This window comes from Haliotis rubra, unplaced genomic scaffold (genome assembly GCF_003918875.1).
Source record: "Haliotis rubra isolate DU_JTF1 unplaced genomic scaffold, ASM391887v1 Scf3, whole genome shotgun sequence".
NCBI lineage: Eukaryota > Metazoa > Mollusca > Gastropoda > Lepetellida > Haliotidae > Haliotis > Haliotis rubra.
The window spans coordinates 752,184-824,272 of record NW_025766968.1 but is presented as its reverse complement, the minus strand read 5'-3'; the positions used below and the strand labels follow the sequence as shown (position 1 = coordinate 824,272).

The 72,089-nt window shown below is 41.4% G+C and overlaps 2 protein-coding genes across 2 annotated transcripts; one reads left to right on the top strand and one right to left on the bottom strand.

Annotated features, from left to right (window-relative positions):
* Positions 1–1,001: 1,001 nt before the first annotated feature.
* On the bottom strand, positions 1,002–24,004 carry LOC124282533 (cyclin-O-like). Its single transcript, XM_046718545.1, is given in 6 exon segments — positions 1,002–1,255; positions 1,258–1,391; positions 10,694–10,899; positions 11,504–11,689; positions 13,687–13,989; positions 23,818–24,004. Coding segments are annotated over 6 exon segments (1,083 nt in total). The 5' UTR covers positions 23,926–24,004; the 3' UTR covers positions 1,002–1,109.
* Positions 24,005–27,829: 3,825 nt separating this feature from the next.
* LOC124282398 (cartilage oligomeric matrix protein-like) lies at positions 27,830–71,813 on the top strand. Its single transcript, XM_046718376.1, has 24 exons — positions 27,830–28,094; positions 29,762–29,929; positions 37,755–37,969; positions 46,617–46,968; positions 48,695–48,774; positions 50,374–50,440; positions 51,003–51,179; positions 52,502–52,725; positions 54,036–54,176; positions 54,930–55,004; positions 57,212–57,367; positions 58,483–58,587; positions 59,164–59,271; positions 60,037–60,202; positions 60,318–60,436; positions 61,358–61,410; positions 62,768–62,853; positions 63,262–63,357; positions 64,392–64,570; positions 65,879–65,927; positions 67,169–67,440; positions 68,235–68,332; positions 70,448–70,587; positions 71,382–71,813. The coding sequence occupies exons 1-24, from the start codon at positions 28,013–28,015 to the stop codon at positions 71,438–71,440; spliced, it is 3,267 nt and encodes a 1,088-aa protein (XP_046574332.1). The 5' UTR covers positions 27,830–28,012; the 3' UTR covers positions 71,441–71,813.
* Positions 71,814–72,089: the final 276 nt, after the last annotated feature.

Genomic DNA, 72,089 nt, shown 5'->3' with positions numbered 1-72,089 from the left:
AACTCACAGAAACATTTATGTTTAACACGTACTCCATACATAGTTTATACAGTTGCGACAATGGATACAGCTTTGTAACACCATTTAACACCAATATATCCCAACTGGTTATACTTTCAGAACAGGAAGTTGTCTTATGACTGTCAACAGTATGAATCACAGAATTGCTAGCACTTTCACAAGGTCATCAGTCTAAGTAAACTTAGGCTCAGTATTATTCGTTACACTGCTATACTGAGTCTAACAAAACCTTGTGGAAGGTCGCGTCAGGTAACCTTTGCAATTGACCAATCAGAACATAGCTTACCAAATCGCGGAAGTGGACATTCGCACATACCTTTTGAACTTTTACCTCGAAAAAGTTTGTACCCGAACGATTCCGAATGCTATTTTCCGTACGATCGGTTCTTAGTGATGCACGCCACAGCAGTAAGTAAACATTCGCTGAAAATAGCGTTTTGTCAGTATTAAAGCATGTCAACTTGCGGAAATATTAGCTAATTATAACCATGTCAACAGAAACCCCAAAGCGTATATACTGCAGGTCAAATATCAGTGTTTTATGCGGATTTCCATTTGTTGGGAGATCAGTGTTGGCGACCGGGGACGAGAAAATACACTTTGTAAGTCCCGCCGAACCCTAAATAGTAGCCGTTGTCTGATTGGTTAAATCCGTTCGGCCGTCTCGCCTTTGATTGGACGGTCATAGGTCGCTGAAAGGTTACTGACGCGACCTTCCATAAGGTTTTGTTAGACTCAGTATAGCAGTGTAACGAATAATACTGAATCTAAGTTTACTTACACTGACAAGGTCTGTAATATCAACATATTTAACGTAAATAATTTCATTCCTGCAAATTAGCATCCGTGACAAATTTGACAAGGTATAATAAATATATTGTTCAAAGACAAAAATTGAGAACAAAGGAAAAACGTCTTGATAATGCAAATGCATAGCACAGTCATAATTTCATTTATACTTATTTCATAGCAATGCGTAAAATTTCATCCCACTGACTTGTCGGTCAGCCAGTCTAAACCGACATGTTCTTTGTAACAGCCTCAGCATGAAAGGTCCAGGCTCAAGTACGTTTGACAGTAAGATGGCATTAGTCCAAACCATTGAGATTCCGGAAGTTGTCACTGATGGAAGCGATGTCGGGGAAGCTGTATTGGAAGGTTTCTGTGAACGCACGGACTTCCTGAAGGCACCGATCAAAGCGTCCCCTGGTGCAATAGATCCCCGGGGGTAGTAGTTGTCGTCGCAGACCCCCAGAACACCGACAGCTGTTTTCCAAGCACAGAGAGCAAGCAGCGAGGGGCTATACTGGCAGAGCTGGTAGTCTTGTAGCGACATCTCTAGGATACATCGGGACATGGCGCGGCATTGCCTGCATACAGATTCACAACCGTTAGTTTCATGTTTATGGTGGGGAGTGAGTGAGTGAGTTTAGTTTTACGCCGCTTTTAGCAATATTCCAGCAATATCACAGCGGGGGCCACCAGAAATGGGCTTCACACATTGTGCCCATGTTGGGAATCGAACCCGGGTCTTAGGCGTGACGAGCGAACGCTTTAATCACTAGGCTACCCCACCGCCCCTTATGGTGGGGAAAGACGTTTTGTTTGTTGACATGTTTGTGTGCTGTTAATCACATTCAGCAATATTCCAGCTACGAGACAGTGGTTTGTTAACAGTCGAGTGAACACAAGACAATCAAGTGGTTAATATCATGAGCAACGATGAGCAACTGGGATTGTTTGTTTCAATCAGAAGTGTACGTTTTCAGAGACTCTGTCTTGTAACGACCCCGGATGAATATAATCAATATCAGTGTCTTTCAACAATCGTTATTGTTGCGTGAGTGAATATATTAAATATAAGAATACCTTAAAAGAGTCTTTAAAGGGAATTATGGGATCGAAGATGTTTTGCTCATACTCGCATTATTTTATCATCTATTTAGCATGCGCCACATTCCACTCACGAGTGAATATTCATGGCGCTACATTATTAGTACTTCGGTAGGTGGATCTATGTGCACTTGAATTATATTCTCAGCTCCCTGGGAAGTATACCAAACTCATCCTACCGGGTACCCTTTCGTTGTTTTATAAAAGACATTTCGAACAAAGTCACTTAACTAAAGAGACACCACGACATATTACATGTGTTACACTGATAGGCTGGACTGAATCTCCAGAAACTCTCATGGGTCAAGACTCCATCACCCACCCACGTACTCTCCTCCAGCCGCCCCGCTTAACGTCACCTGATTTGGGATATGTGCGTAGTTCTACGGACCAGGTAATACGCCAAATGGCAAGGTGACGAATCTTCATCAACGGACGAGATGGACTATTTCTGGGGAAAGTGCCACACAGGTAAACCGGGCTAATCATTCTTCCTGTAATACCTGCAGCAATGGAGATACACTTATTCCAGTGTATGAAATAAGGCCCGTCCTACCGCCCGAGACGGGTTAGATTTCAGACGGACGGTCTAGATTTACAGCTAGCCAGCCCGATGGTCTGGGAAAAACTTAGATAACGTTATATACATCGGAGTCTGGTGTCTGGTCTGGTTATATCCATTTTGGACTGGTAACATTTTGAAGTTACCAGCCTGATGTCTGGCTGGGGTTTTGGCTGATTTCATACACTGCTTATTCTCAGTGTAATCCCGACACCACTTCCGCGTGTAGTGTAATTTGAAAGTGAAATGAGTTCTTAACGTTACTAAAACACTCTCAATACAGATTGACTACGTGTCACACGAGATGTGACGTGAAAAGAAATAGGGTTTAATCTCCCGCTCATGACTATTACACAAACAAAGCGACGTGCATGTGTGGCTATTTGTACTACTCAGGATTTACATCGGTCCACTGTAATGTCCCACTGACACAGCATGTCGGGATTAAAAGGGATACCATACCCAGACACATTAAACTGCTTGTTGTATACCCCACATGTATGGCACCAGGCTGGGCAACAACAACTACAACACTTTGGTATGACACGGCCAAGGACTCGAACTAGCGACTGTTCACAGGGCAAACGCTCTTCCCACTGGATAAAAATCAGGCGGCAGTTGCATGACTGGAACTAATTCCAACATGGCGTCCCTCCAGTCCAGACCGAAGTGAATAGGTTTGTGACAAGGTTAATGAATCCCAAACTACAATAATCATGGAAGATGGCACACACATAACAATATTACAAAAGCTGTTACCACAGATCTAACATGTTCCTTATATCTGAAGGATGAACAAAATTATCGATTTCTCCAAAAGACCTGACTGTTAGTGAGAGAGTGAGACATTTGTGTTAGCTTTATGCGGGAGTGAAGTGCAAATTACGCAATTCGACGATATAAAGCATATTGGTGACCCCACGATCTGATGATAACAACAAACGGATCCTACCACCTCAACACACGGATCCTTCCACCTCAACACACGGATCCTCAAACCAAACGTAGCAAACACTGTGTGTAAAGGCTCCGTGAGGTAGCCTACCGGGTAAACCGGTCGCTCGTCACGCTGATGTCCTGGGTTCTATTCCTCTCATGGGCAGTATGTATAACGCTTATTTCTGGTGTCCCCGCTGTGGTATTTTTGGAATATTGCTAAAAGCGGAATAAAACCATATTGACTCACTAAGCTAGGAGGAACTTTCAATAATTTCGTGCTTGATAGGAAAGGTCATACATATGTGAACACTAAAAGGCAGAATTAATAGGGAGTTCAACACAACAGGCATGTGCATTACAACATTACACATTGATGAATGCATAACTGGCTCCATAAAGACAGAAAATACTCTTTCGACATGATTGCCAAGGCACTTTTAGCAGCCACAAGGACACACGGAGATCGATGGACACACGGAGATCAAAGGTTAGGGTTGTTTCAAGTATCACAGCAGTCAAACGTATGTAGCATGTGTTACTAGGTACGCCAGACACATACTGTTCATCAACTGTCATAGGGATAACTGAAATCAGGCTATGGGTAGAGATAAATTTTCAACTTGGTGATAATGACTGAGATGATTGGCCCAATGATTAGGCGGTAATTAAGTACCAAATGAAACAACACCTAAAAACAGTATGACAAGCCAGAAACATTAACACAATGACAAGCCAGGAACCTTCACATAGTGACAAGCCAGGAACCTTCACACAGTGACAAGCCAGGAACCTTCACACAGTGACACTGTTGAAGCAGAGATAACACACTGACAAGCCAGGAACCTTCACACAATGACAAGCCAGGAACCTTCACATAGTGACAAGCCAGGAACCTTCACATAGTGACACTGTTGGAACAGTGATAACACACTGACAAGCCAGGAACCTTCACACACTGACAAGCCAGGATCCTTCACACAGTGACACTGTTGGAACAGAGAAACAGAGATAACACACTGACAAGCCAGGAACCTTCACACAGTGACAAGCCAGGAACCTTCACATAGTGACACTGTTGGAACAGAGATAACACACTGACAAGCCAGGAACCTTCACACACTGACAAGCCAGGAACCTTCACACAGTGACACTGTTGGAACAGAGATAACACACTGACAAGCCAGGAACCTTCACACAATGACAAGCCAGGAACCTTCACATAGTGACACTGTTGGAACAGAGATAACACACTGACAAGCCAGGAACCTTCACACAGTGACACTGCTGGACATAGTGACAAGCCAGGAACCTTCACATAGTGTCACTGCTTGATCAGAGATAACACACTGACAAGCCAGGAACCTTCACATAGTGACACTGCTGGAACAGAGAAAACACAATGACAAGCCAGGAACCTGTACATAGTGACACGCAGAGATAACACAATGACAAACCAGGAACCTTTACATAGTGACACTGTTAGAGCAGATATAACACAATGACAAGCCAGGAACCTGTACATAGTGACACTGTTGGAGCAGAGATAACACAATGAGAAGCCAGGAACCTTCACATAGTGACACTGCTGGAACAGAGAAAACGCAATGACAAGCCAGAAAACGCAATGACAAGCCAGGAACCTGTACATAGTGACACTGTTGGAGCAGAGATAACACAATGACAAGCCAGGAACCTGTACATAGTGACACTGTTGGAGCAGAAATAACACACTGACAAGCCAGGAACCTGTATATAGTGACACTGTTGGAGCAGAGATAACACAATGACAAGCCAGGAACCTTCACATAGTGACACTGTTAGAGCAGAAATAACACAATGACAAGCCAGGAACCTTCATATAGTGACACTGCTGGAACAGATAAAACGCAATGACAAACCAGGAACCTTCACATAGTGAGACTGTTAGAGCAGAAATAACACAATGACAAGCCAGGAACCTTCACATAGTGACACTGCTGGAACAGAGATAACACACTGACAAGCCATGAACTTTCACATAGTGACACTGTTAGAGCAGAGATAACACAATGACAAGCCAAGAACCTTCACATAGTGACACTGTTGGAGCAGAGAAATTACAATGACAAGCCAGGAACCTTCACATAGTGACAATGAGGGAACAAAGATAGCACATCCAAGGAACTTTCACATGGGGGTACTGGTTGAACAGGGACAGCACTATGACTGTTGGAACAGAGGCAATGCAACGACAAGCCAGAAACCCATACGGGTGACACTGCTGGAACAGAGCCAAGACCCTTTCTGTTGCTTGAATTGAGGTGTCAATGATAAATGGACACGGGTCATCACGAATGAGGTAAGGTGATGCCCCAGGGATAGTTGTACTCGTATCTGTGCCACATAAAAGAAACAAGGAACAGACAAGTTGACTGAAATGTGGAACATGGCCGTGTTCAACCATGATTTGGAAGCTTAAGGAGTTGTATCGCTGACAGTACCAATACCCATCACGCACGTGACTGAATGCTGACAGAACAGACAACCGGACAGATAAACCACTGACAATATTAGCAATATGTACTCTATAGACATGAATCAGTCCCTTTAACCTACCTCGAGTTTTAGTCTCTTAAATGAAAGTTTTGGATCTTGAAATCTTTTTCAAAAACATTTACTGCACACGGTAATATTCAAGTTACATGGCAGGATCCTGTATATAATCGATCCTGGGGACAAGAGAATCGAGTGGCCGACATCATGAACATCGATCTTCGCAAATGGGATACGACGTCATCAATCAACCGAGCCTAAACACGCGATCCCGTTAGTCACCCCTAAGGCAAAGCATGATTCGCAGTATCAGAAACTAAAGAACTCTAGACTTACAAAGAATCGCATATTTGCTAGAGATACTTTGCACCCTACCCCGTCCGGATTTGTGAGGGGAATACCACTTCCACCTCCCCTCCCACAAGTCACCCATCCACACGAAGAGGGTCAAATGATCAAATTGGGCACTTGGATGACGTGTCATCATATAACAAAAGCCTGTATAGTCTTTTATGTTATGCACAATCACTTGCGGGCGAGTATACCAACCTACCTGAGTGATTATCTATGAGTATGACAACCGAGGGAAATAGAACGGCAATTTGGATAGGTGAATATGGGTAAGGTATGGGTGGGCCAACATCTTCTGATACAAAAGGATGGATGTAAGAGAGGACAATGGAGAGGACACTGAATGTATGAGAATACACACTGTTAATCCGGGGGATAATATCGGTCAATGTCAATCATCAACGCAATTTGTAGGCCTGACCTTAGATGAACGCGCAATACAGTTTTTAAAGCATTATATTTCACCTTTACAATTCCAGGCTACAACGTTAAATGAACTTTAATACACCCCAAAGATGCTTGTGCATAGGAGTTCCAATATGTTCACAACAGTTATTAAGCATATTATGTTCAGTATATACTTGTACAAAGTTCGGCCTGCCGGTGATACATACGTACATACACAAAATAGAGACAGAAGATAAAGTCACACCGCGTTTCACAAGAGACAATGACGAAACAAGTATAACATTTTTACACTCTTAGTAGGCATGGGGGGGGGGGAGGGAGCAAGGTGGTTAAAGCGTTGGCTCGTCACGCCGAAGACCCGGGTTCGAATCCCCACATGGGTACATTGTGTGAAGCCCATTTCTGGTGTCCCCCGCCGTGATGTTGCCGGAATATTGCTATAAGCGGCGTAAAACCAACTCAGTCAGTCAGTCAGTAGGCATGGGTTTGATATTTGTTTGGTGTTTTATATATCTCGCCCACAGATTCTTTTATAGAGACTAGTACATGAGTGGCCTATGTTTGACACTGCTTTGAAAGTTTGACTGTTTGTTTGTTTGTGTGTTGTTTAACGCCGTACTGCAGACCATATGACGGTCAATATATAATAAACCATCCAGTGGTTCATATCTTGAGCATTGATCTCAGCAATTCGGATACGATCGCGTTCAGTTATCTTCTTTGAGATGCATTTTAGTAGTTGTATTGGTGAAGGAAAACAAATTGTATGGAGAGTTAACTTCTTTATTGCAATGAGTGTTACGTTTCGGTGTAGGTACTAACACCGTTATCAAGCAAGTGATATCAATTATATCAATTTGAATCAGAACGAGGTAGGGAAGTAAAAGGTGCTTTAAGACGTTGAAAGTGTTTACTATTTTCACTTCTGTCACTTCGATTGTTAACTTTGTATGTTTAGGTTATTTCAAAAGTGAGGTATGTTGAATCTTAATCGACTTTTGTAAAGGTTTGGGAACTTAAAACCAAGAGGAAAAACCATCAAAACAAGAAAGCTGGAAGTGAGAGGTGTGAACAACATGTCATCCGTAAATATATTACCGTTCACGCATTCGCTAAATTCACATACACACCCTAACACTTTATTTTGGGATTAAGATTTAAGAATATTTATATCTTAACGGATATCGAGCCTTTAAGCTGCTCCCTTTATAGAAAAAGCCGGAAAATGTAAGGAGGGTATTATATATTAACGTTGTTTCATCCTCTTCCACAGACGTTATTCTTTACAGTCATTACTGAATCTTCAGCATTAAACATCCATCTCATGACTGTTTTTCACCCTCCTCCTTTCCACATTATATAAATAATGTCAATTTCATTCAAAGCGTCAAAATGTTAATAATTGAGAAAGTGACACTCTTTAACGAGGGGGCAAGAGTGCACTTTTGAAGTAGGCGAACGTTTATTTAGACATTTCAAGTGTGATTTCAAAACTAAATTTGTACTTTTTTCTCTAAACTAACGAAGCACATGCTTCAAGAGACGGTTACTAAATTAAAGCACTTGAAGTGGAGAAGGTGCTCACTCTGTTTGTATGCTACAAGGTCTGTGATTCAAGTGTCACACCAGAGCGACTCCATAACGCGAACAACCAAACTTAAATCAATTCATCCCCGTCGAACCAAGCCTTCCACACCATTAGACTTTCTAGCCTCTTAATAAGCATACAAGAGTTGCCTCAATCCATGTTGGCGACACAAAGACAGCAATAACTGGAGAATAATGGCTCAACACTCGTCCGGAGCCGCCAAGTAGAGGGGGGAGGGGCCGAGACGCTGCCACAAACACGATGTGTTAGACCTAGTCTTCTTCTCTTCAAATGTACAAATACAGCCAATAACCAGGCTGAATAACATCTGAACGGGCAAAAAGAAGCACTTGAGAAATTGTGTGCGCCGTAATCACGGCCCAGCAGAGAGGTAGTCAATTAGCAAAGGGGATTCAGATCTGTCAATGCGTGTCATCCGTCTTAGAAAACTTTGGATTTATTTTTTTCAAATTGTTCTAGAGCGAAATATGTACGTTATTTTCCTCCCGACTGCCTACCATTGTAAGCACGGACACGCTAATCATTGGACACACCAGGGGGCGCTGTGCCTGTGTTTAGCAGTGCCCCCTACCGGGTTACCTGGAGGCTATTTTCCAGACAACTCTTGTTTAGATGGGGCATCTCCAGTTACTAATACTTTAAAAATTACACGATAATTTACAATATTTTGTTCACTTACATAAGTGGCATTAGTACGATGGCCTGAAGCCAATGAACTAGCTCGTACCATAACGAACTCGGCCCCGCCTCTTTATCATCTCGGCCTCTTCCCCTTATTCATGCCTGAACTTAATGTGCACAAAAACATCCTTATAAAAGAGATTTCCTGTTTTCAATTCAACCACTTAGGACACAGTGGCTGGACTGTTACTGAGAAACGAACTTTAGAATTCGTCTATGAAATGCTGACTTCTTGAAGACAACGAGATCGTCGAGAGGTCCACAAGGCACACTTGAGTCGGTTAAGTTTGTATTGCTCGACAAATATTGAATACATAGGAATGCAAACATTATTTTAATATTTGTATGCTGTCATCAAGCAGTTCAATGTCAGTATTCATCTTGTAGATCATCACAAGACACTTGATCACTACACATGGGGCAAAGTATTCTCGGTTTCCAAAACACCTGTATCTACCTTCTTGGTGTAAGGGTACCCCCGCTGGTTGAAATTTCGTTGGACGTTTCAAGCATTTTCAACTGTAGTTTTCACGTATCACGAAACAATTTAGAAAATACACTAACATTTTTGTGCCATGAAAAGGTCAGCAATATAACAGCTAAGTTGATTATTGAAAAATGTCCCTGTTCGATTGCTTTGTAAACTGTACTCAACAAAATTTCAGCTATATTAAATCGGGCTGTCAATAATCGAGTATGGGCCAGTGGTTGATATAATGAGCACCGATTGCTGGATAGGAAGACCAAGTCAGCAATCCTGAGAGATGCGGGGATTTATACCCTCCCCAGGAATCTTTACAGAACAGTAGGGTGAAGGTTCCGTGGAGCATTGAAATTGATTACTGCAGCTTGAAGCTTTCCTGACAGCGCTCGCAAACCGCTGTCACATCTTGCTATGTCCATTCAATATAATGTACAGATTTCTTTTACTCTTTTATTTTTGACGAGTCTACACATCTAACTAAACATCTTTAATAGAATGGTTTAGTTTCACTGAGAAAATATCCAAAAACACGTAACACTATTTCGATTTGCGTAGCGATCCTTTGTTTACATAGGTTGTACGGCTCCACGTGCTGTCATCGAAGCTGATGGAGAGCAAACGATGCAGCCAGTTTGATATCTAAATATGTACTGTCATAGACCTTACTGTCGCAGTTGTGGAAGAATATATATGTAACAATGTAAAACATTATGAAGAGAGCGCCGAAAAGCTTTCGTGAGTCCAGACTCTTCTTTTTATAAATATGCGCGTTTGATTACAAACAAGAGAAAAGTCCGGTCACGTGATATGCAAATTAGCCTGTGGCAGTGATTTTATGTTAAAGTCATCGCTGTGCCGGAGTGTGTAGATTTTGCTGACAAGCAAAACAGATTTAGAGTTATCTCCCTTCCATCGATTTGCATTCGCAAGACATCGGTAATTTCCGTACATCATACGTGATTCAATGTTATTCGAGATAAAGAATTACTACCACGAAGTACCAAATGAGTTGCCATTGACAGCTGGTTACATTGAAATGTTACAAGCTTGAAAGCGGGTGCATTGAAAATAATAAAAGAGCGCTCAGCCAATCAGAAAGCGACATTTATGTGTGAGGTAAGATAAAAAGCTTTATACCCTCTACCAACTGACCCAAGCTAGCTGTCATCTGTATCCGACCGAGGCTGACCTAAGATCCCGTCCACCAACTCACCTGAGCGATTCTCCATGTTGCAGATCCACACAGCCGCTGAGGCAACATGCAGAAAAATATTCCAGGAAGAATCGGGATGTTGGCACCAGCAGGTCGAACCTCAAAGCCAGGAGCACCAGAGTCTCGAGCTTCTTCACTTGCTCTCTGTTGTACTTGGAGTTGCAGCAATCGAGCAAGTCGTTAATCTCCGGGGGAATAACCTCCTCCTGAAACCCGGTGTCTACTTGAGAAAATCATTAGTAATCTCCTACAATTGGAAGGACGAAGGCATTGTTTTACACCACTTTCAACAATAATCTAACAATGAAGGCAAAGGACGCCAGAACGCGAGGAGCCGAACCAAACCCTTCGACATTACGTCTTAAAACACTATGCCACCAGACCGCGCCCAGTTCGGCTGAAGGCCATGAAACTAACTTTCTGGAAGATTTAAAGTAGTAAGTGACCTGAAAACGTCACCTGTGAGTCATCACTGTTTAACGCCGTATTGATAAGTGAGGGGAAGTTTAGTTTTACGCCGCTTTTATCAATATTCCAGCTACATCAAGGCGGGGAACGACAAAAATGGACCACAAACATTGTGCCCATGAGGGAAATCGAACACGGGTCTTCGGCGTGACGAGCGAGCGCTTTAACCACTAAGCTAGGCGCCTCGTATGAATAAGTCATCTTGTTGCAATTCTCGACGTATCAAATACTAAAGTATTTGTATTCTACAAGTCACGGTTCAAAGGGTATGATACCTCCAATTAAAGGCTGAATTAAATTTCCTGTACGACACTGACCCATGGGAGGTAACTTTCGACTTACTATTTTAGCTGCGATCAGTAATGCAGTGATGCCAAGGAGCGGGAGACACGGAATGTCCACGTACATGGCCGCCATGGTGCGGTCGATGATGTTGACAGTAACGAAGAGGCTGTCTGGGTTGAGACAGTGGTCGCGGTGAACTTTGGTCACCCAGCTCACCATGACAGCTCGCATCCCTGGCGTTATCTGTGAGAGATGGACACAGACTGAATCTATCATACTCCATGGAAACTTACCCATAAACATAAGTACCACCTTATGAAACAAACCTAAATGTAACTGCCATAGTATCATTGTGTATTACATTTGTTTGTTTGGGTTGTTTGTTGTTGTTTTGGGGGTTTTTGGGGGTTTTTTGTTGTTGTTGTTTTCCTTCTTGTTGTTTTTTGGGGGGTGTTTGTTTTGTTTCGTGTTTTTTTTGTGTGTTTTTTTTAAATATTTTTATTATTATTATTATTATTATTTTAATTTTTTTTTTTATTTTTTTTTTTTTTTTTTATTTTTTTTTTTTGGGGCCTTATTCTCAATCCTTATTACAGTTGGGCCGAACTTTGAAAGGGTTGATTGAGGTGTGACTTCCTTACTTCAACATTTGCATACTAGATATGGTACAACGTGGTTTGTCGTGCACTTAGAGGACTGAACAATGGGATATATTTGGACAATTGCAAAATGTTTCAGATGTTATGATGCCAAACATGTAAATTATATTCATGTTAATGTCTTGATATTCCAATAAGGATATGTAGATGACTTTCTTTTTATATATGAACACCTTGGCTTCAAAACTTTTTACAAATTAAGGTTTTTTTACAATTCTTTCAAATTTGATTAATTTGAAAGAATACAAATTGAGTAAACATATATAGTTTGAGAACAGATGGCCATGCACACTCTTGAGTCACTACGGAATGATAACAATATATGGATGCACAATTTAAAACAGTGAGAGCGACGTTTGGTATAGGTTCTAACACTATCATCACTTGTTTGATAACGGTGTTAGAACCAACAACGAAACGTCACTCTCACTGTAATAAAGTTGTTCCTCGTGGTTTGGTAGACTGTCAGTTTTACCTGAAGTCATGGTGATTCATACTATATGATACTATAAATAAAAATGATCCCTAAAAGTACGATCTTGCTTGACAACGGTGTTAGAACCAACAACGAAATGTTTCATTGTAATTTAGAGGTTGTTCACCCATATGTTGTTATCCTTCCTTGCTGCTTAACTTCTAAATGAATTCAAAGAATTTGTTGAGTCACTGGTGAGTAACAAAACTAGTTGTGTGGAAAACACTTTGTGCACACATATGGACGATTCCTCTTGTCACTAACATCCGTTCAGTGTCGATAGACTTAAATTGAGGGTTTTATGTAGAAAATTGAATTTGTCATCGTATGTTTATCGCTGTACATTCAAAGAAATTTGTCATGATGTGGTCCTGGTACATTGACATTGTGCATGCAGGGCTCGATTTAGTGCTTTGTTACTTACACTGGTGCAACCCAATATTACAAAGTGCAACCTAGTTATTAGTCTTATTAATTTTTGAAAAATAAATCAACAATAAATCTAACATTATAGGTATAATTATGTCAGCTCATGTTTCTTCTAACCTTTTAATAATTTAATAGCATATTTCTTTCTTGACATATTGCCCAAAAAGCAGTGCAACTGGAATTTGGCTGGTGCAACTAGGTTTTTATCTCAGGTTGCATCTGGTGCAAGTAGGTTAACCTATCTTAAATCGAGCCCTGGCATGGTAATGATATATTGTCATGTTTCATTTGTGGTTTGTCAGTGTTTGTGGTCATGGTAAATTGTCATGGTGAGTTGTCATGGTATATTGCCATGAAACGTTTTCATGGTACATTGTCCCAGCTTGTGTTTTTACATTGTCATGATAGATCGCAATGGTTCATGATCACAGTGCTTGGACTTGGTACATTGTTGTCATGACAGGTCGTCATGGGGTGTGGTCATGTTCATTGTGACAGTGCTTGGTCTGGATATATTGTCATGGTAGATTGTCATGGGACGTGGTCGTGGTAGAGTGAGGGGTTCGTGATCACTGTATAATAATGCTCATGGCGCCTGGACGAAGTACATGGTTTTGATACACTGTCAATGTATAAAACCCTTCCTGCACATTTCAAATCTGATCAAAAGTAATCACCTCTTTCTGTCGCCCGAGGCTTTTCAAAGGATGGACACGTTTCTCCAGCGCCAGCCGATGCAAGTAAATCTCGTCTTTGTAGGGTTCGAATCCCGCGTGGTTGACATCACCGAGCGGCCACAGAGGTCCATGTGTCATTGGACTGGACAGAGGCAACTTCTTGAACTTCCGTTCAATCAGACAATCTGGACAGTCGAAACACTTGAGCTGACTTGTATCCCCTAGACCCGAGTCATTCCCCTGGAGGAGAGTTGTCTCCCCTTCCATCGGCGTGAGGGTCTGGGCATGGCTGTGGACTTCAACCTGAGAGTGAAAACAAGTGAAAACAAGTGAAAGCAAGTGAAACCAGGTTGGTATCTGAGTGTTTGTCTATCCAGGATAACACCCACGTCACTGATCCTGACCAACCAATTCGCAAAGCATTTGTTGGCGACCAGGAATTCCCAGAGGATACTTAATTACTCTTAATATATATGCTCTTAAAAATATGTAGGGGAACCTGAATTTTCAATTTGTATAGGAAGTATACGCGTTAACAAACTTTTCAAAGACAGACAATTATGAACGCACCACCACTTCTCATTATTACCACCCCCCTAAACAAAACGCATGGGATGCACGTGCACAAAGGCAGTAGCCCCATACACGTTCATGGAGTGTCCTTCTTAATTTTGACGATTTTCAAGAAGGTCGATAAATCACTGTAGACCTACTTAATTTTGACTTTCATCTTGCACCACACAGTTGTTAGTGTTTGTTTCCGGCCGGGTTTTTTGTTTGTTTGTTTGTTTGTTTGAAAATGAACATAGTACACATGCAAGTTTCACGTCATACACCAATCATCTTTCAAGGGCGATAACTGTACAAACAACTATGGTCATAAGGAAGTGCAAGTGGGGATGCACTTTCAAAACATTTATTATTATCATATCAACATTGATTGACTCCGATATACCTCCCAATGTTTTCAACCGTAAATTAAAAATGAAGTTCCTTTACTTGTTTTGAAGAGTATAATATGATAGAAACTACAATAACTGAAGTCAGTGGTGTATTTTTTCTGATAAATTACACTAAGGAGAGGAGCAGGTTGCTACTTAGATACATACAATATACCTACCGGTATATCTACACACCCAAGTACGTACGTGAGAAGAAATCACAAAACTTTAGACCACACTTGAGAACTAGTTAGATATATTTGTCCAAAATGCATAACCCTTCGATCCAAGGACTAACCGACATCCGATGCCCATTTGAATAGGCGTGGTGTTTTGGAGTGAGTGAGCGAGTTTGGTTTTACGCCGCTTTTAGCAATATTCCAGCAATATCACGGCGGGGGACACCAGAAATGGGCTTAACACATTGTACCCATGTGGGGAATCGAACCCGGGTCTTCGGCGTGACTGGCGAACGCGTTAACCACTAGGCTACCCCACCGCCCCGTGGTGTTTTGGAGCCTTAACTTATTCACTGGAAAAGTCAAGTATTTCATTCAAAACAGTTATCAGCCGGCTTGAGGCAAGCGATGATTATACGGCGCTTAGTTAACTATTAATTTTCTTTCCTTGCGTCTCTTCGGTGCTTCAGTCCTCAAGGAAGCGACCGGGGTAGCCTAATGGTTAAAGCGTTCGCCCGTCACGCCGAAGACCCGGGTTTGATTCCTCACATGGTACAATATGTGAAGCCCATTTTGGTGTCCCCAGCGTTGATATTGCTGGAATATTGCTAAAAGCGGCTTGAAACTAAACTCACTCACTCACTCATCAAGGATTCTGCATCATAGGTCTTGTTGTGTGCGACAAGAAGTGATGGCTGATCGTCCATTCTTTAACAGCCTTCAAAAAGGGAACAATTGATTACGTGCTGTCAACAATTAGTGTTATAGGGGAAGGAGTAAAAGGTTGAGTTGACTTGAAATCAGTTGATAACAACAAAATTGTTCGTCATGTACGACGTTCTTATTGTATAACAGTCTTCCCTTTGGCATTCAACGCATTTGATTATTTTATACAGGATTAATTGATCAACAAGTATGCATATAGATATATTAAAGCATGCATGCAACTGAACAAAATCATTTGTCCATGCTGAATTGGGTCAAAGACAATAGGGCTATTTCAATTGTTCTGTCCAAATTAACGTATTTGATCACAACAAAATGGCACCTATTATGAAACACACAACAGGAAAGTCACGATTCACGCCTCTCTGTCAAGATTCAACAGAAATTCAGTTAAAAACATTATGTCACCTGCAGCTTTGAAAATGCACCTGGACACACAATTCTCTCTGGTAGTCATTCTTCGCCTTGGTCTAAACGGGAGTGTTGACCACCAGTCAGTGGCCAAAACGTCTGTTCGCAAAACATGCTACCTTGCCGACGTTCACACCGTAGGAGCTGTGAACGGCAGGAAATATTTCATAGCTTGAAAGAGAACGATTTATCACGCGAGAGGTGAGAAGGTTTTATTCTGTAGGTGTAGAAAAGTTGTCAATATCTATATTTGTCCCAAAATTCATGCTGTAAAATAATTAGTAGAAGACACATGTGCGTAATGCCACCAAATATCTTTAGATTCCATCATTATACAAGCTCATGAGCCTGCAAAACAATGTCTAGCTTCGGCTACGTTTCCGTAAAGATGCATAAACATATCTTTGCTGTATAAACGAAAAACAAAATACACCAACATTTAGAGTAATTATCGAACTATCTTTGTGCCAAATTTGAATGCTTAGCTTTGTACCGTTTTCGAGCTTTCATTCTCGAAAGACCAACACTATCAAACAGTTAGTGAACGATTTCAGAACATCGTGGTGAACGATTTCATGTCGAACTCTACACAGTGAACGCTTTACGGTGGTTATTCAATAAAGTTTCTAGTGACAAGGTGTGCTGTACTGCCCCAGAGTAGTGTATTCACAGAGAAACCATTATAGAGACATCCGTATTTCAGTCACGTAAAGCTGAATCAACTTGATAATTCTTTTTCACCATTTTTTGTATTACATAGTAATTATATTTCTTACGTACGGATTCTATCCGTCAACTTCTATAACTGAGTTAAAGTGGCAGTGGTTTGTATTCATAACTATTGTTTCAACATGATCATATCAGTCGCAAAACATTTGCAGTGATACTAGAAGTGAGTGGAATCACCTTGGACGGCTCATTAAACGAGACACATACTCACCACCACCAACCCCAACCCCGCCGTGAGCACGTCTACACCTATCAAAAGCAGTGCCGTGAAAGCACGGTACATTTATCAGTTCATCATCTACACTCTTCAAAAATAGAAACACATAGGCGATTTCGAGAACATTGGACTCGTGCAGCTGCGGCAAAAACAATACAAATTTACTATTTCTTTTCTTTGTGCTTCAGCGCCAAAACGCGACAATTTGAACTTGTCGCCTTGTTTTAGAAGTGTTTGAAGAAATATTCGCTAATACGTCACCAAGAAAACATTCAAAGCAAAATGCACGTGCAAGTAAGCGGAAAGCCATAGGGTATCGATTGTTATAAGAAGGCAAACGTTGTGTTTAATCTTGTCATTCGTTTTGGCCTGGAAAAGAGGAAATCAGCATGCCACGACTGAGGGCCGCCAATCGAAACATCGCCATTATAGGCTGCCTTGAATCTGGGGAGTCGCAGTCTGCAGTTGCCCGACATTTCAACGTTCATCAGAGCACCATATCTCGCCTTTGGGATCGTTTCCTGCAGACCAATTCCGCCCGAGATCGCCCAAGAAGCGGCCGTCCAAGAGTTACCACCCAAGGCCAGGACCGCTACATCCGGGTTGTTCATTTGCGTCATCGTCTTCCCACAGCCGTGGAAACTGCACAACGCATCCATGGTTTGAGAAGAATTTCCGACCAAGTTGTCAGGAATCGATTGCGTGAAGTGGGAATTCGACCAAGGGTATTAGAGGTATGACAGTCACAGTCGCTTGTGGTGGTCGTAGAGTCCTGCACTGGAACCTTAGAAACTGGAGTCGAGTCTGGTTCAGTGATGAATCGCGATTTCTTCTTCACCGGCGAGATGGAAGACAGCATGTTTACCGTCGGAGACATGAACGTTTTGTCCATAATTGCATTCGACCGGTCGACAGATTCGGTGGAGGCAGTTTCATAGTGTGGAGAGCGATATCTAGCACAGAAAGATTTGATTTAGTGGTCGTTCAGGGGAATCTGACCAAGTCGGTACACGTCGGTACACGTCGTCCTTGCACGTCACATGCTTCCGTCAGAGGGAGTTGTTCCAGCATGACAACGCTACTTCACCTACACTACGCGTTATGGACCGCTACCTTGCCAATTCTAACGCCAATGTCTTGCCAAGGCCTTCCCGATCACCACATCTAACGCGATAGAACACCTATGGGATGATCAACGTGTACGTTAACGTCAAAATACGCCTCAGACACTTCCACAACAGGCCATCGCATTGCAGGAAGAGTGGGGAAGAATTCCGCAAGAGTGACTTCGTCGACGTATCCAGTCTGAGGCGGTGCCGAGCAGTAATTGCTGCCAATGGAGGCCAAACAAAGTACTGACTTTGACGCCATCTTGTGGTCTCAAGTAAACAGAAAAGCTGCTGTTGTGTTAGCGAAGTCTTTGTCTATAGACGTGTGCATTTTCACCATTTTACCTTTGAAACTACATGAAATAATTGCTCTTAAATTACCACGATGAATTCTTCTAAAAATGGCTTGTGCGTTTCTTTTTGGAAGAGTGTATCTTTTTCTTTTTTTTGGGTGGACATGGTGATTCGTCATCCTTTGATACTAAACTGAGTTTTGCAGGTTCTAAGAGACAACAATTTCTTTATCAGTTTCATTTTGGCACATAGTTAAAATCTTTTGGTACTTATTTGAGTTCACCTGTAATGTCACATCGACGTATTTTTAAAATAATAATTGTCTTCTCCGTGTGAATGTCATTACAGTGATATATCACCCCACTGAAGTCTTGAAAATATTCAGAACAGTAGTAACACTGATATGGTGACATTTCCGTCCTTTAAACAGAACATCTGAAGAATTGAATACTTGATAGTTCGTGGTAATGTTGTATAGCATATTGGATGACGAGTTTAGGTTGACCGTAAATCGTTCACCAACAGAAAATGAAATCGTTCACTATGATCAGTCTGGGTTCTTAAATCGTTCACTAACAATTTGATGGTGTCTGTCTTTCGACCATGAAAGCTCGAAGACGGTACAACATTAAGAATTCATATTTGGAACAAAGATAGTTCGATAATTACTCTTAATGTTGGTATATTTTATTTTTCGTATATACAGCAATGATACCTTAAACTTTGACATGTTTATGCATCTTTACGGAAACGTAGCCGAAGCTAGACACAGTTTTGCAGGCTCATGGGCTTGTATAATGACGGAATGGAAAGATATTTGGTATGATTACGTACATTTGTCTTCTATTTTACAGCATGAATTTTGGGGACAATGTGACCTATACAAATATAGATATTGATAATTTCCCTACACCTAAGAAAATAAAACCTGCTCACCCCTGATAAATCGTTTACTTCCATGCTATGAAATATTTCCTGCCATTCACCGCTCCTACGGTGTGACGTTATGAGCGTTAGGTTGACTTTGAAAGCGTTTCGCCGTGCCGATACGACACCAATCGTAATATGATTTGGAAGGAATACAAATTTCACAGGTCATAAAATATGCGTATCACCTACAATTCTCGATTACCTCCCTTGTTTTGTTTACGTTTTTGTCGTCTGCTGCCATGTCGCCTGTCAACCGAGAATTGACGCCTGACCAAAGAAATCTAATTGTTGGGATGAATGAACAAGGCCATTCAAGCTTCAAAATTGCTGATTTGACAGGTATAAAACCTAGAACAATTCAGAAAACTTTAAAGCGTTTTCGGGAGCTCGGTTCAGTTAAATTGTTGCCGAGAAGTGGACGGCCCCCAAACACGTCACTAAGCGAATGAGTGAGTATGGTTTTACGCCGCTTTGAGCAATATTCCACTAATTTCACGGCGGGGAAAACCAGAAATGGGCTTCACACATTTTACCATGTGGGGAATCGAACCCGGGTCTTCGGCGTGACGAGCGAACGCTTTAACCACTATGCTACCCCACCACCCCACGTCACTAAGAAGTGAACGACGACTTTTTCTTCTTGTGAAAGGTAATCGCCGTCAAAGTCCTGGTGATTTGACAGCAACGTTCGTAGCGTTAAGAATTCTTAAGTTTGCTTGTAGCCAATGTGCTTAAGAAGTTCATGGAGATACGAACGTTTCGAGAATAGCTAGCCAGGTACAGACTACATTGTCTTCTCGCACTGTCAGAAGAAGATTGTTCACTGATGGGCACCGTAGACGTGTGGTTAACAAGAAATGGGGATTTTCTTGCTAACAGAGGCCGATTTTGTCGGACAAAATCACAGGAATAATGTCACTTTAGTGATGAGACACAAGTCCAGATCGGGAAAGACATAAAAGTGTATGTGTGGAGAAAGTCGGATGAGCGGTTGCGACCCGATTGTTTGGGAACTCGTGCCGATCATGAACGAAAATCGAGGTTTTCAGTGATGTTTTGGGGGTGCGTGTTGCCATGTGGTGTGAGAACTGTAACTGTCGTTGATGGCAACATCATAACCATTTGTGACCTGCAGTTGCCAGGCATTTTGTCAACCGCAGTTGGATTTTCCAAAAAGACAGTGACCCTTGTCATGTGTCCGTTCGGGCTGACCGTTGGAAACAGGAAAATCATATTCCGACTTCGCCGTGGCCCACAAAGCCCATATCTCCGTATCATTGAAAATGTATGGAAAACTGTTAAATATCAACTCAAAGCAAGATTAGGTGACATTAACTCGAGACAAGACCTCATCCGTGTGGTGAATGAAATTTGGACTGGGCTTAGTCTCGTTTACATTCATAGTCTATATGACAGTGCCAAGACGACTCCGAGATGTCCTAAGAGCACAGGCAGGGGCGTCGCTACCATTATAAATACAACGCCCGGGCTTGTGTACATGATTGTTGCTATAATGGTTGGGCAAGTCCTCAATACTATCTAAATAAAAAGCTTTGCAACTTATCGGGCTAACACGAAAAAAATGGTTTGCTACGCCTGCCTGGGTCATATCTCTAAATTCTGAAAACCTGATCAAGGTGAGTACCTTTTTTATTTACATAGATACGCGAATTTTAAAAAGGCACCCGACTCCGCCACGAATAGCTGTGACGTCACGGTGCGAACAGACTAATGGCCCGCCTGTTATCAGAGTGTGTACTCCTTGTGTTCGCGCACAAGTAAAACAAAATATACATGACCCACGTAGGCTATGTGTGACTGAAACCAGATCACAATTTAGATTAGAATAAAATTAGAAGGGTCGGCGAGATGAGAAACACAAAAAATAAAGATAAATAGCGGAGGTCGGTGGTTCCACCCCATCAGACCTAAACAAGATGGTACTTTTTGTATCCCCGCCTAGTGCTCGGGATTAAGGGAAGACACACGTGCACGCACGTGCACGCTAGCGCGTTCGCACGCGTACATGCACGTCGAGGTTTAAGTGCAATGGTCTTGATTGCAATACGTATCGCAATATATGCTTTCGCATCGCAATATGAAAAATCTCTGCAATATCCACCCCTAATTGTTATTATCCGTGCTTTCAATCACCACCATCGATGATTTCTGAATGCCGAAATCAGGAATATTGCTGACTGCGGTGTTTATAAAATATTCACAACCACCTCTCCAACACGACCCTATTGAGTCATGAAGTTTGCAATCATGTCTCGAATGCCCGTAACCTCACTGTTTTGGAGAGGAACCGCACGGTTTGCACGAATTTAGCTAAAGAAAAAGCAGTCACGCGAGACGCTTTTGAACCATTATCAATACCCGTTCCTATTATCTTAACTTAAGCATAAACCTCTTGTGATATTGCTTGGCGAGAAATTAGATTTTCTTATTTCAAGGTATGTTTAAACTTCACCTATCCGCCCTGATTCAAACACCTTTATAGCACTGCTGTTTTCTTAAAACAACGAATATGCAGAAATGAAATATTACTGGGATGTGCTTCTGTCGAACATTAGAAATTAATGCACTGAGCTCCCTGAATATATTGAGTAACTTCTGGGAAGTGCGGTTGAACTGACTGACTGAGTATGGTTTTACGCCGTTTTTAGCAATATTCCAGCAATATCAAGGCGGGGGACACCAGAAATGGGCTTCACACATTGTACCCATGTGGGGTGCGGGTTGAAGTGGGATAGGGCAATTTATATACAGTATTTATATATGCTTTGAATGACTTAGTGAGTGAGTTAAGTTTAACGCCTCTTTCAGCAACCTTACAGCAATATCTGAGCAGGGGACACCAGAATTGGGCTTCACACATTGTACCCATGTTGGAATCGCGAACCTGGGTCCTCGGCGTGACGAGGGAACGCTTTAACCTTTAGGCCACCCCAACAGGCCATACCTGATTTTAAGACACGACTACTAGTGGTTAGACTCGCTGACAAGGTTGATGTCGCCGTATCCCTATTGCTAAAGTAGATTTTCTGTTGTCAATTTCTGGACTAACAGGTCCAGTGTATATATTGCTAGGAGTGAGTGAGTTAGTTTGTTTTTACGCTGCTTTTAGCAATATTCCAGCAAAATCACTGCGAGGGACACCAGAAATGGGCTTCACACATTACACCCATGTGGTCATCGAACCCGGGTCTTCGGGGTGACATGCGAACGCTTTAACCACTAGGCTACCCTACCTCCCCCTATATATTGCTAAGAGCGGAGACACAGCAAAACACAACACACCATTCGTGTTCCAATAAGTATCTATCAGTTATGGGGACAATGTTTAAAGTTTTGAAATATAGCAGTCCCATTGGTAATTATTTATATTGTCCATAAATACTACTGGACATTAAATGTTGAACGTAAATATTACCATTTTACGGCCGCTTCTCCATACATAACCAACAGCGCGTTCAATTTAACACCGCTTTGGACGGTTTCTAGTGTAAGTCATTGGTGTCAGTTTGGCTTGGCGGAAGTGCCAAATGGTAAAGGTTTTAGACGTTTGCCGATTTCACATAACCCACCGGCACTACGAATCTTTGCGCTTTAGCGACTGAACTATATATGCCAGTTGTATTTTTGTTCATAACATAACATAAATTAGTCCTCTTTTTAACATTTGTTGTGGTCAAGGTTGGTCACATCATCTTGTTGCAACAATTTGCTGAGCAGAGTTGCGTACCTTAGCTGTGTCAGGGTCCGCTGTTTGAGAGTTTTAATCTCAGCTTCGCCCTGATTATGATCGGGTTTGCCCTTGTGCTTATTCCTTACTCAGCATTATTCAATCTTTGAACAGTACCTCGGTTATAACGTTATGACGTTACGTTCCGTTATACCGTTACGTTACCTTATAGCATTATGACGTTACGTTACGTTATAACATTATGACGTTACGTTCCGTTATAACGTTATGACGTTACGTTCCGTTATAACGTTAAGGACCACCTGGCTCTTTCACATTTCAAATCTATGGTTAATAAGTCATGCTATTCAATATTACTATAGGTAATCTGCCGTTGTATGACTGAATTAATATCAGTGAATAGGATGATCCCTTATCTTTTTGAGCAGTATAAATGAAATACTGTTCAAATTGGCGTACAATTAACCTGACTTTTTCGTTTTTTTCTGCAATTATCATATCCACAAATATACAATGGCCTAATTATGCTTTTCAACGTTACAGAACACCTAGATTTCCAATGTTATAGGCTGTACGCGTGGTGAATGCTAACGCCTTAAATTACCATTTTGGTACAGTAGACTATGGTTATAACGAACACGAGAGGGCCACTAGTTTTAGTTTACCATAGTTCTTAATACGCATTTCGACGAAAGGAATTTTTCAAGTGGCCGAGACTTAAACAGCGGTTCGTTACATCCGTCAGTTCGTTATAACCGTGTTCGATATAAACGTAGTTTACTGTATGTACATTGTGCCCGCATCGTCCATGTCAACAAACTGAAGCGATCACACTCTACCCAGGCAGTTCAGTGGACCGTCAGTGTTGTGTGTGTGGGTTGCCTACCTGACTCACCCCCGGGTAGCCACAGTCCACTACCCCCTCGTCCAGCAAGTCATCAGGGTCGTAAGAACAGACAGTGTCGAGATGACACATCGTACAATCCGCCGACATCACAGATTTTCTTCACACTCTCAATCGCAACACCGATTTCCTAATCACCTCTACCTGGCGTTACCTGTTTCAGATTCACATACTCCTGCCTTTCTGTCTGCATGGTTCTCCCCAGTGTTTACATTTCGTGGGACAAACCATTTTCCGACCGCGTCGCATAAATCGTTTAAATCGTCCAACAAGTAAATATACCTAATAGTATATATAATGACATATTTGTACAAATTTGAATTTAAAAATATTGTTTGGTACATTTTTTTTAAAATCGTAAAACATAGGTTAAAATGTCATTGATAACCTGAACACCCCTTTAACTAATAAACTCTTCCATGCACGAGCAAGCGACACAGCATTTTGATGTTTGAACTAGATCTGTTGTGGTTGTAATGAATTGTGATTCAATAAATTAAAATATTCACTTTAAGAAGAAAACTAAATAGTATATTTCCTTCCAAATTCACGATTTGAGAGGAATTATTTCAAACTGCGTCTTCACTGGCTTGTTTATTTCTCTATCGTGTTTGAATTACCATTGAAGTGACACGTACCATGCACGTGTTTCTCGTGAGCTCCACCACAGAAAGATCACGAGCTTCAGCGAGCGACACAAGCCGATTGCGTGACAAATCATATGAAGTTTAAACTCGGAAATAGTTTAGATTCTTACTCTTCAGATTAAGTTCAGATGCTTTCAATCATTTAACAGAACAACCAAGAGAAATGAGACATGACGTAAATGTATTAGAAGACGAAATTTACTTTGTATTTTTTTATTGAAGGGAGATTCACTTTTTGTTTCAATGCAGCGAATATATGAATGTCAACATTTTAAATAAAAAAATCTTCTTAAATATATTGTACCTTATTCTTTGCACAAAACCTCTACTGTCAATGATATTTTAATGTCATTAAGAGCTTTGATTACACAATGCCATTTGAGCATTAAGAGCTATAATTTATTATATACTTCCCATCAAAAGTTTAGACTCACTTAAAGCACTCACTATATGTTATGTATATACATATGGTTACATCGAAGATGAATTTCTCCACTAACTTGGGGGAACCAACTGCAAACCTTATGCAGATTAATTGCACGAGGATCATGCATCAAATTGCTGAAAAGCATGTGCAAATATCGTGCATGTGAACAGCTGCGTTTTGGTGTAAAGTGTTGTTTAGAATTCGCCAATTTTCACTGACTTTTTATCATTTATTGAACTCATGACAATAATCTTTTCAACGTTACGAATTTGTTTTACAATTCATTAGTTCATGTGTAAACAATACCTTTATACAGTATGTATTATTTTGCAAAATTTAGTTTAGAACAGTTGATTGAAGTAAGTGGCTACATTTACACTAGTGAGTCTAAACTTTTGATGGGAAGTATATAAAAGTATATATTGTATCCATCCTCAAAGGCATAATGTTCAAGGTGCTTGGCATTCTAAACTGATGTTCAAAAGAAAGTACACAGTCACCTGATTCTTTGGTAAAATGTTTTCTTTAAAACAGCATTAATATTTTAAAAAGTGTTTTGATTCTGCTTTGTCACAAACATTGTGCAAGTGTTTCCAAAACACCAGATATTGTACCCAATTACAACATTGCTAGCGAAATATTTATGGTTTTAATGGAAATAGTCCCAAAACGCCAGGTGTGTGCTTTCTTATGAACGTCAGTATATATTGAAATTAAGTATACTCGAACCAGTGCTACCATTTCCACATCACCACTACAAAAACCACTACCATTAATGACTTTCTCAGATGGAGACAATGATGTCAGTCACTGGATTGTCTGGTCCAGACTCGATTATTAACAGACCGTCGCCATATAGCTGGAATATTGTTTAGTGCAGCGCTAAACAACAAACAAGCAAACAAACAAACACGCTAACTCCAGCAGATTTTGTGTCTGAAGGTGTTCCCTATCAATAGGTATCTTCAGTGAGCCCTGCTGTAATCTTGGCACATGCAATGTACCCCCAAATGTTTAACTTTGGAAGTTATGTAAGTATTAGGTATTGTGAAACGTTAAAGCAGTCTTGCACCAGTGTGTACATGGATCTGCATACACAATTCAGAGTGAGTGAGTTACTGCCCAGGATACCACAATATAATGAGTGAGTATGGTTTTAGGCCGCTTAGCAATATTCCAGCAATATCACGGCGGTAGTCACCAGAGTGAGTGAGTTTAGTTTTACGCCGCACTCAGCAATATTCCAGCTCTATGGCGGCGGTCTGTAAATAATCGAGTCTGGGCCTGACAATCCAGTGATCAACAGCATGAGCATCTATCTGCGCACTTGGGAACCGATGACATGTGTCAACCAAGTCAGTGAGCCTGATCACCCGATCCCGTTAGTCGCCTCTTACGACAAGCATGGGTTACTGAAGATCAATATTCTAACCCGGACCTTCACGGGTGGGAGACACCAGAAATGGGCTTCACACATTATACCCATATGGGGAATCTAACCCGTGTTTTTGGCTTGACGAACGAACGCTTTAACCACTAGGCTACCTTACCGCCCCTACACAATGACCAGAGCTGAAATTGCCCAATGTCATTCTGAACTGTCGTGCCGAGTACACATGCCTTGCATTGTGTACACATATTCCTGATTTCTGACAAGTTTGGACTACCACATGTGTTCTGCTTGAGAACGACAGTCCTGAACGTCTGTATCCCATTAGTTGCTGAAGGCACTGGTGACCCACGCGTCTGTGGCGCAGTCATTCTCCATGCAGAGTTGCGCCCCTTAGTCGTATCAGGATTCAACGACCATAGGTCCGGATATGATCATTGGTTTGGCTTCTCTGTTATCGAGCTAAATGGGAGTTGAGATGATCAGATAACGTGATACTCTATTACGTAATAAAATAAATTATCAGAGCATTACATTTACGAAAGCATGGGCGAATACGGACACGTATTTTAGCATAGAAGTGGAATCAAACAGCATGAGACCACCCAGTTAAGAAAGGAAAATCATTATTATGATTAAAGGTTAAGTAAGTGAGTTTAGTTTTACGCCGCTTTTAGCAATATTCTAGAAATATCACGGCTAGGGACACCAGAAATGGGTTTTACCTTGTGGTTAAAGCCTTGGCTCGAACCCGGGTTCGATTCCCCACATAGGTACAATGGATGAACCCCATTTCTGGTGTCCCCCGCAGTGATATTGCTGGAATATTGCAAAAGGCGGTGTAAAACACTTCACTTACTCACTCACATTTCATCTCACACCTCATCACACCCATCTACGAAGGTTGATCCTTCTACATTTGAAAAAAAACGTATTTATGTCTGTGAGTTCACAGGAAATCCTTTTCCGATAAATACGATGAAAATTTAAATTCGTTTGGAGCCATGCGAAGTCAGACTAATTAAAAACACATTTCCTCTCGAGGGTTCATTCTTTAAAACTACTTTTTTAAAAACAAGGTACGCAAGGAACTTTAATTCATACGAGAAACATCAATCGCTTCGGTCGCCATGACAATGGCTTGTGAAAATTTTCCCACACACTTGCACATTTCACTGCATATATATTGAAACTAAATATATTGTTCCAACTTGCAATACGCGACATAACGACACGTGTTTCACGGATGCCATTCAGACTTCATTCTTGATATCATGTTTTAGAGCATGTCTCCTACAGCACATGGAATAATCCCATATTGGAGGCATTAAAAGTGACAGAAACAGGTTACCGCCCCTCCCTTATCGCGGGGGCAAACAATCGCCGTCTGAACGCGGACACCCCGGACCTTGCAACCAATTGTTCTCAGGTGTACGAATCGCGGGAAAACCGTAAATAATTGGCATGGCTGTTGAAATTCTAGCCCGAGACAAAATGTGGGTTAGATTAAATGTTGGAGGTAGCCGAGGAGAGAGGAGCTTCTCGTCCCTTCCCCTAGGTCCTGTGTAGTTAGCCCCCTTTTAGTGATCCCTCACCCCAGTAGCTCTCGCAGTTACCCCCTAGAACAACTGGCCTGTGTCTGTGGATACTACTTGGTGTTGAGTGAGAGTGATTATCTTAATGGTGACGGTGACGTTGTGAGGACAGTCCACCATGCAGTTGTTCACGTCACTGATGCTGGCTATGGTTGCTCAGGTCGTCCACAGTCAGCGTAGAAGCGCCAGAGTCAGACCAGGTGAGGATTTCATTGAGTCTTTGACACGGACATAGTCATTTGCATTATAATTGTATGCTACCATTATTTTAGAGCATATGCGCGCCTGAGTTTCCGATATCCATCTTAAATTGCCTACAATCGTAATAACTTAAATGTCCTGTGTACGCCATGCTGGGGAATCGTGCATTTAGCAAGGGTCACGCGAATCGTGTACCAAACACTGTTGGCTGCGATCTTTATACCGATGTATGTCGACTAATAGTTCAGCCTGTTAAATGGCCTCAATCTAGTCTTAAATGCAAAACTGTGATATCTTTTTAACATACTACACAAATGTTGCTTAGGATCACGGTTTAATTATTTTAAAGAAATCATCTAACAGTTAAAGATTGAAATATCCCGGTACACAATGATTGGGTAACACCCACACAGGACAACAGTTTCATGACAGAGGGCTGCATTAATGGGATCGATGTGCACGAGGTGCTTGAAACCATGTGTTCGGATGTATCGTGACAGAATTGTCGCATGTCTTTACCCGAGAGCAAAAAGAAAACATTTGCCATTGAGGATAATAACAACTGAATACGCTTGAGCCGCCCAGCATCAAAGACGTCTTTTCACGCCCGAAGAATTAGGCAGATGCAGGGGCATGCTTGAAACTGGGCCAGTACAACGTTGAAAACGCCGTTCGTGTTAAACAAAGTGTGATCAGCATGGCATGGAATTGATACCAGACGTTTGGATCGGCTACCCAGCGACCTGCAAGTGGTCGACAGCGTTCCGCCACTCCGCAGGAAAACAGGTTTCTCCTCACTGCTGCAAGGCATCTTCACATCGTGATTGCTATCACATACACGTTACTGCGAGGGTTTGGGTGGGGTGGGGTTGGGATTGGGTGTGTTTTAGCTTGACATAGAATTTGATTTCACGATTTTTGGACGTTTCACCTTTGGTCTCGTTTTGAAGGGTGATTTGACTGATGATTGTCACATGTTTGTTGGCGCCGTGCGGCAAGTGACGGACGTTCGTTCAATAAACGTGCGCAATAGCATCTAGCTATTCAAATAGAGGCATACAATCAGACAAATTACCTTTTAAAGCGGTGATCCTTTGCAAACTTTGAGTATTATAGTTATTTTGCTATACTTTAACAGATTACAGCTTAATATGTATGTGATACGTTTAAGGCAAACATTTAGCGTGCAAAGTACTGTATTTGAGTTTACGGACTGGTCTTATTACCCTAATGACCAAATATGTGTCCCTTCTTGGTGGTTTTTGGCCAAAACGAAGCCACGAAGGTCTGCATGGTCTATCATTGAATTAATTACCCATGAAGATCCGCGTCAGAATTGGTCTTCAGCAATCCATGCTTGTCGTAAAAGGCGACTAACGGGATCGGGTGGTCAGGCTCCTGACTTGGTTGCCACATGTCATCGTATCCCAATCACGTAGATCGATGCTCATGCTGTTGATCACTGGGTTGTCTGGTCCAGACTCGAATATTTACAGACAGATTATTCCATACAGCTGGAATGTTGCTGAATGTGGCGTAAAACTAAACTCACTCACTGACTTGCAAATGTAATCTACAATCGGTGAATCAGATATTTGAAATTTTATGTTTCAAACTATATCTTCAGTATCCAAATGCCAACTCATATATATATTCTTCATTCTAGTTCCTGATGCACGACTTGAGGAGGCGTTCGCTACAAGTAACGAAATCTTCTTCGCTGGACAGTTCAGTGCCCCACGTGACACCAGACGTAGCCTCGTTCTGGCCAGAATCCAGAGTCCTCAGCTCCAAACACTGTTTGAGGTTTCGGTTGGTTTTACTCAACCACAAGGTGAGTTGCAGAGAGTTGCAGAGAGCCCATATACGTGCATGTTGGTGTTCCCGATTCACATACATGTTTCAATGCATGTATACTTAGGCGTCCATGGAGCCACAATTTATTGTGCATAGTTAGGTCCCTTTGTCTTGCCAAACTACTGTTGGTTCGACGTCCAGATATGCACTGAAGATAATCCTTGGGGTACAGGTACCATACCCCTAAGGGACCATTCATAATTTATGGCTGGGTGGTGGTGGTGATGATTTTAGAGAGAGAGGGGGATTTTTCACCCATTTTGTTCTGGGGGTAGGTAGGGGGTCATCAATTTTGTACATATGGTAATATGAATAAATAATGCTTAAAAATTATGGGAAGAGGTTTGGGGGTGTCATTCATTTTGTACATGACAGTCATGCAGGGGTCACTTACTTTGTACATAAATTTTATAGGGGGACATTCACATTGTGTATGCTTCTCCCTAAGAAACATCAACAACAGCCCCATAAATTATAAACGATCCCTAAGCGTGGGTGTCATAATTGTGATGTTGTCACCGACTCCATCGCAATCGCCTCCATATAGCTAGAGCACGATTGAGTGCGGCGTTAAACAAAAACAAATAAACAAACAAAAACGTAATCGTAAATTATATTAGAATCACCAATAACATTGTAGACCACTCAGCTGTAGGGAATACGGTTGATACAAATAATAGAATCTTGCCGTACGTTTTCACAATCCATCCTATTCAAACATCCAATATATATTAAACTTAACACCGAGTTGGTTTGTAGACACGTTTGTAGACTAGTTAGTCTGAAGACAAGTTGGTTTGTAGACTAGTTGGCCTGAAGACAAGCAGGTTTGTACACAAGGTTTTTTTTTAGACTGGTTGGTCTGAAGACAAGTTAGTTTGTAGACAAGTCGATTTGTAGACTAGTTGGTTTGTAGACAAGTTGGTTGGTATGTCAGCGCTTTGAGCATGCAATGTGCACATATAAACGCGCAATATTATTATTATTATTATTATTATTATTATTATTATTATTATTATGTTTGTACACACGTTGATTTGTAGACTAGTTGATTTGAAGACAAGTTGATTTGTAGACAAGTTTGTTTGAAAACAAAACTGGGTGTCCGATTGTACGATGATAACGGTGATTTAAGTTGATCATGTGACTAACTCCCGTGCCTTACAGTAAACCGTAGCTGTGCTGCTCCACGCCTTTTATCATACCAACCTCCAGTTATAGACGCTCAAGCATCTGTCACCTATAACGGTGTATGTTTTGTATTTGAATTCACTTCGTTCACTTCCGTTGTTTATGTGTGTAGGATGGCATTCAACATAAATTACGCAGCAGACTGGCAAACAATTTCTTCACAAGCCGGTTCGGTCTGTGCAGAGACTGTTTACGTTATGTCTTACGAGTGTGTGCACAACTGGGGGTGCCGGGTCTCAGATTAAAGAACAATAAACCCTGTGGACCCTCATCTCGCAACGTTGGACGTTACGGCGTTAGGTGGTCGCGACGGGGTGTGGCGGACATCTGTAGGCCTGGTGTAACACCTCAACAGTAGAACACCGTGGAACATGGTCAGGACAGGCAAGATGTTCTGAATGAGGACTGGGTTAGGTTCGACTTTTGTCTGCCACACGCCTTGACTTTCGTTCGTTGTGAGGTCACCATGCGTGTCAATGGTTTATAGACACGAGTTGTATGCCTTGTCAATAAGTTCATGTTAGTACCAGATGTACAAGTTGTAGTCTCTCTGCCAAAGCCTTGAGAAAAAAGTACAAAGTTAATCCTAAACAAGTCTAGATTGAAGTGGGAAGGAACGAATGCTTATGCAATAATGAACCACCTGATTTATGGGCAACACAAAGCCCTGAAACGACGTGTATACAAAAAAGAAGAAGTTGACATCCATAATATTTTGCCTTGAACCAAGACTACACGAAACGTGTTTGCGTTACAATTCATCCAAGAATGACCCAAGCCTTCAAGAAACACATCTGTACAACCATTTATCCAGAGGCATCCCGATATTTAAAGGAAGTAATATACCACCATGCATCTGATAATCATCCATAATGTAAAGGAACAAATATATGTGACCATTAATCCAGTAATAATCCAATATCTCACGGGAAACAGATGTATGTGGACATTTATCCAACAATGATTAAATCCAACAAGAATGAGACCATTAGCCAGTAATGATCCAAGATCTCAAGGGATACAGATGTATGTGGACATTTATCCAACAATGATCAAATCCAACAAGAATGAGACCATTAGCCAGTAATGATCCAAGATCTCAAGGGATACAGATGTATGTGGACATTTATCCAACAATGATCAAATCCAACCAGAATGAGACCATTAGCCAGTAATGATCCAAGATCTCAAGGGATACACATTTATCCAACAATGATCAAATCCAACAAGAATGAGACCATTAGCCAGTAATGATCCAAGATCTCAAGGGATACAGATGTATGTGAACATTTATCCAACAATGATCAAATCCAACAAGAATGAGACCATTAGCCAGTAATGATCCAAGATCTCAAGGGATACAGATGTATGTGGACATTTATCCAACAATGATCAAATCCAACAAGAATGAGACCATTAGCCAGTAATGATCCAAGATCTCAAGGGATACAGATGTATGTGAACATTTATCCAACAATGATCAAATCCAACAAGAATGAGACCATTAGCCAGTAATGATCCAAGATCTCAAAGGGATACAGATGTATGTGGACATTTATCCAACAATGATCAAATCCAACAAGAATGAGACCATTAGCCAGTAATGATCCAAGATCTCAAGGGATACAGATGTATGTGGACATTTATCCAACAATGATCAAATCCAACAAGAATGAGACCATTAGCCAGTAATGATCCAAGATCTCAAGGGATACAGATGTATGTGGACATTTATCCAACAATGATCAAATCCAACAAGAATGAGACCATTAGCCAGTAATGATCCAAGATCTCAAGGGATACAGATGTATGTGGACATTTATCCAACAATGATCAAATCCAACAAGAATGAGACCATTAGCCAGTAATGATCCAAGATCTCAAGGGATACAGATGTATGTGGACATTTATCCAACAATGATCAAATCCAACAAGAAGAATGAGACCATTAGCCAGTAATGATCCAAGATCTCAAAAGGGATACAGATGTATGTGGACATTTATCCAACAAATGATCAAATGAGACCAACAAGAATGAGACCATTAGCCAGAAATGATCCAAGATCTCTCAAGGGATACAGATGTATGTGGACATTTATCCAACAATGATCAAATCCAACAAGAATGAGACCATTAGCCAGTAATGATCCAAGATCTCAAGGGATACAGAGTACATTGATCAACAATGATCAAATCAAGAATGAGACCATTAGCCAGTAATGATCCAAGATCTGGATACAGATGGACATTTATCCAACAATGATCAAATCCAACAAGAATGAGACCATTAGCCAGTAATGATCCAAGATCTCAAAGGGATACAGAAGGGATACAGATGTATGTGAGACATTTATCCAACAATGATTCAAATCCAACAAGAATGAGACCATTAGCCAGTAATGATCCAAGATCTCAAGAGATACAGATGTATGTGAACATTTATCCAACAATGATCAAATCCAACAAGAATGAGACCATTAGCCAGTAATGATCCAAGATCTCAAGGGATACAGATGTATGTGAACATTTATCCAACAATGATCAAATCCAACAAGAATGAGACCATTAGCCAGTAATGATCCAAGATCTCAAGGGATACAGATGTATGTGGACATTTATCCAACAATGATCAAATCCAACAAGAATGAGACCATTAGCCAGTAATGATCCAAGATCAAAGGGATACAGATGTATGGATACAAGATGATCAAATGTGAGACCATTACATTGATCCAAGATCTCATACAATGATGTGGACATTTATCCAACAATGATCAAATCCAACAAGAATGAGACCATTAGCCAGTAATGATCCAAGATCTCAAAGGGATACAGATGTATGTGGACATTTATCCAACAATGATCAAATCCAACAAGAATGAGACCATTAGCCAGTAATGATCCAAGATCTCAAGGGATACAGATGTATGTGAACATTTATCCAACAATGATCAAATCCAACAAGAATGAGACCATTCCAAGATCCAGTAATGATCCAAGATCTCAAGGGATACAGATGTATGTGGACATTTATCCAACAATGATCAAATCCAACAAGAATGAGACCATTAGCCAGTAATGATCCAAGATCTCAAGGGATACAGATGTATGTGAACATTTATCCAACAATGATCAAATCCAACAAGAATGAGACCATTAGCCAGTAATGATCCAAGATCTCAAGGGATACAGATGTATGTGGACATTTATGGGTGTTGACTGAAATGGGTGTTGCCTGACAGCGCCTGCTGAACGCCGTCTTCAGATAGAACATGAATGGGTCCATATGATGTGTTTAGCCACATAGATAATAATTAGAAAGTCAATTAGTAGACAGAGGGACACTATTTGTACTTGAGTACATCTTTTTGAATAGTGGTTATCACTGTGGTATTTTCTTTAACTAGCACCGCCCTATAGCTGGAATATTGGTGAGTGCGGCGTAAAACTAACCTCACTCACTTCAAATAGCCATGATGCATCCTGAAGTAATAAATTTAAAGACAGAATGCTCACTGGGGCCTGTTAGCAGTTGTCACTGTTTGTTTAAAATAAATGTGGGTGTGAAGGGGATATTTCAGCTTCCTTAATATACTTAAAGTTCAGCTTTTCACAGTTAGACTATTTTATGGTATTTAAAACAGGATTTTCACACTGAACGTCCGCGTGATGCACGTATTCCAACAATAGCCAGGTGTTATATGCCAGATGTCGTGTTACACCCATACTATGCAATTGTATATTTTTATGTAGGAGTGGCGTTCAATTTCAGACAAAAGGTGAGGAACACAAAATGTAATTCGTTTATATGTTCAATGTAATAACATTTCTTATTAATGCACCCAAGGTGCATATGTCCTTCAGAAATGTTATAGTAGGTAAAAAGATATTTGTTTTAACGCTTCCTGGCACTGAGCATTAAAGGATAAAAAACAGAAGGTAATCGCAGTGGAGATTTAAGTTGTCAAAAAGAAAGAATATTCACTTAGGTCAAGGTTTGGATTTAAGGAGTTTGATTTAACAGGTCAAAGCTACATCCTCTTAAAGCAGATGGGGGTTAGTCTAGTGGTTAAAGCGTTGGCTCGTCACGCCGAAGACCCGTGTTCGAATCCCATGGGTACAATGTGTGAAGCCCATTTCTGGTGTCCCCTGCCGTGATGTAGCTGGAATATTGCTAACAGTGGCGTAAAACCAAACTCAGTCAGTCAGTGTTAAAGCAGATGGTCCCCGAGAAGATCCAGAGTAGAATATGTCTTCAGCAACCCATGGTTGTCGTAAAGGTGACTAACGGGATCGGGTGGTCAGGCTCGCTGACTTGGTTGACACATGTCATCGTATCCCAATCACGTAGATAGATGCTCATGCTGTTGATCAATGCGTTGTCTGGTCAGACTCGATTATTTACAAACAGCCGACATATGGGGCGCGTTGGGCGAGCTGGCTAAGGCGCCAGGCTAGTGATCCAGCGAGGTTGAGGTACCGGGATTGAGCCAACCTGTGACCGGGTGTAAAAACCTTGGAGTCAACTTTGTGTGCAGACTCTTTCAGTGTTGTCACAACCCCTAGTGTACAGTACACAACCCTGTGCACTTAAAAGAATCCACGAATCCGTTGGTATTTGGCCAGTTGGTGGCCACATGAATACGTGCAAACACCTAGTTGCGGGTACAGCAACGTGCAGTGAAAATGGACAAAGTACTGTGACTATGTGTCCCAGTCCACCCAGCTGTGAATGGGTACCTCGTTAGGATGAGAAAGCCACAATAACTCGGTGCGCCTAGTGGCAGCAAGAGTTGTATACTCCCCAGGGAGTTGAGATTGATAATGCGATGTGCCGTTGAGATTGACATCCAATGATCGAGGGAAACAATACCAGCGCCTTGAGCATGCACTAGTGCGTGGATATGTGCGCTATATAAATATCCTATAATAATAATATAGCTGGGATGTGGATGAATGCGGCATAAAACAACATACAAACAATAAAAACTAAATCCGCTGGTGCAACTCTTTTTGAAATAGAGCATCACCTTGCACGGACAGCAACCGGGACAGCAGGCGACGTGTTGACATCAACGTTTTACCGTCCATATATTCATAAATTAGGGGTGTGTATTGGCAAATGAATTGTACTGCGATTCAGGTACATATATTGCGATATATTGGGAACTTAAGCGTTTGACAGTGAGTGACACTAATTGTGCATTGTAATTATGTCCCTGAACATATATCCATATTTGTGGTGGCGCGTGGTCCTGTGCTTAAAGCTCAGGTCACAAATCGGTGAAGTTAAGCAGCGTCGAGCTCGGAGAGTCCTTGGATGGGTGACCGTGTTTGGCAGCTTGACTCCTGAGAGTTTCTAGGACTTGAGTCCTGCACAACGAAGCACATGTGACACATGTGGTCTCACCTTAGGCAAGTGAGTTTGTTCAAAATTGTCTCTGTTCACCCAGCAGGAAAATGGGTACCCGGTGGAAAAAAGTCATATGACTATAATCTTCTAGCGCCTAACAGGCAGCTTGGGTTATCCGGGGTAATAATGGCCTTGATTGTTAGCGCTATGAGCATACCTAGTGTGGAGTTTGGCGCTATATAAATGGACACATTATTATTATTATTAACATATATGTTGTGGATCTGATAACAGCAATCTCAAACTTAGGTTGCATAGTCAGGGATTCTGTTTTCTTTTTTATACAATGTATAGTATTACAGTATGCCGTTTTGTCATTGAACATGGAAGGAAAACATTTGTTGTGAATGAAAGTCTGTGTAGAATTAAATTTAGACCATAAAGATAATCACAAAAACGTCATATATGTTCTTTACCCAAAATACCGGTTCTCAGAAAATATATTGCAATACGTATCGTTTGAAAAGCGTAGTGCGATATACCGGTAATACCGTGCAGTCCTACCATTAATAACAAACCCCTTGGAAGCTCAGAGTGAGTGAGTGAGTGAGTGAGTTTAGTTTTACGCCGCACTCAGCAATATTCCAGCTATATGGCTGCGGTCTGTAATTAATTGAGTCTGGACCAGAGAATCCAGTGATCAACATCATGAGCATCGATCAACGCAATTGGGATACAATGACATGTGTCAATCAAGCCAGCGAGCCTGACCACCCGATCCCGTTAGTCGCCTCTTACGACAAGCATGGGTTACTGAAGATCAATATTCTAACCCAGACCTTCACAGGTAGAGAGCCAGTATATGTTTTCGTTCACTATTGAATTGCACTGCTCCACATTTCGTGGTATATTTTGTTTGTTTGTTTTGTGTTGATTTCATATATATATATAAAGTAATATCATTTACTGCCTTTCTGCTAGCCGTTTAATTACAGTGAGCGAGTGAGCTAGTTTAGTTTTACGCCGCTTTTAGAAATATTCCAGTAATATCACGGCGGGGAACACCAGAAATTGGCTTCACACAATGTACCCATATGGGGAATCGAACCTGAGTCTTCGGCGTGACGAGAGAACGCTTTAACCATTAGGCTATTCGACCGTCCCCGTTTAATTACACATCTGTGACGGAAGTATTAGGTTATGAATTTGTAATTGAAAAGACAGACAAATAGTAATATGTCATTGCTCTCCTCTTCAGTGGTTGTGCGACTGCGCACACGTGACAGACGGGAATACCAGTTAACCTTCCCGACCCGTGCCCTTCATCAGAATGACCGGAAGCGCTTCATCCTCCATTTCACCGAGATGGATAAACCAAGCAATGGTATTCGACTGTTCGTGGACTGTCAAAACATCGGCCTGGACACAACAGAGATCCCCATCAGGAGTTTACTCAGGGGAAATCTCAATGTGGTAAGTTAACCCAAATTAGAAATGTTTCAAGTGCAGTCACCCAGGTGGCTTATTATCCCCCCTCAACGCGTTTTTTTTTTTTTTTTTTGTGTTTGTATTAAAATGGACTCCGTCCGTGCGTGTATATATATATTAAAATGGACTCCGTCCGTGCACATTTGTCTTTTCCGGAGCAGAACTCTAAAACCGTTCAATGTTTCTTCACCAAACTTGGCACATACATAGATCTGGTGGTGTACTGGTGCCATTTGGTAGTTTTGGATTTCTGAATAAAATATTTTTGGCATTTCCATGGCAACAAGTTTGACATTGACTAAAATTGGTGATAGTGCTCCTGTCTGGAGCAGAACTTTTAAAACCTTTCAATACTCTCCTTCCACTTTTCTATATACACACCTAAATATTTGACATAATCATAACTCGTAGACATAATCATGAAGAGTATTTTGCCATTGCGGGGGATATTGATGACATTGTCTTCTTACTGACATTGTAGGTCATATGTCTCACATTGTACTCATGTGTTGCACGTGTCGCTATTAAGGTGAAACCTTAATTATATAACTTGTGTTGCAAAGGTGATTTCTCCATTATGTAAGTCTCTACTTTTGTTTGTTTACTATGTAACTCGTGTTGGTTGGTTTATTGTCAGCAACATTCCAGCAATATGGCTGCGGTCTGTAAATAATCGAGTCTGGACCAGACAATCCAGTGAGCAACAGCATGAGCATCGATCTGCGCAATTGGGAACCGATGACATGTGTCAACCAAGTCAGCGAGCCTGACCACCCGATCCCGTTAGTCGTCTCTTACAACAAGCATGGGTTGCTGGAGATCAATTCTACCCCGGATCTTCACGGGTTTACCAAAGTAAAACCATCATTATTTCATTCGTGTTGCGGGGCGGTGGGGTAGCCTAGTGGTTGAAGCGTTTGCTCGTCACGCCGAAGACCCGAGTTCGATTCCCCGCATGGGTACAATGTACAATGTGTGAAGCCCATTTCTGGTGTCCCCGCCGTTATATTGCTGGAATATTGCTAAAAGCGGCGTAAAACTACACTCACTCACTCATTCATGTTGCAACTGTTGCAGTGCGTGTTATTGTAAGTCATGCTACAAATGGAAAACCTCCGTGTTGAGGCCTGTTATTATTCATGGGGACAAGTAATGTTGTAAATTTCCCCATGAAGAGAGACAAATGGTACTTATATGTTGTAGTTTATACCTTGATAGAAACCTGAGTATTGTAATTCATAGTCCTCAAGGGAAACCTACTGTCCGTCATGTTACTATTTGAAAACCTCAAGGCAGTACGCCATGTTTCTTTTGGAAAACCTCAATGCTGTCCGTCACGTTACCATTGGAAAACCTCAATGCTGTCCGTCACATTACTACTGGAAAACCTCAATGCTGTCCGTCATGTTACTATTGGAAAACCTCAATGCTGTCCGTCACGTTACCATTGGAAAACCTCAATGCTGTCCGTCACGTTACCATTGGAAAACCTCAATGCTGTCCGTCACGTTACTATTGGAAAACCTCAATGCTGTCCGTCACGTTACCATTGGAAAACCTCAATGCTGTCCGTCACGTTACTATTGAAAACCTGGAAAACCTCAATGTCCGTCACGTTACTATTGAAAACCCCAATGCTGTCCGTCGTACACGTGTCCCATCAATGCTGTCCGTCACGTTACTAAAACCTCAATGCTGTCCGTCATGTTACCATTCCGTCACGTTACGTCTGCGTTACTATTGAAAAACCTCAATGCTGTCCGTCACGTTACTATTGGAAAAAAACCTCAATGCTGTCCGTCATGCGTTACCATTGGAAAACCTCAATGCTGTCCGTCACGTTACCATTGGAAAACCTCAATGCTGTCCGTCGTTACCATTTGAAAACCTCAATGCGTCCGTCACACCATGCTGTCCGTTGGAAAACCTCAATGCTGTCCGTCACGTTACCATTGGAAAACCTCAATTGGAAAACCTCAATGCTGTCCGTCACGTTACTATTGAAAACCTCAATGCTGTCCGTCACGTTTCCGCTCTCAATGCTGTCGTCACGTTACGTGTTATTTGAAAACCTCATGTTACTATTGGAAAACATCAATGCTGTCCGTCACGTTACTACTTGGAAAACCTCAATGCTGTCCGTCACGTTACCATTGGAAAACCTCAATGCTGTCCGTCACGTTACTATTGGAAAACCTCAATGCTGTCCGTCATGTTACTATTGGAAAACCTCAATGCTGTCCGTCACGTTACCATGGAAAACCTCAATGCTGTCCCACTGGAAAACCTCAATGCTGTCCGTCACGTTACTATTGGAAAACCTCAATGCTGTCCGTCATGTTACTATTGGAAAACCTCAATGCTGTCCGTCACGTTACCAATGGAAAACCTCAATGCTGTCCGTCACGTTACCATTGAAAAACCTCAATGCTGTCCGTCACGTTACTATTTGAAAAGCTCAATGCTGTCCACCATGTTACTATTGGAAAACATCAATGCTGTACGCCATGTTACACATTGAAAACCTCAGTGGTGTAATCATGTTATTAATGAAAAACCTAAATGATGTACGTCATCAAAACTTCAGTGGTGTAAGACCTGTGTCCTGTAAGTCGTGTTACTAATATATGACCCAAATGTTGTGAACCCTTTCTCTGACGAAAATCATCAATGTTTAAATCCTATTATTTACTTAAAGCTGTAAGTCCGTGTTTGAGCCATGTTGGAACCCTCAGTGTTGCAACTGTTGGTCCTCAGCTGAATCCACAGTGCTGTAACTGTTGGTCCTCAGCTGAATCCACAGTGTTGTAACTGTTGGTCTTCAACTCAATCCACAGTGTTGTAACTGTTGGTCCTCAACTCAATCCACAGTGTTGTAACTGTTGGTTCTCAGCTCAATCCACAGTGTTGCAACTGTTGGCCTTCAACTGAATCCACAGTGTTGTAACTGTTGGTCCTCAGCTGAATCCACAGTGTTGTAACTGTTGGTCTTCAACTGAATCCACAGTGTTGTAACTGTTGATCCTCAACTCAATTCACAGTGTTGTAACTGTTGGTTCTCAGCTCAATCCACAGTGTTGCAACTGTTGGCCTTCAACTGAATCCACAGTGTTGTAACTGTTGGTTCTCAGCTCAATCCACAGTGTTGTAACTGTTGGCCTTCAACTGAATCCACAGTGTTGTAACTGTTGGTTCTCAGCTCAATCCACAGTGTTGTAACTGTTGGTTCTCAGCTCAATCCACAGTGTTGTAACTGTTGGTCCTCAGCTGAATCCAAAGTGTTGTAACTGTTGGTCTTCAACTGAATCCACAGTGTTGTAACTGTTGGTTCTCAGCTCAATCCACAGTGTTGTAACTGTTGGTTCTCAGCTCAATCCACAGTGTTGTAACTGTTGGTCCTCAGCTGAATCCAAAGTGTTGTAACTGTTGATCCTCAACTCAATTCACAGTGTTGCAACTGTTGGCCTTCAACTGAATCCACAGTGTTGTAACTGTTGGTTCTCAGCTCAATCCACAGTGTTGTAATTGTTGGTTCTCAGCTCAATCCACAGTGTTGTAACTGTTGGTCTTCAACTGAATCCACAGTGTTGTAACTGTTGGTTCTCAGCTCAATCCACAGTGTTGTAACTGTTGGTTCTCAGCTCAATCCACAGTGTTGTAACTGTTGGTCCTCAGCTGAATCCAAAGTGTTGTAACTGTTGGCCTTCAACTGAACCCCCAGTGTTGTAACTGTTTGCCTTCAACTGAATCCACAGTGTTGTAACTGTTTGCCTTCAACTGAACCCCCAGTGTTGTAACTGTTGGCCTTCAACTGAACCCCCAGTGTTGTAACTGTTTGCCTTCAACTGAACCCCCAGTGTTGTAACTGTTGGCCTTCAACTGAACCCCCAGTGTTGTAACTGTTGGCCTTCAACTGAACCCCCAGTGTTGTAACTGTTTGCCTTCAACTGAACCCCCAGTGTTGTAACTGTTTGCCTTCAACTGAATCCACAGTGTTGTAACTGTTGGTTCTCAGCTCAATCCACAGTGTTGCAACTGTTGGCCTTCAACTGAATCCACAGTGTTGTAACTGTTGGTCCTCAACTCAATCCACAGTGTTGTAACTGTTGGCCTTCAACTGAATCCACAGTGTTGTAACTGTTGGTCCTCAACTGAATCCACAGTGTTGCAACTGTTGGCCTTCAACTGAATCCACAGTGTTGTAACTGTTGGTCCTCAACTCAATCCACAGTGTTGTAACTGTTGGCCTTCAACTGAATCCACAGTGTTGCAACTGTTGGTCCTCAACTGAATCCACAGTGTTGTAACTGTTGGTCCTCAACTGAATCCACAGTGTTGTAACTGTTGGTCTTCAACTGAATCCACAGTGTTGTAAACTGGTTGGAATCTATAGTGTTGTAACTGTTGGTCCTCAACTGAATCCACAGTGTTGTAACTGTTGGTCCTCAACTGAATCCACAGTGTTGTAACTGTTGGTCCTCAACTCAATCCACAGTGTTGTAACTGTTGGTCTTCAACTGAACCCCCAGTGTTGTAACTGTTGGTCCTCAACTGAATCCACAGTGTTGTAACTGTTGGTCCTCAACTCAATCCACAGTGTTGTAACTGTTGGTCTTCAACTGAATCCACAGTGTTGTAACTGTTGGTCCTCAACTGAATCCACAGTGTTGTAACTGTTGGTCCTCAACTGAATCCACAGTGTTGTAACTGTTGGTCCTCAACTGAATCCACAGTGTTGTAACTGTTGGCCCTCAGTGAATCCACAGTCCTGTAGCTTTCACACCTTAAAGAACTACAACAAGATTTTTTTCTTTACTCAGCAATATAAGCTCCACTGATATTTCATTGCTACTTGGCTACAACATTTACACACATGGCTGGGAGTATTCCGAGATCTAGATGGCAACACGCCATAACAGTCCCTACATGTATGTTTTCCACCAACGCCATAACCCTGAGACTTCCAACGAACTGGATTGTGTTCTTTAAGTGGGTTTATGCTTTCCACATGTACACTGGCGACAACTGGTATGTAATTCTACGCCTATTTCCCGCTGTGGTCACTTCAAACAAAGACCTTTCATGCCGCCATGAATATGAAATCAGAAGAGTGTTTTATACAATCGCAGGTATTTAGATGAAATTGACACGCCACCGGTCAAGTCTTTGACAAACTGAAATATCACCACGTGGAACGCCTTACTGAGAGTTCTCAGTATTCAAATACATGACACATGTGTCAATATTGCTGGGTGACATTGGGGAAAGGGCGAGAAATGTTGCCTCCAGCAGAAAATACAATGTAATTTCTCCTCGTGCATACTACGTGCATGGTTCGAAGTGAAACGCTATTTTTGAATGAATTTCTTGGTGGACTCAAAGTTTCGTATCAACAGGACTGGCATTCTGCACTAATAAAAGGCACAAAAACATTTGGATACACGTTGTTTAAACCTATGTTTGTGTTGAATCCTATATCTTCATAGTTAGCTATTTTAAACATAGACGTGCGCTTGCTCAGTTTAGATCGGGGTCTCATAAACTACGAATAGAAACTGGCAGGTATATTGGTGAGGCTAGAAATGACAGATTATGTAATATCTGTAAATTGCCATATATAGAAGATGAATATCACTTCATACTTATTGGTAATAAATATCAAGCTTTGCGGCGACTGTATATCCCTTTACACTTTTATAAAATATCCAACAATCCAAAAAATTAATACGCTTCTGCAATCATCAAATGCAAGCATCTTAAAACATTTATCTGCATATATGTATATATATATATATATAAATATATCAAGCTATGTTACTGAGACAGCCTTCGTTATAACATATTTTCTCACTCTGTAATTCTCAAAGTGTAACCTGGGCCTATGGCCTATATTACTTTTCTGAAATATACCACCAACCACCATACTCAAAAGACGTTAAGGAACATCCGAGTATATACATTACAGTAATCAATTTGTCATGACAGACAAACTATGGTATTAAGGAATAATCGGATGTTCTTTAACTTACTTCTTTTCAATAGTACAGTACAACCAGAAATTATTGAGAATTTAAAGATTTCACTCATTACTCACGTGTTAAATGTGAATATTAGCAGAATTTAACTCCAGATTCAAAGACAGGCGAACAGTTAGTATTTTGTCGGGTCACCATGGGCAGCAATGCAGGCTTCAATGCGGCGGGGCATACTACTGACCAAAGAAGTTAGAAAGTCGTGGTCCATGCTGTCCCAATATCGGACCACCTTTTCTTTCATTTCAGCAATATTTGTCAGATTTTTCTTTTTGACACTTTCCTTCATAAGTCCCCAAACATTTTCTATTGGAGTTAGGTCAGGGCTATAGCTTGGCCAATCTAATAATGTCATATTTTGGGTCCGAAACCAGGCCTATGAATGCTTTGAACGATGTTTTGGGTCGTTGTCCTGCTGGAAAATCCAAAACTTTCCATAGAACACGTGAGCACATGGAAGTAAATGTCCCTCGAGAATATCTGTGTACCGCTCACTGTTCATATTCCCTTCAAATACACAGAGGGGCGTTGCCCCTAACACAGATATGCCACCCTACACGTTAAATTTCGGACTGTACTTTGGGCGCTGATACAAAGGTTTTTCAGTTTGTTTGGTCCAGAATTTCAGTGTATTAGGAAACAGCCACACAGAACTTTCATCGGAGAAAATCACATTGTCCCAGTTAAAATTTCTATGCTTTAAGCACCGGTTCAACCTTCGCTCCTTTTGTTCAGGTTTCATGATCGGTGATGGAATTCCTCGACTTTTCTGCCAACCCATTGCTTGCAGCTCAGTTCTAATTGTCTCCTTACAGACAGCCACAGTTCCTCTATCAATCATATCCAGCCTTAAGTTTTCTAAACTCCTTCGTTTGTTTTTTAGAAACAATAATACCAAGCCGCCTCCTGTCACCGACAGTCAATTTTTCTGGGCCTACCTGCGTCTCCCTGGTGTTCAATGCCATATCCATTTGCAATATTTTTCAAAACACGATAAACAGTTTAGCTGATCTGATGTCCTTGTTATAATACTCTAAAATTAACTTCCTCTTCTCTAAATCATCCATACTGAGGATCACTGAAAATGTCGTCTGCTAGCAAGTAAACAAAGGGGATAACTGTTCACAAACTAATGAAAAAGGATTAACGGAGTTGTCTCTCTTGAATTAAACCGAGCACTTGATAGCAGGTCAAGGTTGTTTATACTAGAAATCCAATTTAACATATTCCTAAAATTCTCAATAATTTCTGGTCATACTATATATTGTCTTGGAATCTTTATTGTGTCAGATTTGTCTCCGCTATGCTATTTGTCAGTAAATCTGTTCGACTAAAATATTTGAAATACCATGTAGGTTTGTTTTGATAAATGTTATATTCACTATACGCCCATCAGTACTCATTGGAACGTAGTTGGCATGGAAACAAGTCACTGGAACTAATCAGATATATACTGTGTTTATTACTTGTTGTGGGGTTACTGTTAATCCCAGTTCAACAATGCGTGCATCAACCTTATACAGCGCTATCAGAAGATTCTAGAGAATTAAACGAAATGCAATTGCGTCTGATAAAAAAAATATTCTGAGGGTCTTCAAGAGCAGCACAGTTCCAGGAATGGTTTGGAGAAGCAGGTTAAGGTACTACACACCATCTTACATAAGAAACTGTGCTGTGTCATAAACAGACACAGGCAATGATAGAAACGGTCTTCAGATTTAGTAGGGTTGTGTTTTGGCCAATAAATTGTTTTGCAATATATTGCGATTCAGGTACCCGTATTGCGATATATAGGGAACTTAAGAGTTTGACAGTCAGTAATTGTACGTGTCAATCCTATTTTCTACATTATAAGTCTCTAAACATACATGTTATGGTTCTGATAATTATCTCAAAATTAGGTTGCATAGTCATGGATTCTATTTGCTTTTTATACAGTTTGTTGCATTACAGTATTCCGTTTTATGATTGAATAACGACGGAAACATTTGTTGTGAATGAAAGTGTGAAGATTTTGATTTAAACCATAAAGATCATCACAAAAACGTCATATATGTTCTTTACCCATATACCGGTTCTCAGAAAAAATATTGCAATACGTATTGTTTGAAAAGCGTAATGCGATATACCGGTAATACCGTGCAGTCCTACTGTTTAGAAGCAATCATTGTGTTTACTTACTAACTGGACAAACACAATCTGGAGCATTATTTTCAGCGTTTGTACTGTTGAATAAGACACAAGTGTAAAACTAATGCAGTTGTATGTCAAAGCACTCGGGGGAACGAATTTGGACTTTTTCCATTTTGAAGTTTGGTATGCATTTGATATAAGTTCACATATTTTATGTGGCTACGTTGTTTAAGGTGATTTAACTTTGTGGTCGCGGAAGACTATTTATCAGAACTACGGTTTAATATGGACACTTCGCTTGTGTCGAACAAGGAATTTCTCGAGTTTTGGGTATGTGCTGTGTCAATGAATAAAACGATGGTCACACTACTGGGCCAATCGTTAAGTCCGTATGGCCTAGTATCAAGGGTACTAAAACACAATGCTCATGCGAAATTAAATTCTAACTCACTTTCTCATCGTTTCAGAGACGTACTCCCAACTTCAACTTCTACTCTCAGACGTCGTTGGACAACATGTTGTTGTCGCAAGGCTGTGGTCGGAACGCATATAACATCCCTACGACGACAGAGGCCCCTACACTGGAGGTTCCAGCGTGGGCCGAGGAGAGGTTCAGCCCCGAAAGGAATGATCCTGAAGAACGGTCGACACCCTCACCTGACAGATCTAGACAGCAGCCAGACCCGTCTAGAGGACGACAGACAGTCCCGCCTAGAGGTCGACAGCCTGACCAATCGAGGAAGCAGCCCCCGCGCAGAGGAGGGGACATCAATGTTGATGATATAACCAATAGGATTAACCCAACAGGTCCAGGAGCAGGTAAAGCGGTGCATAGCATGGTCAGTAGTGGTGGTCCGATTAATTGAAATAATCGAAGATTGGTCGCAGTGACTAAACGACCAAGCAATCGATCATGTTTTCTCATAATCGAACACAAACAATTCTGGAATACTTGTTTGCATTAACAATATTTTTCACAAGGTTGGTGTTGTCTGTTACATTTCATGACCACTACAAGCTCATTCCAAGTCATCATTGAATTTATCTTAAAGACTCCAAGAAATTAATGTTCCTAACCTACTAGTCATCCTTTAAAGCTGTGAAATTTGCAAATGCATTTTGTGCAATTTGCAAAAACACCAAAGAACTACGGGGGTTTTCTTTAATTTTTGTCCATTAACAAAAATAATCAGGAACAGTTCATAAATGATGCTAACCAATTATTTTCGATGATTGATCGGTTGTAATGAACCAATCATCAATTATGAGATTTTAACCAATTCCCAGCACAAATGGTCTGTAATGAGGAGTGTGTGTAAGAATTTGTGGAATCGAACCCGGGCCTTCAACGTGACAAGCGAATGCATTAACCACCCAGAACCTAACGTTAGCACACACCAGAACACACCAGCGCCAAATATTCGTGTTCTATAAGGCCTACACTCACTCCGTTTTGACAATGCTTCTTGATGACCACCTTCAAAGTTTACCGTTGTGTTCAGTAACAATACATTGAAATCTACTCAAAAGAAGTTAAAAGAGTGCTAAATTGTTTCAAACGATAAAACCACAATCTGGGATGTTTTGGATGGCGAGGTGTCTCGGGTTGTGCCTTAGAAGAACAGGGTTCGAGTCCCGCCAGTGGTAAATTATGTCTCCCCGAAGGATCGGGAGACATATTGTTTTTGGTTGAGTTTCTGTCGGCGTCGGCGTTCCCATTGTTTCCGGAACATAACTCTAAAACTACTTGAACAATCTTCGCCAAATTTGGTATACTGCCTCTCTACATCATGCAGAGGTGCCTTTTGGGGTTTTCTTTCAATTGTATTTTTTTTCTTTTTCATATTCTGATCATATTTATTAGAGAGATACAGCATACGGATGATCTGGTGTTGGTCCATGCTGCTACAGTTTCCATGTATCACAGTATCACCTATCTTGTTCTTGATTAGATTCCAGTGAACAAGTTACATCCATAACTGAATGTGATAAAATTTGAGTTTGAGTTCAGCATTCGTTGAAATTTGTATTGACTATAGACAACTCTGTGACAGATTCATTCATGCATTTAGAAATAGAATCATTTACAATTCTGAATGTTTTGTAAAATATAACTGTGGAGTTGTTGATTTGTTGATAAGCAATTAAGTTCAATTGAATATAAAAATATTAAATAAAGACTTTACTAACATAATAACATACTATCAATAATATGTATTTTCATACTTAGAGATTTTGAAACTGAAGGAATCAAATGAATTTGTTTGAGGTCTCAACATTGAATTAGTTGAAGGGGGGGAGATCTGTTTTTACGAGTAAAAACACTTTCTAGTTGTAAACCACAGTCTTGGTGGTTTCTTGCTATGGCTAAAATATACCAACATTCATATTCCAAACCAGACAGACATTGGTCTTCTCGATGACATATCTGGTTTCTCCAAAGCATTGTTATTATCTATCATACATTTATTGATGTTGAAGCAGAGATAATTGGAACTATAACTGGGGTCTTGTAACTCAGGATGTTACTTGAATGTTGTTGCAGACCCTTCCGTGCAGATGATACAGGCGATGTTGGAGCTGACGCGGACGGTGCAGGAACTTCAGCGACAAATGCAGAACCAGGTGAGTCTACGTGCAGGATGTGTATGCGCAGTGGTGTCTTGTTCTTGTCAAGGACACCTTAGTACAGTGTTACCTGTAGATTTTGAAGCTGAAACGATAAGTTTGCCCAAAATATGTAGGTAAAAAACGTTAAACCTGCAACATCTCATACAGTGAACGATTTTACAAATCAATACAAGTTACTGCAAGGGAATACAAGTTCTGTACAAGATAGAGTGGTAGTACAGTTTCAATATAAATACCAAGGCACTTATAATAAAACGTACCAATAATAGCAATAAAGATAGTGATGATAATTTACCTAGATATGCCACAGAGGTCAAGCTTCCAATATTGGTTAGGACTGAGAATGCAGCGTGAAAAGTGATCTTGAAGCTTACAGGCCAGTCTTGACACCCAGTCTAAACATAGGAGCTAGAGTACCTCCTGTCCTCTATCGAATCTGATCAGAAAGAGTGCAATACAGTTATAACACTCCATTACAATGAATGGCACTGCCAAGTAATAACAGTATTTGTTTTGTGGGGAATAAAGGGTGCAATAATCGCTGTCGCTGAGAGAGTTGACTGCTGAGATTGTTGATTTGAGGGAGACTGAATTGGGGTTGGAGGGGGTGGAAGTTGATTGTGTATGGGTCATTGTGACACGAATCTGGGGCAAGTTTAGGTGGTATGACTGTTATAATGAAACAATCTACAGAGCTTACGTACAATTTCGCCAAAGGAAAATTTCTGGTGACAAAGTGAGTGAGGCTAATGCCGTGAAGTGTGTTAGTGTACGTTGTATACTTGACCCGTACAATCTACCTGACCGTTGATGCTGAGCTCGAGTGGTCACAAAAGGCTCCGTTCGTCACCACGTGCCCCTACGGAAACCAGCTTGTCCCAAAATGACACGAATGGTCACGCAGAGTTTATTTTAATCAGTAAAGTAAACTTTTTCGGCGGCTACTATGGGTCAATACATATAATTCTGTGTATGTCTCCGTGCTCAGCTTCAGCGGCGGACAGGACGTACCTGATTTTTGTTTTAGATTATAGCTTATACGTTGTCTATTGTATAAACATTTATTGTTAACAATTCGATTGTCATTGTGCTATATTCGAAGTGCAACAGTTGCTGTATCTTCTTTGAGTGGCATTTAGAAGCTGGTATGATGAACAGGAACATTTCTTTATGGATAGACAACTTCATATTTTAACTTCTTTTTTGCAATAGATGCGACGTTTCGGGGTAGATGTTAACACCGTTATCGCTTGCTTGATAACGGTGTTAGCATCTACACTTGATAAACGAAACGATACATCCATTGCAAAAAAGAAGTTGTCTGTCCATAAAAAATCGTTCCTGTTAGTCGCTGTATCGGTACGGTATTCTCTATTTATCCCCGTCTTTGGATGATATATGTTCGGGAGCAGGACAATTGCCACCCGGACAATTGCCACCTAGGACAATTGCCACCTATTCAAAGGTAGATACTGACTGTATACTAAAAACTGTATTTTCACCGGGACGGTTCTTTATCACCTCTAGGATATGAGAAACCACAATCTAAATCAGATAACCAGTGGTTGGTACTTTTAATTACATCCTTTTCAGGAACGCGAGACACGTGCTCTGAGAGAAGTGCTTTCCGGCTGTGCCATGTGCAGAGGATCCGGAGCGAGTGAGTTGATATAGCAAGTCTTCCCAATACATAATGCCTAGTCTTCATGAACAAAAAACTTACATTAAATTTTTGGTTCCTCCGTTCAGTTTTGGTTCGAACTGCTGGCAAGACTCTTCGATGGTTGGTTGGTTTGTTGTTTAACGCCGCACTCAGCAATATTCTAACTATATAGCGGCGGTCTGTAAATAATCGAGTTTTGATCAGACAATCCAGTGATCAACATCATGAGCATCGTTCTACGCGACTCTTTGTTGAACGCCGTCGAGTATGGATCCCTCATGTTATTCAATATTGATATTTATGTCATAGAAATTATGCTCTCATATCAGTGAATTTATAATCTATATATCATTGAAATGGTCAGTTCGTACTAACCAAACTTCCAATTTGATATTTAGCGTGTTTGGAGAGGGGCAATAGTTAATAATTGGTTCCTGAAATTATGAGAAATATCATCTCAGCCTAAAAATATATTGTTCCGCTCAGACATGTATACAACGGTCTTTGATGCCATGTTTTAATCCAAGTCACCCTATATTTTCTCTCTCTTTCCTTCAAGATGATCAGCCCTCGCCCTTGAACGTAAGGCGATGCTCATCCAATCCGTGTTTCGAGGGAGTCAGATGCGTTGATACGGAGACTGGCTTCCGGTGTGGTGCCTGTCCGCGTGGTTACCATGGAGATGGAATAACATGCACGCGCCACACCTCGTGTGCAGACAGTCCATGTTACCCAGGTAAAGAGATATTTTAGCTGAAATTAAATTACGAAATAAATCGTGTGTGTGTGTGTGTGTTTAAATTGAAAAGGTAGCGACAAACGTATTTTGATCATAAATGCCCCCTAACTACGAAGAGGCCCCTGCGTATCCGACTACATGGCTGAAGTACACCACATGACGCACATATTTATTCGTTCCTGAGACGAGCAAGCACTAAGGAAAACGACGATTAAACACTCGGAGTAAACAACGATTTGAAAAGTTGTCGGCGTTTTCCGAGTGTTAGTCGTGTCTGAACCGACGCGGATGGCAGCTAGGTTGTAAAATGGAAATATACTTATATGTTCAGATGTTACAACCTTTACATTTTTATAAATTTAGCAACCTTTTATTCCGATAACCGTTCGGTTCACTGACAAGGACGTTCAAACAGATACTCACACGAACTGGTGACCTCTTGTGAAAGTTACGAAGAAGTACCGAACTGTATATATTACCAAACAAAACAAACAGTAATGATCATCTAGCAGATCAGTACGGAAGCCTTTTAGAGCCATGCGGTTTTTTAAATAAATTTAATTTAAAAAGTTGAAATTTCAAGATGTTTAGTTGAAATTTCAAGATATATATTAAGTAGAAATTTTTTAAATGATCTTGAAATTTCATGATCGTTATCTTGAAATTTCAGCTTAGTATCTTGAAATTTCAAGAAAAATAAAATAATTGAATGGTCCTAAAAGGCTTCCGTGTAGCACCTCTTGAGCTTCCACAAATCATCAAAAAGTATTTCAACATGGAGAAACAGTATCTTCAGTAAGGTGTACCGACTAAGCGATTAAGCACTATGATCACACATGGGGTCAATAAATGAGATGAAAGTATACCGGTTCGTTTAATATGTTATTGAAAACTGAAAGTACTGTTGCAAACTTTTATTTTGTCTTCTTGACCATCATTGATTCCTGCAACAGTTTGAAAAACTTAACCTGTGGCTGTGTAACTTAGTCTAAAATATACATTGTTTCAATGAAGCAGGGGCGTAGGAAGACAAAACCATATCTACCATACCATAACTACTGACTAAACATGAGTACAGATAAATTATCGCCAAACAATGATGGTTTTTATTTGAAATCAAGTATATAATCATATTAATCAAAATGTATTGTTGTTTTTTTTCTTTCGGTCATATCGAATCATTCTTGACTAAATTATTAGCTGTCTCGACATAACTAAAACATGGAACGGCACTTCCTCATGGTAACAATTTACACAACTAGCACTTGTAAGAATTATCAATAGAATCTTCACCTTAATCTCATGACTCCTGTCTGCAGGAGTCCGGTGTGTGGACGGAGAGCGAGGCTTCCGCTGCGGATCCTGCCCCCCGGGGCTGACAGGTGACGGGACACAACGAGGGTGCCAACCCATCAGGGTCACATGTGCCGACAGACCATGTTTCCCGGGGGTAACATGTGAAGACACAGCCAGGGGCTACGACTGTGGTCCCTGCCCCACAGGTTACTCAGGCAACGGCACCGTGTGCGAGGACATCGACGAGGTCAGTCACCACTGTGCTGCCTGCCATTGAGTTTCAATGTCAAGATGGGTTTGGTTTGTTGTTTAACGCCAGACATTTACATTTGGAAGTGTTAAGTGAGTGAGTTTAGTTTTACGCCGCACTCAGCAATATTCCCGCTATATGGCGGCGGTCTGTAAATAATTGAGTCTGGACCAGACAATCCAGTGGTCAACATCATCAGCATCGATCTACGCAATTGGGTTACGATGATATGTGTCAACCTAGTCAGTGAGCTCACCACCCGATCCCGTTAGTTGGCTATTACGACAAGCATAGGTTGCTGAAGGCCAATTCTAACCCGGATTGTCACAGTCTCAATGTCAAGATGCACGCATGGTTTAGAACCATCATCAAATATCAGTTATGTGCTGATTGATTCTTGGAAAATAATAGGGTTTTGATTTTTAAAGACAGCTATTTTCTAGCATATTTAGGTATATGAGTTGGTTGTTTTGTAGTTCATTTGGAACATATGTATATCGTGTAAAAAGAATAAACATAGTATCGACTATCAAAGTAAGATTAAAAAACCAAAATGTATGAGTTTTTTATACGTGTATCTGGTGATGTTAAGTACATGTTGTTTCAGAACCAAATTGTCTTCATAAGACATATATCGACTTCAGTCAGGAGAAACCAGCATATTGTCACCGATGTATATAATGAACATCAATAATATACGTCTCTTATGATTTAGCTCATCCCTTAACCAGCTCATAAAAACAATCATTTTCACCAAAAAATGTAACTTCGAGTAATAATGAGAGATAGGATCTAAATATGTGACAACTTAATTCTTTACTGAACACGACAACAGCGCAATATCCTGATAAAGTGCATTTCAGACTACCAAAAAGTAAAACGAATTAACAAAGAAACTAACCATGGCCAGTGCCCTGCGTTTTTGGAACACGAAGCCAACGCTCAAGCCATTTGTGAACTGTTCGGTCGATGAGTAGCCTTAGAGCTCATACAGTTACTATGGTTTAACGAACACAAACGGACCACTAACTTTCGTTCGACATAACCGTAGTTCGTTTTATGAAGTTTGCGTAAAAGACACAGCCAGTGGCTAGACCAAAGAAACGGGGCCCTTATTCTCAAAATGTTCGTAGCCCTAAGAACTTTTGTCGTAGCCAATGTGATAAGAATGGGGTTAAGAAGTTCGTAGGGCTACGAACGTTTCGAGAATAGCTAGCCAGTTTCTTATATCTGAGTTCGTTGTAAGCGTGTTCGTTTTAACCGTAGTTTACTATATTTCATGCTTGTGTGTTATGTTTTGTCTCCAGTGCCGCTACAGCCGCCCATGTGATGACTTGGCCATGTGTGAGAACCTGTCCCCGGGGTTCACCTGCTCAGCCTGCCCCCCGGGCTTCACTAGTCCAGCGATTCAAGGGGTGGGGATCGAGGCCGCACAGCGTCAGAAGCAGGTGGGTTTCCATGACAACTATGTTATGAGAGGGCAATCGTAGGTTCAGAAACGGCAATCATCAAATATCAAATGACAAATAATCAAAAACTTAAAAAGGGGGCGGTGGGGTAACCTAGTGGTTAAAGCCTTCGCTCGTCACGCCGAAGACCCGGTTTCGATTTCCCATTATGGGTACAATGTGTGAAGCCCATTTATGGTGTCCCCGCCGTGATATTGCTGGAATATTGCTAAAAGTGGCGTAAATCAGCAAAAAAGTGCATAATATTTAATGATACCCGGATCTAGAGTATCGCCATTCAATAACAATTTCTTGATTTTGTTGGGGGTTCTTTATCTTGCCACCATGAAACCAGTTATAATATTATATTGCCGTACAGTTTAGATCGAAAATAATCATATTCCAGACAATTAAATGTCTCAAGAAATGAAGAATACACTACTCAATTTTTGTTGAGGAAATTCATATTCTTCAGCGTACGCGACCAGTAAATTGAAACTGCCTTTAACTCGATTTATCCAGAGACAACGTAGTTAAGTGGTCATGTCGAATCATTGCGGTTGCGTTGTTACACTGGCACTCGGCATACCTCGAACCGATAATCGAACATATGCGATGATCATCGGGACTTCCAATGCCAGTTTTCATTGTGTGTGTAACATAGATACATGTAATATAAACTATTTAACTGTCTTATTAAACTGGATAGTACATATGAAACGTGCAATTTACTTTAACTTCTCACCTGCCCAGGTGTGTACGGACATCAACGAGTGCGAGAACAGCAACGGCGGGTGCGTCCCCAACTCCGTCTGCATCAACACTCCGGTGAGTTTTCAACATGACTGCTATTGTACAGTCTAGTGCATTACGTGAGAATATCATCGGGGCTTTTATTGTTTTGTTTTGTTTTGTGTTGTTTTAACCGACCTCGTTATCCGAAGACCATGTTGACAACTGTTATCCCTTCTTCTTATTATTATAGGATATTTATATAGCGCACATATCCACGCACTAGTGCATGCTCAAGGCGCTGGTATTTTTTTCCCTCGATCATTGGATGTCAATCTCAACGGCACATCGCATTATCAATCTCAACTCCCTGGGGAGTATACAACTCTTGCAGCCACTAGGCGCACCGAGTTATTGTAACTTTCTCATCCTAACGAGGTACCCATTCACAGCTGGGTGGACTGGGACACATAGTCACAGTACTTTGTCCATGTTTACTGCACGTTGCTATACCCGCAACTAGGTGTTTGCACGTATTCATGTGGCCACCATCTGGTCATATACCAACGGATTCGTGGGTTCTTTTAAGTGCACAGGGTTGTGCCAACACTGAAAGAGTCTGCACACAAAGTTGACTCCAAGGTTTTTACACCCGGTCACAGGTGGACTCGATCCCGACACCTCAACCTCCCTTGATCACTAGCCTGGCGCCTTAGCCTGTGATGTCCTATCACAGTTGATATTCAGAATGATATTTTGTCTTTTATTTTAAAATATCCTCCAAATCACTAACTGCGTGTTATGGAGTACTGTATCTATATTGTTTTCTGAAAGTGGCTGTTCTTATTAAAATTCACCATAACCGATATTTAAAAAATATCTAGCTACATCATTGTAATCAATAACAGTGTCATTCAGCATTAATTGCTTTTAATAAGCCTGTTAGGTGCTAAAAGGTCAATAGTCTCACGGCTTATTTCACCGGGTACCCATTTTCTGCTGGGTGAACAGAGGTAATTTTGAACAAACTCACTTGCCTAAGGTGAGATCACATGTGCTTCCTTGTGGGGCAGGACTGTAGTCCTAGAAACTCTCAGGAGTCAAGCTGTCACACACGGTCACCCATCTAACGACTCTCCGCGCCCGACGTTGCTGAACGTCTACTGATTTGTGACCTGAGCTCTATGTCCAAGACCACATGTCCCCACATTTAACTCATTTGAGAAATATGTGTGGGAAATATCAATGCATTTTCAGGACTTTTCTTATGCAATAGGATTTCTTAAGGTATAAATGATTTCCGACAGAATAAAAGGACAATCAGAAAATCTGTAGTTTCTTTCTCCTTCATTTGTCAGATCAGTCGTTCCTCTGTACTTTGATACACTTTCTTGTTAAGAAAGTTAGTTCATGTGAAGCACTCGTAAAATGATTATCTTCGCAAGACCCTTGAACATGAACCAGTCATTGAAACCTTGAACGTTGGAGTGGATCTAAGTATGAGTATGAGAGTGAGTGAGTTTGGTTTTACGTCGCTTTTAGCAATATTCCAGCAATATCACGGCGGGGAACACCAGAAATGGGTTACACACATTGTACCCAAGTGGGAAATCGAACCAGGGTTTTCGGTGTGATGAGTGAACGCTTTAACCACTAGGCTACCCCACCGCCCGGGAGTGGATCTGAACGGGCTGCACCTTATATTATAACCAACAGTAGTCGGCTGTCGAACCTGATACACGTACACCCGTTCACCCAGCCAGCTAGAAGCACAGATATCTTTGACACTGGTGTTCATTCATAACATTAAAGAGTATATATATACTCTTAAAAAAGTAGGGGAACTTCATTTTGAATTTACGATTGAAAAAGTTGGGAGATAATATGAAATTTATGATAACAATGCTGTTGTTTGTACAGTAATCGCTCTTGAAAGATGATTGGTGTGTGACGTGAAATTTGCATGTGTACGATTTTCATTTTCAAACCCCCAAAAAACCCGCCAAGAAACAAACACTATCAGCTGTTAAAATTAATGGTCTACAGTGATTTATCGACCTTCTTGAAAAATGCCAAAATCAAGAATGACACCCCATGCACGTGTATGTTGCTACTGCGTTGTGCATGTGCATCCCATGTTTAGGGGTGTTGATAAAGAGAAATGGTGGTGCGTTCATAAGATGTCTGTCATTGAAAAGTTGTTTAACGCTTATACTTCCTATCCAAATTGAAAGTTCCGGCTCCCCTACTTTTTGAAGAGTATATATGTGGTGAAGAGTTCCCAACACTATTTTCACTTTCAGGGTTCCAGGCAATGCGGTGACTGTCTGCCAGGGTTTGTAGGGAACCAAACTGTAGGATGCCGGGAGAGCGGACTTCTGTGTCCTGACGGGAGTACGAGGTGCCACGAAAATGCCAAGTGCGTCCGTCGACCAGGACAGGAGGGCTACTTCTGCCAGGTAAGGTTTGTTTGTTTGTTTGTTTGTTTGTTTGTTTGTTTGTTGCACTCACCAATATTCCAGCTACACAACGGCGGTCTGTAATTATCTAGTCTGGACCATACCACCCAGTGACTGACATCATGAGCATCGTTATCATTATGCATATGGGATATGATGGCATGCACCAGCAGAGTCAACGAGTCTGACCACCCGATCCCCTCAGTCGCCTGTTACCAAAAGCTAGGGTTGCTATATACCAACCAGTTCTAACCGGAATGTCAACTTTTTGGGTAATACGTTTCTGTTACATACTGCTCTAAATCTCCCCGAAAAGACGTTTATCTGTTATTTACACTTACTGAACAAACCATGTATATAGTATGTGATTAATGGAGGCCAAACCTCGAGTGTAGCTCATTGAAAAGGATGAGTAGGCTACATGAGACAGGTGCAAGTGTGTTAGAAGTCTTGCCAGTTTGAGATAAACAAGAAGTGGATATTTGATGAATTTAATACGGGTATAATATACCCGTAATATGATACAATAAATAAATGTAATAAATGTGCATGTATAATGCGCGCAATCCAGACAGACATGCCTGCTCAAGGCGCTACAAGGTATGACGATGTCTACTGGTGTGTTTGTGTTTCTCTGTGTGCCTGAGGGGGAGAGGGGGTGCCGAGTAAAGTTTTCCTAAAGTAATTTTTTGTCGACTCCACATTTAAAGTGTTTACTTCCGACCGGCAATTAAGTTATGACTATGCATTGAGTATGTTTATGTGATTATACTCTTAATCCTTCCAGACCCGTGAAGGTCCGGGTTAGAATGTGCCTTCAGTAACCCATGCTTGTCGTAAGAGGCGACTAACGGGATCGGGTGGTCAGGCTCGCTGACTTGGTTGACACATGCCATCGGTTCCCAGTTGCGCAGATCGATGCTCATGCTGTTGATCACTGGATTGTCTGGTCCAGACTCGATTATTTACAGACCGCCGTCATATAGCTGGAATATTGCTGAGTGTGGCATAAAACTAAACTCACTCACTCACTTAACACTTCCAAATGTAAATGTCTGACATGCTGCATAATTGTTGCAAGTAATGACAATGTGGTTGTACACTTTGTCCGACAGTGTAAAGTCGGCTACGCCGGGGACGGCAAGATGTGTTTCCGCGACACCGACTTGGACGGTATCCCAGACCAGGATCTGCCCTGTAGTCACCGACGGTGTAGGAAGGTAAGTACAGGGGCTGTATTTGCTTCAGTCGATGGGAACTGGTATCTTTCATAAGCACTGACTCATCCTGTTGACACATTTTATTCGCGTTTTCGTTTGAGAATACTTCCCAGGGAGCTGAGAATATATAATCATGGAAACGAAAAAGGGAAAATATGAAAGCACAAGTGTAATTGAAGTGTTCCTTTATCTATTTCCAGAGTTTCACCCACAGTGCCATTGACAAGAATCCCGGAAAAGAGTAAAGGAACACTTGAACTTACGTGTGTTCCTTTATTCGTTTCCATGTGTATATATGAAAATCGAATGCAACGACCTGAAAAATACTGTAGCACTTTGAGGTGTTGATTTTGACGTTTTTATCATCATCGTCATCATCATCATCATTATCATCATCACCATCATAAATCCTTTCATCATCCAACCGTATATCCATCATCCATCAATCATTTATCATGATCATCATTATTATCATCATCATCGATCGTTTCATCGTCCTTTCATCCAACCATCAATCCGTCATCCACCAATCATTCATGCTCATGAAAAGAAAAAATATTCACTCACTAATTCCAGGACAACTGTATCGACGTGCCAAACAGCGGTCAAGAGGACGCCGATGGTGATGGCATTGGCAACTCCTGCGATGAGGACATGGACAATGATGGTATCATCAACAATCCGGTCGGTGGCCCTCGAGAATTGATAAATCCTAGCTACGCAATCTTTCTGGACTTAGAGGACAAACTGTTTCCATTCATTTATCGATTTTTCTACACTGTGGCCTATAGTCACGACATAGATGAAATACTGCCGTTTACTTTAAATTTTCACTCACATGTACACAGAAACTCAGGTTCGTTAGATAAACATTTTCATCACTCTGATCTGAATTTATAAGTCACCACAACAAGACAACAAGTTTTTTTATATTTAGGGGATAACTGTACTGTGTTTGACGAATTAGGGACGTATACCAGTGGTTATATAGCCGCAAATTTAGTTATATCGGCTACAATGAGTGAAGCCAATTTCTGGTGTCCCCCGCCGTGATATTGCTGGAAAATTGCTAAAAGCGGCGTAAAACCAAACTCAGTCAGTCAGTCAGTCAGTTATATCGGCGACGCTTAAGCGGCGTAACACTCAACTAACTCACTCACTCCATGTTAGCGGATGAGGGGAGTTAACATACCTAGGGCTTCTGCAAATGATAATGCCCTGAAAAACAGCGTTACCCAAATAGTGTAGGGATACATTCAAAGGTTTTGGTGAATCGGTTTTCAAATTGCGACCGTATATGCTGATTATACGGTCGGAAATTTATAGCATTGATCGTGTTACATGCTAGAATGAATTAGAATTGATTTTCAATGCTGCGGTGGAAAACAACATTCCGTCACTAACAAATGTACAAGAGGTAGATGTTATCACCATGCTTTCACACTTCAGGACAACTGCCCCCTGGTGGCCAACCCTGACCAGAGTGATTCAGAACGGGACCCTGACAAGAGAGGGGACGCTTGCGACAATTGCCCCACGATCCCCAACCCTGACCAGACGGACACGGACACTGACGGCCTAGGAGACAACTGTGATCCGGACATCGACAACGACGGTGAGACGCGGAGAAGTGTCAGATTAAATGAAAAGATTAAAATAATTCATAAATAGTATATGATTCATTAATTATGGTTTCTCTTCACCCAGACGTGTATTAATTACTTTGACAGGTATTCTTAACGAAGATGACAACTGTGTACGTGTTAAAAACGTTGACCAGGCCGATGTCGACAGCGATGGCGTTGGTGACGCCTGTGACAACTGTCCGAATATAAAAAATAAGAACCAGGTACGTGCCTTCAGGGAATAATTAAACTTCGGGTGTAACGAATGGTCAATATCTGGACTAAAATTCCGATTTCAATCGCTGAGATTAATTATTACTGGCAAACACAGAAGTTGCATTGCGCCTTCTTACTGGACCACAGACTGCTCAGACTTCATTTTCAATAGCCAGGTCAAGTTCCCTTTCTCTCTCTCTCTCTCTCTCTCTCTCTCTCTCTCTCTCTCTCTCTCTCTCTCTCTCTCTCTCTCACACACACACACACACACACACACACACACACACACACACACACAAAACACGGACAATCCTTGTTTTAGACCCGTGAAGTTCCGGGTTAGAATTGGTCTTCAGCAACTCATGCTTGTCGTAAGAGGGGACTGACGGGATCGGGTGGTCAGGCTCGCTGACTTGACATATGTCATCGTATCCCAATTGCGTAGATCGATGCTGATACTGTGGATCAGTAGATTGTCTGGTCCAGACTCGTTACTAAGAGACCACCGCAATGTAGCTGGAATCCACTAGGGGGTCGGTTCTTTAGTAATATATAGTTTGTTTAAGCATATCTGTACAAATTCCATATGTTTGATATTTGTTAGTTAGTGAGTTTAGTTTTACGCCACACACAGCAATATTCCAGCTATATGGCGGCAGTCTGCAAATAATCGAGTCTGGACCAGACAATCCAGTGAGCAACAGCATGAGCATCGATCCGCGCAATTGGGAACCGATGACATGTGTCAACCAAGTCAGCGAGCCTGATCATCCGATCCCGTTAGTCGCCTCTGGCGAAAAGCATGGGTTACTGAATATCAATATTCTAACCCGAACCTTCACGGGTATCATATTTGTTAGTACATGTACATTTTAAACACACAGTCAGTAACTGTGAACCTGTTCTCTACTGTCTGTTCTCTCCGGCAGTTCGACAGTGACAACGACCTCGTGGGAGACGTGTGCGATACCAACGACGATGAGTAAGTATATTTGTAGATAAGAGCTGCTGTTGTTTGTAGCGCCGTATTTTACAGTGCATCTCATCTCATCTTTATTCTCAAACACCCACCAACGGTGGTACATGAGACAAATAAATGCAAATGAATACAATAAATGCCAAGATAGCAGGGATGTACATCGACGTTTATAATACATATACATACTTATATTATAACTAATTGAAAAGCGTAAATGTTACAAATTAGATTTTATTGAGCCTTTTGGAAACAATTCTAATATATTTTGCTAAGTTACGTAAAGTGTTTGTTCTTTTGGGTTTGAGAAGGTTCGCCATTTTTTAGAGATTCGGCCATTGTAGAAATTGAAATGGGATAAAAATGGATCTTTCGGAAATGAAGACATTTAAAAGGATAATGGAACTCATCTGCAACTGCTGATGAGCAGCAGAGAGGGCAAAGTTGCAGAGTTGGTTCTGGTGGCGTACCCCGGGCTTTGATGCCTATTGTGTGTCTAGTACTGTACCCGTTATGTCCGAGGGTGCGGGGCGGTGGGGTAACCAAGTGGTTAAAGTGTTAGCCCGTCACGCCAAAGACCCGGGTTCGGTTCCCTATATAGGTACAACGTTTGAAGCCCATTTCTGGTGATCCCCGACGTGATATTGCTGGAATATTGCTAAAAGCGGCGTAAAACTAAACCCACTCACTCCAAGTGTGTGAGTCAGTGAATACGGTTTTACGCTTTTAACAATATTACAGTGACATCAAGGCTTGGGATGCCAGAAATGAGATTCACACATTGTGCCCATGTGGGGTATCGAACCCAAAACTTCAGCGTGACGAACGAACGCTTTAACCAATTGGCTACCCCACCCCCCTGGTATACGTCTAAGACCTTCGTTACTACTTCCTCCCAAGTCATGTCGACCGCCTCCGTGGTGTAGTGGTTAGAGCGTCTGCCCGGAGAGCGGAAGGTCGCGGGTTCGATCCCCGACCGCGTCATATCAAAAGACGTTAAAATATGCTGCTTGTTGGTCCCTGCCTGGCGCTCGGCATTAATGGGTACAACAAGGACTGGTCGGCTCTGAGTCAGTATAATGTGTCTGAGTGGGGTATTCATGCTTCACTGCGGCATGGTATCTCAGTGGGCTAGCACTATAAAACCAGCTTAAGTCTGGGCTAGTACAAGCAGCCGCACATACACATACACACGCATGCAGCGAAATATTCTCAAGCACGACGTAAAACCCAATTTCACCTCACCTCACCCAAGTCATGTCACATAACTGATATACTTTTCAATGAGGCGTTAACCACATCTGCCTCACTCACACAACCGAGCAAGCTGATATTCTGTTTCATCGTATGTGATGTTGAACAGCGACCGTGACGGCATACAAAACAACAAGGACAACTGCCCGATTGAGCCCAATGCAGACCAGGTGGACGCTGATAAGGATGGCCAAGGTGAGTGGACGGAGTTGGTCACGTGCATACCCATAGTAGAAACGTCCAGCAAGTTTCACTTAATCAGACTGAAACGAGAATCGGTTGCAGATGTTGAGTAAATGAGGTATTACTGGATGAGCGTATCATGGGTTTTAACAATGTATATGAGCGTTTAACGCCTCAATTTTACAACAATAACACTGCACGGGGAACAAGGATGGGATTCACGCATTATACCTTTGTGGTGATTAGACCTCGGGCCCTCGCCATGATGAGCGAACGCTCTACTCACTAGGCTATCTTGACGCCCTATTTTCAACGTTATGGTAGAGAAGTAAACTTAAAACACTTATTGGCCTGCACCACGTGACACATGACCGTTGTAGCCAGTCATGCGTTTTCACCGTGTTTTTTTCGCTGTTGTAGGTGATGCCTGTGATAGCGACGACGACAACGACAGGATTCCCGACCCTCTGGACAACTGCCCGTTAGTGCCCAACCCTGACCAGTTGGATACAGACAGTAAGAAAGTTTTCACACTGATAATAAGTTAAACCATACGTTGGGTGTTCGAGGACGTGAATTGTCTTGAACAGGTTGCTTTAGACACAGTTATCTTCCCAATCTGTAAAAGCAAATAGTTCATTTTAGTGATATTCGTTACATCTTCCCCGTATCTGGTTTCCTGACAAGATTGTATATCGTTACCCGTCCACTCTTTGCTGTGGTGACAACATTCCATGTGCTACGATGTATGATGTCAACTTGTCCTTGATTCCATTTCACGTATGTTATGCTTTTCATTTGCGCATGCTTGATAACGGTTTCATTTATTTATTTTATGTTTCATCTTGCGTACGCTTGATTCCCATGTCATTTATTTCATTGTTTCCACCTGCGTATGTTTGATTCTCATTTCAATCAGGACACTATATATACCCAGTTATCCCTTCAAACTTTTAAACAAAGATGTATTGATATTCATAAAGAGATATGGCGTGACAACCTTAATATGTTCTCCAAATTAACACTCTATAAGTCAATCAAAAATACTCTCCAGTTTGAGAGCTATCTCACGAGCATTCCAGTGAAAGTGTACAGAAATTCTTTGTGCTCTCTTAGGTGCTCACAGTCTCATGATTGAATATGGTGGTAAATTAGGTCTACCAAGAGATCAGTGATTATGTCCTCTTTGTGTTATTCCAGTGATAGAAACTGAGTCCCACTTCACCTTAGAATGCTCATTTTACGATGATCTCAGAAAACATCTTATCCCAAAATATTTCTGGGAATTTCCATCTCTCGATAAGTTTAAGCGGCTGCTGTTATGTCATAATGATATAATAACTAATCTTGGTAAGTACACATTGTACCCATGTGGGAATCGAACCCGGGTCTTCGGTGTGACGAGTGAACGCTTTAACCACAAGGCTACCCCACCGCCCCGAATTCTAGAAGAACCTGGCAGTCGACTGTTATTAACATGTAACGTTATTTTCATACTAATCCTAATCATGAGTATTTGTATATCCTTGTCATAAATATATCCTAATCAGGAAATGGCAAAGGAGACGTTTGCGAGGACGACAACGACGGCGACGGTCAACCTGATCCACTGGACGTGTGTCCTGACAACGGCGACATCTACGCCACCGACTTCAGGGCATACCAGACAGTGATCCTTGATCCCGAGGGAGACTCGCAGATCGATCCTAACTGGATCATTCTTAACCAGGTGAGCTATGAAAGGAATCCTCGGTGGTTGAGTCAGTTAGGCGGATGACTCTGGCGCTAAGGTGCCTGAATCTGGGTGTGTGGGTTCCAATCCTGGATTGGACTCAATCCAACAAAAGTACTAGAATCTGTACTTTGCTGAGAAAGTGTAATCCCAAATATAATATGTCTTATATGAAAGGGCGGCTCCAAGCCTGTATCATACAAGGTGATCTTCTAAGGGTTACGCCATACGGACAGTGTGTGAAATAGCCTCTGGCCCGCTAGCCCGTGGCTAATAAAAGTCCAGTCGGGCCAGTAAATATCCACAGTTACTGGCCCGACTGGCTGGTGAATTTTCATGGGGTCATTTTGTAAATATATAACTCTCTCCCAGTTGTCAAGTTATAATACACTTTTAAATCATGCAAGAGTATGGCCTGAAAAACATGTTCATCCTATTAGCAGCTTAATGATGAAACCCGTGTCATGCCGACAATAACTTATTCTCATCTAGTTTTGTAATCTTTTGCTTAGTTTCGGGCTAGTGAATTATTTGTGTCCTAGTAACTTTCAGGCACAGCTAGACCGACTGGCTAGCAATATTTGGAAACTATTTCGCAGGCTGCATCCAGAGCGTGTCAAAATTAGTATCTAGTGTATTTTAAGAAATGGCTTTCAACCGCTTTTCACTGTCAGAAAGGAAAGCAAACGGGGTACACATGGGTGGAAATAACCCATTGCCCGACGCCCGAATCCAGTGGGTTTTGTCGGGCAAGCAAATGTGTATATCACACCGACCGGTGTCCAGTTGACTTTCTAATATTAATTATGTTGTTTATTTAACAAATCAACAAGAAAACGGCCGGTATAGTGGAAAAATTATCAGGGCAAGTGATTTTACATGTGCCACTGTACCGGAGTACACTAGCAATTTTAAAGTTATTTCCACCCCTGGTACAATCTGTTTATACGCAGTCGTTCTGCTGCTGGAATATTGTCGAGAAACACGTTTCTCTAGCTTCTCTTGGTTGCCTCTTTGAAGGAGGGTTACACTTGACTTACACATGATACCGGAATCTAACGGCAGGAATGGTATCAAGGAAGATAATAAACTGAGAGAAACAAATAAAGGATCACAGGAAAATACAAGCATTCCTTTATTATTTTCCAATTTTCATCACCACAGCGCTATTCAAAGCTGCTGATGAAAAGTGGAAAATATTAAAGGAACGCTTGAATGTCCCTGTGATCCTTTATTTGTTTCTGTCAGTATACATATGGAGATTGATGACCAGTCGTAACTTACTGAGGATGGTTATCGTTTCAGGGGGCTGAGATTGTTCAGACCATGAACAGTGACCCGGGCGTGGCTGTCAGTGAGTGCATACATTCCCTCATATATCGTCATACTGATAGCAATATGCAAATATCATATTAATAGTCTTACTTGAATTTGAATTCTTACTTGCGTATTTATATTAAGAAGTTCATAGAGTAATGACACAGCAGGAACGTTCCTCCTATGCGTCTGAACTTTATCATCAGGTAGATAAAGAAGATAAAGTCACTGACGATAAAGTTGAATCACGTTAGATGGAAATTCGTGTTGCGTCACTTTGTGGATTCCATTAAATATGTGCTGCTGTACACGCTTAACTGTCAATATTGTTATTATAGCATGCTTATACCAAATTACACATCTCTTTATGCGTATACTGAACTTATACTATGCGTAACGGTTTAAGTCATAATTTCTCTTATTACTTACTTCGATAATATAGTACCCGTGATGGTTCGGGTTAGAATGAGCCTTCAGTAACCCATGCTTGTCGTAAGAGGCGACTAACGGGATCGGGTGGTCAGGCTCGCTGGCTTGGTTGATACATGTCATCGGCTCCCAATTGCGCAGATCGATGCTCATGCTGTTGCTCACTGGATTGTCTGGTCCAGACTCGATTATTTACAGACCGCCGTCATATAGCTGGAATATTGCTGAGTGCGGCGTAAAACTAAACTCTCTCTCGATAATATAGACATTTTCCTTCTGCCAAAGAGGCCGGCATGAGGTTGATGTACATAGAAAACCTTATTGAATGATGCTTAGGCAACTGCTTAGTTTATATAACTATAACAACATAATATAATATAATATTATACTCATTATTGGCATTACCTATCTATGCAATTTGAAAATGAATTTCAATTGTTGTTGTTAAGTAAGTTTATATCCGTTTGTGTTTCATAGTCTTTTTCACAGTAAAGATTTATTTTATAGCTTAACCTCGTTTAAGCAAAGTTGACTAGGTTTTGAACATCTACAAATTTTAAGCCTTGGAGATAATGTTTGGTCTGGTCATTTAATGCGCTGTATATGATTTCCTTACAAATCAAACGTGATAACAGAAGAGCATGTCTTTGCAAAAGGACATAGATGTAGTGCGAGTGATTCCTGGGATTTCATTTTGATAAAGACGTAAAAACTAGTGTGCAAAAATTTCTAGATAAATATATAAGTAAAGAAAAATATATGATTCTAAAATTAAATTTCTAAATTAAATCCCATCTAAACTCTGCCATAGCCAGCACTATGTATGCCAACAAAACGTGTTTCAAACAGGTTTCAACGCCTTCAGCGGCGTGGACTTCAGCGGCACTTTCTTCGTGAACACGGAGGTAGACGACGACTACGCCGGCTTCATCTTCAGCTACCAGGACAGTTCCAGCTTCTATGTGGTCATGTGGAAGAAGAACACCCAGACGTACTGGCACCCCACCCCCTTCAGGGCCAAGGCAGAGCCCGGCATCCAACTGAAGCTGGTCAAGTCGGTGTCCGGCCCAGGGGAGATGTTGAGAAACTCGCTGTGGCACACAGGCAATACTAAAGGCCAGGTTAGAAGATGGACATATTTCAATCAGTATGACCTTGCTAATCTGAACTGTTTCGGGGCGGTAGAATAGCTTAGTAGTTAAGGCGTTCGCTCGTCACGCCGAAGACCCGAGTTCGATTTCCCACATGGGTACAATGTGCGGAGCCCATTTCTGGTGTCCCCAGCAATGATATTGCTGGAATGTTGCTAAAATTAAAGCAGCGTGTAACTAAACTCACTGAACAGTTCCACTAAATCCCTCAGTGTGAATCCTCCAAATCCAGAATGGATCCCCATTAATCTTTTTGCGGACAAATGGGATTGGGTGGTCACAATGTCAGATCAATCATTGTGGTAGCTCAGCGTGTTGTGATCCAGTTGTTAGCCTTGTCTAGAATCAAGTATGTACAGGGGCTATGGCATAGCTGGAATGGTATTAGCTATGGCGTAAAATAACATTACCTCACTTTTTCCAGTATTTCAAAATCAGACAGATAATGGATCATGATGTTTTCGATTGAACTGCCGTAAATACAAATTATGGTTGGCATAACACAAAGTATCTTTCTTTGACAAATGAAAATGATGCAGAACATTTAAGGGACTGTTGTGTACAAATACGATTGCTTTCGAGACCCTTGGTTGTTTTGTAACTCTGACACAAATCCAAAGGCCATTTTCAATATTCTTTTTGTTCTTCATTTGACCGTAAATATTTACCAATTATTCTATGAATATTCTGTCGGTGTTCATAGCAAGGGCTGTTATTTCCATTTGTATTGTATGAACCTTGAATATACAAACATTGTATTCCAGGTGAAGTTGTTGTGGAAGGATGAGCGGAACGTCGGCTGGCAGGACAAGACAGCCTACCGATGGGAACTGATCCACAGACCTCACATAGGCCTCATCAGGTAGTGTATTGAGCTGATCCACTGGTCTGATCAGGTACTGTATTGAGCTGATCCACAGGTCAGATCAGGTACTGTATTGAGCCTATCCACTGGTCTGATCAGGTACTGTATTGAGCCTATCCACTGGTCTGATCAGGTTGTGTATTGAGCTGATTCACAGGTCTGATCAGGTAGTGTATTGAGCTGATCCACAGGTCTGATCAGGTTGTGTATTGAGCTGATTCACAGGTCTGATCAGGTAGTGTATTGAGCTGATCCACAGGTCAGATCAGGTAGTGTATTGAGCCTATCCACTGGTCTGATCAGGTAGTGTATTGAGCTGATCCACAGGTCTGATCAGGGTGTGTATTGAGCTGATTCACAGGTCTGATCAGGTTGTGTATTGAACTGATCCACAGGTCAGATCAGGTAGTGTATTGAGCTGATCCACAGGTCTGATCAGGTAGTGTATTGAGCTGATCCACAGGTCTGATCAGGTTGTGTATTGAGCTGATTCACAGGTCTGATCAGGTTGTGTATTGAGCTGATCCACAGGTCAGATCAGGTTGTGTATTGAGCTGATCCACAGGTCAGATCAGGTAGTGTATTGAGCTGATCCACAGGTCTGATCAGGTAGTGTATTGAGCCTGATCCACAGGTCTGATCAGGTTGTGTATTGAGCTGATTCACAGGTCACATCAGGTACTGTATTGAGCCTATCCACTGGTCTGATCAGGTACTGTATTGAGCCTATCCAAAGGTCTGATCAGGTTGTGTATTGAGCTGATCCACAGGTCACATCAGGTAGTGTATTGAGCTGATCCACAGGTCTGATCAGGTGTGTCTGATGTATGTGTATTGATCCACAGGTCTGATCAGGTTGTGTATTGAGCTGATCCACAGGTCTGATCACATCAGGTCTGATCAGGTTGTGTATTGAGCTGATCCACAGGTCAGATCAGGTAGTGTATTGAGCTGATCCACAGGTCTGATCAGGGTGTGTATTGAGCTGTATTGTATTGAGTCTGATCAGGTTGTGTATTGAGCTGATCCACAGGTCAGATCAGGTAGTGTATTGAGCCTATCCACTGGTCTGATCAGGTACTGTATTGAGCTGATCCACAGGTCTGATCAGGTTGTGTATTGAGCTGATCCACAGGTCAGATCAGGTAGTGTATTGAGCTGATCCACTGGTCTGATCAGGTCTGATCAGGTAGTGTATTGAGCTGATCCACAGGTCTGATCAGGTTGTGTATTGAGCTGATCCACAGGTCTGATCAGGTTGTGTATTGAGCTGATCCACAGGTCTGATCCATCCACAGGTCTGATCAGGTTGTGTATTGAGCTGATCCACAGGTCTGATCAGGTAGTGTATTGAGCCTATCCACAGGTCTGTATCAGGTAGTGATCCATCAGGGTTGTGTATTGAGCTGATCCACAGGTCTGATCAGGTAGTGTATTGAGCTGATCCACAGGTCTGATCAGGTTGTGTATTGAGCTGATCCACAGGTCTGATCAGGTTGTGTATTGAGCTGATCCACAGGTCTGATCAGGTTGTGTATTGAGCTGATCCACAGGTCTGATCAGGTTGTGTATTGAGCTGATCCACAGGTCAGATCAGGTACTGTATTGAGCCTATCCACTGGTCTGATCAGGTACTGTATTGAGCCTATCCACAGGTCTGATCAGGTTGTGTATTGAGCTGATCCACAGGTCTGATCAGGTACTGTATTGAGCTGATCCATAGGTCTGATCAGGTTGTGTATTGAGCTGATAGATCCGGAGGTCTGATCAGGTTGTGTATTGAGCTGATCCACAGGCCTGATTAGGTAGTGGATTGAACTGATCCACAGGTCTGATCATGTTGTGTATTGAGCTGATTCACAGGTCTGATCAGGTTGTGTATTGAGCTGATCCACAGGTCTGATCAGGTAGTGTATTGAGCTGATCCACTGGTCTGATCAGGTTGTGTATTGAGCTGATCCACAGGTCTGATCAGGTTGTGTATTGAGCTGATCCACATGCCCGATACAGGCCTCGTCAAGTAGTGTACTGAACTGATCCAGATAGTGTATGGAGCTGCTCCGTGGTTGAAGATGGTTACTGTCTTCCCATGTGAACGATGTCTTGTTGTAGGGTGCTGCTGTTCAAGGAGACGGAGCTGGTGGCCGACTCCGGCAACGTGTACGACACAACGTTGAAGGGTGGACGTCTCGGTGTATTCTGCTTCTCACAGGAAATGGTCATCTGGTCTGACCTCGTCTACAGATGTAACGGTGAGGGTTTGCCTATTCACTTTGTCACTCACAAACAATTAATAAATTTACTGAAGAAAGATAAAACGTATTCATTGAAAATGTGTTTCCTGGTTGCCATGACCATTGCCTAATTTTACTGCAACCGTAACAAAGGTGTGTGTGGACGTGTTTTATCATTATCACAAAATGGCTTCGACCCGTAAAGATCTGGGTTACTATTGGTCTTCAGTAAACCATGCTTGTCGTAAGTGGCAACTAACGGGATTGGGTTGTCAGGCTCGCTGACTTTGTTGACACATGTCGTCGTATCACAATTGCTGTTGATCAAATGGATTGTCTAGTCCAGACTCGATTATTTACCGCCGCCATATAGCTGGAATAGTGCTAAGTGCGGCGTAAAACTTAACTCATCACTCACAAAACGGATTGCCCTAGATGTGTTAAACCAATCGAATATTCTTGATGTCACGGTCCAAAAATTGTGTAAATGAGGTCACTGAACAAAAACGAAAAATAGTGAAAATCAAAACTTCAAAGGCCGATTTTTCGTCTGAAAGTTCGAGTAAGATATTTTCCCTCCTAATGAGGGTCTTGTATCAGGCATACAAAACGTTAATCGCATATGGTAACTTGTATTCATGTTGTATTGTATTTACACCATTATATAAAAGCGAAAAATACATTTCCACACAATAAAAACTGTAACAGATACAAATATTTATCACTGTGCATGATTTCTGATTGTTTGTTCCCTGTCATGTTGGTAATTGTTTCCACATCATGGATTTATTGTTTTTTGTATTTTTCTTCAGAATTTATCCCTCCTGGGCTTCTGGAGGACGAGGATGAAGAGTATGAATACTACGAATAGGTGTCACGTGATCTTGTCACGTGTGAATATATTAACTGTAGACAGGCTGTCACATCAAATTTATACTAATACTCAACCACAAAGGAGAAATATTTGCATTTTCAACTGTTCTTGACGAGTGAAATATAGTTCCGTCCAATGCCAGCTCGAAAATGATGAAACTGCAGTCGACCATTTTGAGAGATGGAGAAGAGAAATGTACATACATTTTCCTCATATACTGAAATGTAATTTCATTAAGAAGAAGCAGTTATTGTGATTTTTTATTCAACATTCACAACAGGTTATATTTTTATGATTCATATCCATGTAAATTTTTACTTTTTTGGTTTTGTACATAAAACATAGGTACAGTAAAGAGATCGATCTCAAATCTGTTTTGTTCTTTGTTTAAAGTCGAACTCAACTTGTTCCGAAACACCACCATGGAGGCGATGTTTCTGTCAGGGCGTATGCAACTAGACAAAACTTTAATACGTAACATTGATACAGTATAATCATTTCATTAATTCGGAGGGACTGACTGAGGATGCACCATTTCATTATATTAATGGCATCTGAGAGGAAATGAGCCGCGGCTTCTATGATTCATTTGTTCGAAATAAGGAAAAGATGTTTTGCATCTTAGGTTTGCCTTATAAATGACTAT

Bases quoted from the DNA above. Each gene is read 5' to 3' on its own strand.
- LOC124282398 (XM_046718376.1), top strand. From the start codon at position 28,013: ATGCAGTTGTTCACGTCACTGATGCTGGCTATGGTTGCTCAGGTCGTC. The intron at 48,775-50,373 runs GTGAGTCTACGT...CATCCTTTTCAG, and splicing joins AGCGACAAATGCAGAACCAG to GAACGCGAGACACGTGCTCT. The intron at 57,368-58,482 runs GTAAGGTTTGTT...TTTGTCCGACAG, and splicing joins AGGAGGGCTACTTCTGCCAG to TGTAAAGTCGGCTACGCCGG.